Raw genomic sequence first — 64,798 nt, 5'->3', positions numbered from 1 at the left:
ATCCAAGAAGTAAAATGGGAATCCACAATTACATATAACAAGTATGTGAGCATACATGCATGTCTATAAATATATGTACACACCATATATCATTACATGCAATTTACAGGAGACCATGGATTTGCCTGAGCGCCTGCACTAGGCTCCGACAGGCCGATATATAACACAAAACCATCTTCAGCAAACTTCTCCTGCAAGAGGCCAGAGAGTAAATCTTGTGGGCTTGCTGGCTCAGGAGACTAGCATTGCAGTCAAGGCTGGCTCACTTGTTAGTCCCTGCTCTAAACATTTGTTCTTCCCCCGTGTGAATGTCAGTCTGAAGAGAGGGAGAGAGAGCTCACATCCACCATGCTAACAGGAATGCTATGGCTGCCCCATCTACTACTCCCCTCCTGGGAATGCAACAGGAGGAAATTGGGCTTAATTCTGCCCTAATTTCCTGAAGAGGGCTTGCAGCCTCTGCCGAGCTGGCCGTAAGACACCCAGCGAGTTGTAGAAGAGGCTGAGCCCCCAGGCCAGAGAACACAGACAGTGGGAGGATGCTGAGCCTTCCCAAGAACACACACTAGGCCCTGAGCCACGCAGGAGGTAACCACAGCTCTCGGATGTGGGGAGGAGGCAGCCACAACAAACAGAGCCCATCAGCAGCCAGGTTATTGAAATAGCTGTGTGTTCCTCACCAGGAGAGAAGGCGAGAATGTCTCAGGGGACGACCACATCGTCCCACCCCCACCCCCACCGCAGCATCACAATGTCAGGTGAGCAAGGGTGACTGGGAGTCAAAGAACAGTCCCTCACCCAGCTACTGCTCAGTGTGGGCTGAGACGGTGGCTTTAGGTCAGCATGAGACTGGAGCTCCAGGGGCGATGGACTTTAACTGGTGAAGAAGGTGCTGTGTACATTATGCGGTCTGTTCAAGATCCTATCAGAGAATCTGCTGAAGAAAAGAAGAGGGGGGGCCAGCGCCGTGGCTCACTAGGCTAATCCTCTGCCTTGCGTTGCTGGCACACCGGGTTCTAGTCCCGGGCGGGGCGCCGGATTCTGTCCCGGTTGCTCCTCTTCCAGGCCAGCTCTCTGCTGTGGCCAGGGAGTGCAGTGGAGGATGGCCCAAGTGCTTGGGCCCTGCACCCCATGGGAGACCAGGAGAAGCGCCTGGCTCCTGGCTTCGGATCAGCATGGTGCGCCAGCCGCAGCACGCCAGCCGCGGTGGCCATTGGAGGGTGAACCAACGGCAAAGGAAGACCTTTCTCTCGGTCTCTCTCTCTCACTGTCCACTCTGCCTGTCAAAAAAAAAAAAAGAAGAAGGAGAAGGAGGAGAAGGAGAAGGAGGAGAAGGAGGAGGAGGAGGAGAAGGAGGAGAAGGAGAAGGAGAAGGAGGAGAGGAAGAGGAAGAGGAAGAGGAAGAAGAAGAAGAAGAAGAAGGGGGGGGGCGGTGCTGTGGCACAGCGGATTAACGCCCTGGCCTGAAGCGCCGGCATCTCATATAGGCGCTGGTTCGAGACCCGGCTGCTGCATTTCTGATCCAGCTCTCTGCTATGGCCTGGGAAGCAGTAGAAGATGGCCCAAGTCCTTGGGCCCCTGCACCCATGTGGGAGACCTGGAGAAAGCTCCTGGCTCCTGATCGGCACAGCTCTAGCCATTGAGGCCAATTGGGGAGTGAACCATCAGATGGAAGACTTCTCTCTCTCTCTCTCTGCCTTTCCTCTCTGTGTAACTCTTTCAAATAAATAAATAAATCTTAAAAAAAGAAGAAGAAGGAGAAGAAGAAGAGAAGAGGGAGGTTTAAAACCATGGGTTTGGGGGCCATGATTGCTGGGGAAAAGGCTTAGTATAGGTATCCCCTAGGTTGAGATTGTTTGAAAAACAAACAGCGGGGTAGGTTTTTGGTGTAGTGGGTAAGATGCTGCTTGGAACACTGAACCTCATCTTGGAGTGTCTGAGTCTGAGAAAAGGCTCTACTCCACAACCCAGTTTCCTGCTTGTGGGACCCTGAGAGGCCTCAGCCATGGCTCAAGTGCTTGGATGCTTGCTACCCATGTAGGAGACCTGCATGGCATTCTGAGCTCCTGGCTTAAGCATGATTTAGTACAAGCTTGTGGAGGCATTTGGGGGAGCAAACGACTGAATGAAATCTCTTGATCTGTCTCTGAGCCTGTGTGTGCACGTGTGTAACTGCCTTTCAAATAAACAAAAAATCATAGTTTTAAAAGCTAATCATAGACTCATACATAGTAACAATGGTTACCAATTCTGTCTCCTTACTTAGCATTTTTGACTGCAAAATGCCAGAGTTGAGAAATCAGACAGACACATATACCCACCATGGGGAAAACCAGTCCTCTGAATTACTTGAATTAGTTAAATGATAACAATGATTTACCCTTTTAAAAAATAAAAAGATGGAATACGGTAGGTGTTTGGGAAAGTGGTTAAGACACCTGCTCCCACATCAGAGCACCTGGCTCTGTTCCCCACTTCTGGATCCTGATTCCAGTTTCCTGCTATTGTGCGCCCTGGGAGGCAGCGCTGATGGTTCAAGTAATTGGGTTCCTGCCACACACACGGGAGACCTGGAGTTCCTGGCTCCCAACTTTAACCCCAGCCCAGTCTCAACTACTGTGGGTATTTGGGGAGTGAACCAGTGGATGGAAGGTAGTTCTGTCTCTACCTCTTGGCTTTTCAAATAATACTTTTTTAAAAAGCTGGAATAAGTTCACGTTTTACCATGCTTGGTTATATGGCTTCTCATCCCCCAGGAGGCAGCTTTTGGGCATCGCCTGTGGAATCAGAGACCTCAGTGTGATTTCTGCTTCTATCACTGAGCAGTCGTGGGGCCTGGACACGAGGCCTCCCTCCTTGCAGCTATGTGTCTCCTCGCTGTAAGCTGGAAGACAATAACGCTACAGAAAGAGGTCGTGAGGGTTCAGCTTCCTGGCTCCTAAAAATAACTTGACCAACTTATTACTATCATGTCATGAATATTATAGAAGGACCAGAAGGCCGAAAACGGAGACAAAAATAGTTTTCTATCAAAAGGAAAAGTAGAGTATATACAGAGGGCTTGTATATAGGATTTACAATAATTGCAATAAAATAATATTTCTTTTATAATTTGAGAAGCCATCAAGAAGCACTTCTCTTTAGAACAGAAGGCAGAGAAAGCCTACTACTTTTTAGATAAACTACTAACAAATTAAAAGAGTTGGCCCATTAGGAAATGCACTTCAATTATTTAGAAAATTTTCATGATGCTGTATGAATCACCTTATGAAGGCAAGAATTTAGAAACATGGGGATAATCAAAATCATTATAGATGAGTAATATAGTTCTCAGTCCTCCACAATCGACAGCGCCTAACATGGAGATTCTGTCTCCTCCAAATTCCACAGTAGATGGTGGGGAGATTTTGCCTCCCAACACTGCTAGGGACCCTTCAACACTAAATGAATGAGGGGGGCAAATTGCACCACTCCATCATTCACTACCAGAATCTTCTAGCGCTCAAATGCACCCAATACTAGGATGGACAGAACCCTTAGGATCCGGGCCTGTTTAATGGAGAGGACAGAAACCTGGAAAGACTCTCCCACTGACAGGGCAGAGAATGACAAGCCAGGAGGGAAAGTGCTGGAACATACCCAGTATGAGCATACTCAGGAAAAGGTAGCCCAAGAGAGGCAGGTATGTAACAAACAGTTATGTACCTGGGCACAATTATGACAAATTAGCTATTCAACAACAGAAACAGGAAATGAGAACAAAGTCTTTACCATATCTCAACAGACAGGACATAAAGGAGGGTGTGTGACACGGAGTAGCCTTGGTGACCCAGCCCATATGAGGATGCATTGACCAAAAGAGACCAGAGCAAGCCATCAGCTGTATCACAATATGCGGGCATCCCAAGCCACGGTTGCACAACCAACAGCCACACCTGTCCCCTGTAGCCCGAAAGCTCTGTCCTGGGACAGCTTCTCAAACCTGCATTTCTATCATTAGTTCTACCTTTCTTACTCTGTTCCAGGCAAACATTTCTTCTGATACAACCTATTTTTAATGTTTTAATAACAAAAAAAACTCCCTAATATTCTTGGGAGTACAATGAACCCCCATAATCCTATTAGTTAGCATTCATATCATAGTGCCATTCTTGTTCCATTTATTGTCCTACTTTTTTAACTGGAATATTTTGAATCAAATCCAGGCCACGATGGACATTTCTCACCCAACATAATGCTATTGTCACAATATTAACAATTACCCTTTAATACAACTGAAGACCTAATTCAAATACAAATTTGTCTAATTGTCCAAAGAAAATTATACTTCATAGAGCTGTTTTGTTAAATAAAAATCTGCACGTGTTTCCCTGACTGTTTTCATTTGTCCCTCAAATCTCTCTGATGTTTTCTTCTGTTCTAGAACAGATCTTCTGCCTTGGGGAGCATCCCCTGTTGTAGAACTGGCTGATTCCCGTCTCGTTTTGCTTTAACTTGTTTCTCCATCCCATGCATTTGCTGCAAACTGGAAAATGTATGTAAAAGCTTAAGTTAAGGCTCAGTGGGCCAGGTGGGCATGAGGACCCTCTGGGTGGTACTACACAGGACAGAACGCACATCATGACGGGTCGTCTCACTTTTCAGTGTACTACCACTAGGAGTAAGTATATTTAGAATAATGCACTTTTTAAAGAAGATTTTATTTATTTATTTGAGAGGCAAAGTTACAGACAGACAGAGGGAGAGACAAAGAGCCATCTTCCATCCACTGGTTCACTCCCCAAATGCCTGCAATGCTGGCCCGGCCGAAACAAGGAAGCTGGAGCTTCTTCCAGGTCTCCCACATATGCAGCAGGGGTCCAAGCACTTGGGAACCTGGAACTTTATCTGGGTCTCCCACACAGGTTACAGGGGCCAAAGCATCTGAGCCATCATCCACTGCTTTCCCAGGTGCATTAGCAGGGAGCTGGATATTGGAGCAGCCGGGACTGGAACTGGAGTGCCGGCACTGCAGGAACACTTTTTAAAGGCTGAGTGGGGATTGGAGGAGAAGAGGGAGGACAATGGACACAGTGGATGGTCCTCTGGGCAGTGGTCCCTAAGGCCTGACTCTTTATGTTGGGTGGCCATAAATCTCCTGGTGTTCCTTTAGCATTAGGCTTGGTGGCCACAGATTCCTTCCTTATCTGAGGTTTGTAATTCCAGCCATTTCTCCCACAGTCAATCCCTGGAACTCTTAAGCAAGCATCATTTGTCTGTTGAATTAAGCATGGATTTGACTAGTCACAAGCTAGCAATTAGGTTTTGATAGACAGAATGTGAAAAGAGAAAGAAAGTGCATTCATGAGCGTAAGCGCTCATGTTTTCATGGTTTCTTGATTTCACGTAGAAATACATGCAAGTCTGCTCCACTTTCATAAGAATAAAGAAAATAAAAATGAAATAAGAGCTTGCTGTGGCCTCTGCATTCTTCAAGTTCTGGAAAGAGCTGTCAAGAGTTACCACCTCCAGCACCTCTCCCACAGCTCTCCCTCATCTGCACAATGCTACTCTCCCCTTCTTGCAAATGATCTCCTGGGGACATGAATGGCCTCCGTAATGACAAGTCAACTGCTTACCCTTGAACCAAGCAAGAGCTACCACGCTCGTCGCTCCTCAGTTGTCTTCTCTGATAACTTCTTAGTTTGTCACTCTATTGTCTTCATAAAATGATGACCTGGATGTTATCAGAAGGTGGATGGAGCCTCTCTCCACTTCTAACCATATAGTGTTTGTCAAGAGCAGGCAAAGTGCCTGTAAAAAGGGCCAAATAGAAATTACCTTGAAGGCCAGACACAGTGACCCCTTAAAATATATATTTGATTTATTTAAAAGGCAGAGTTAGAGAAAGGGAGAAGGAGACAGAGAAAGGTCTTCCATCTGCTGGTTCACTCCTCAAATGGCCACGAAGGCCAGAGCTGGGCCAGGCCATAGCCAGGAGTCAGGAGCTTCATCTGGGCCTCCCACATGGGTGCAGAGGCCCAAGCACTTGGGCCATCTTCTGCTGCTTTCCCAAGCCATTAGCAGGGAGCAGGATTAGAAGTGGAGCACCCAGGACTAGAACCAGCACCCATATGGGATTGCCAGTGCTGTAGCCAGCAACTTAACCTGCTGTGCCACAATGACGGCCACCAAATACATGTTTTAAAAAAATCTGATGAGAATGATGTTCTGCTTCGAGCACTTTTGCCACTTTAAGTCAGGTTGATGTCTGCAGGTTGCCGCAGGATGTACCCCGTCTCCGTCCCTCCCTCCTCACCTCCTCTCTCTCTCTCTCTCTCTCTCCACTCGCTATTCTGGCGCTATACTGACCTGCATATTTAAAACCTCTTTCAGAAAGACTTCCCTCACCTAAGGCCATGAAGATACTCTCCCACATTTTCTATGAACAGTCTTGCTGTTTTTGGTTTTTCACATTTATCATTTTAACATACCTGGAAATCATTTGGGGGGATAGAAATATGATCTAAGCAAAAAACCCTAATTTATCTTTAGTCCATTTGGACAGCCAATATTTCCAACACCGTTGTTTAATAAATAGTGCTGATTTCCAGTGCTATTTCCTTCTAAGCACCCTGGGTCAGTTTCTAAGCTGTTGTTTTTCCACTGGTCTGTTCTTCTAACAGCAATATCATTATTTCAGCTATTATGTTCGAAATGTTCTGGGCTAGTTTGATTTTACACTGACAGATCAGTACAGGTACCAGCTTGTAAAGTTCTGATAGGAATCCCACTGTGGTATCCATCGTAGGACATCAATACAATTGGTAATCCCTTTTCATGGATAACATACAGACGGCACAAGGAGAGTGAGAACTAGAAACTCTAACTTTGATAAAAGTAGAAGGAACTGAAACTAAACCACAAAGGACACGAAAGAGCTTCCTGAGCAAAAAATTCACAGCGATGCACGCAGGAAGCAGCAGGCTGGAGACGCGTCTTTCTAAAAGCCTCAGAAAGCGCCAGCAGAATAGATTTCTCCAAGGTGAGTGGACGTTCTCAGATGTACAAAACCAATCTCCCCCGCTTTTTGACACCAATAAAATCATTGCACTTGAACCGGCAGTAAGAATGGCTCTGGACCTGCTTTGCTTCCAAAACAAACAAACAAACAAAAACAAAACAAAACAAAAAAAACCAGAGACAAGACTAAATAAGGAAGCTTGCAGATAAGCTGCCAAAAACCTATGCCAAAATTATTTTTTAAATTGTATTTATTTGACAGAGAGGTCTCCTATCCACTAGTTTATTCCCCCAAATGCCAGCCCCTGGCTGGGCCAGAGTTAGGAGATGGGAACTCAACCCAGGCCTCCCTCGTGGGTGACAGGAACCCAGCTACAGGGGTCATCACCTGCTGCCTCCCGAGGTCTGCACTGTCAGGAAGCTGGAGTCGGAAGCTGCAGGGCGGGCGTGGAACCCAGGCACTGTGACGTTGAACACAGGCATGGTAATCGCCAGGCCAAATGCTTGGCCTCAAACATGTGATTCTTTTTGTTTGTTTTAAAAGATTTATTTATTTATTTATTTGAAAGAGTTAGAGAACACTTCCATCCGCTGGTTCACTCCCCAATTGTCCACAATGGCCAGAGCTGGGTCAGGCCAAAGCCAGGAGCCAGGAGCTTCTTCCAGGTCTCCCACGTGGGTGCAGGGGCCCAAGCACTTGGGCCATCTTCTACTGCTTTCCCAGGCCATAGCAGAGAGCTGGGTAGGAAGAGGAGCAGCTGGGACGTGAACTGGCACCCATGTGGGATGCTGGTGCCACAGGCTGAGGCTTAGCCTACTATGCCACAGCACAAGACCCCAAATGTGTTATTCTTAAAGGTGAAATCTTGGATGCATTTTATTTAAAGTCTGTAGTAGGAGCTGGTGTTGTGCCACAGTGGGTTAAGCTGCTGCTTATGAGCCCATATTGGAGTGCCAGTTCGAATTCTGGCTGCTCAGCTTCTCACCCAACTCCCTGCTGATGTGCCTGGGAAAGCAGCAGAAGATGGCCAAGTACTTGGGTCCCTACTGCCCATGTGGGAGGCCCAGATGGAGCCCCGGGACGCTGGCTTCAACCTGGCCCAGCCCTGGCTGTGGCTGCCTCTCAGGGAGTGAACCAGTGAATAGATCACTTTCTGTCTCTGCCTTTTTCTCTCTCATGGTCTTTCAAATAAATCAATAATTACATCATTTTTAAAAAGTCTGTAATAAAAATGTCATTACCTCTCTTACATGCAACATTTTAAAGGAAATTGTAGACAGCTCAATAAATCAAAAGAAAAAAGTTTAAGTATTGGAAAAGAAATTTTTTCTGTCCAAAATAGAAATTTGGACAGGAAGAGAGGATACACTGTGTTTATTTGACGTTTGCCTCTACTTTCTAGGGAAATTTTCTTCCAGTTACCCTGAGCTTCAAAGCAATGCCATCAGCAAAGACTTAGATTTATTTCTCTGCTTGCTAATTTTTTCTCATATTCTATTTCTTTTTGTTTTTATTTAAACACAGTTAACATTTGCCTTAAATACTTTTTAGGGGAAAGGACATCTCACATGTATTCAAAGAGAAATGCTTTTACAGTTTGGAGATTTTTTTATGATTTTCACACAGATTACACCATGAATTCAGGGAATCTGTTGCATCCGTTCTGACAAAGCAGGACCCTCTGGTGGAGCAGGCTGGCCCTCAGTACCCCTCTCTCTGGCTTCCTTCTGTTCCCTATCAAGTCCTTCACATGTTTCAAGGTGCCATCTCAGCTCTCGGAGTGCTTACTATGCTCAGTAGGTGCCTTCATTCTCATGGTTAGACTCTTGCCTTTGTGTGTCTACAACAATGCCAACAGCACGCTGTTGACTCTTCCAGTGTTGCCATGGTAACTTTTTTGAATCGTACCCATCTCCTCGATTTCCTGCAGGTTCATATGTTTGTGGCCCAAGGAATAAATCCACATTTCCTAAGAGGCCTAGAGAAAGTAGGTTGAGTGCCTCTCCTCTTTCCTTTCATGGTGGTCATTAGGCAAATTACTGGAAGATGGCAGCTCTGACCGAAAGCCATTTACCTCTTTCCTAGATTAATATTTCATGCAGTTGGAATACATCCTTGAGTAATTATTTAAAGTGGTACGGATCATTTGCATTCTTGTGCTTGCTTTCACTCTTGAATGATAGATTCAATGGCAGATAATTCTGAATTTAAAACAATTTCCCTTAGAAGTTTGATCATTTTTAAGATCAAGTATCTCTAATGAGTTACCAATGAGAACTGTTTCCAGCTAATCTATTTGATCTCTTTAGAATCTTTTAAAATTTTCTCTTTGAGACATGAAATGTCACCAGGAAGTATCTAATGTATAGATTTTAAAAAAAAATCTACTTGGCCCTCAATGAAAGATTCACATTTTTTTTAGCTCTTGAAAGTGATTTTCTACATTTTTATTAATTTATTTTTTAAAAGATTTATTTATTTATTTGAAATGCAGAGTTACAGAGAAGCAGGGGGAGGGAGAAGGAGGGAGGGGGAGAGAGAAAGAGAGATCTTCCATCCACTGGTTCACTCCCCCAATTGGCTACAACGGCTGTAGCTGTGCCACTCCGAAGCCAGGAACTTCTCCTGGGTCTCCCACGCAGGTGCAGGGCCCCAAGACTTGGGCCGTCTTCCACTGATTCCCCAGGCCATAGCAGAGAGCTGGATTGGAAGTGGAGGGGCAGCTGGGACTCGAACCAGCGCATGTATGGGATGCCAGCACTTCAGGCGGTGGCTTTACCCACTATGCCACAGCGCCGGGCCCAAAATAGAATTAAAAGACAAGTTTATTTCAATGTAAAAACTATTTTCAAATCCACACATGAACATTTTTCCACATTTTCCTAGAACTTTGTGAAGGCCCCTCATAATCCTTATGCCAAAAAGGCCTATTTGTGAGGCAGAGGAATAATGTGGTAGCCTACAGTTCTCAGCTGGCCTCACTCACGTGTCTGTCACATTGGTGCCGGCTGTCTACGCGGATGCCTGTCTCCACACAGAATCTCACGCTTTGGGCGTCAGTAGGCTTCCTCACATGATGGTGGACATAGTCCAAAAGAGCCAACCAAACCCCACTGCAAAAATACTGATCAGGCTTCTGCAGAAGTGGTCACATGGTCAAACCCAGGCCTGACACAAGGGGAGCTGTGCAAGGATGTGGCTGGTCAAGTGATTCGCCCAGGGTCACTGATGCAGCAGTGAGAATACTAGGGGAGGAAGTCTTCCCCTTTCTTCTTTTGGTAGGGCAAACAGAAAATGTAACATCAGAAGGAAGCTTAGGCGTCAGTTGGAAAGCATGAAAGCCTTGGGCAGGGGCAGGGGGGATTGGAGGGAGTAATGTGCTGTGGCCCAGCAGGGGAAGTGCCTTTTGCTCACGCAGCACCCCATGTTAGACCAAGCAGAGAGACAGAGCTCTCAGAACACTGGCTCGTGTCCCAGCTAGTGATTCCAACCCAGCACCCTGCTGACGTGCCTGGGAAGGCAGTGCAAGCTGGCCCGAGTGGTCTGTCCCCAGCCACCCATGTGGGACACCAGGATGGCGTTCCTGGCTCCTGGCTTCACCCTAGCCTAGCCGCTACCACTGTGGTCATCTGGGGGCGTGAATCAGCAGATGGAAGCTTGCTCTGTGTCGCTCTGCCTTTCAAATAAATGAAAAATCCTCATAAAAAATAAAATTATAAAGCAAATCATGCGAGTCTCTTCCTTACAATCCTTTAGTTGCTTTCAACAGTTTTTACAAAATCCAGGTTCCTTATGGTGAACTGAACTGACACCAGTTCCTGCGTTCCCGGCAGGACGATCTGGCTCCCAAGGAGGTGACAATTGGTCCTGGAGGGGATGAAGGAACTCTCCATCACATAAGGAACAGATATGGAATGCACACTAGGGCTTCAATAAGTTCACAGAAAATGGAATTGAAAGGTAAGTTTATTGTGGTGCACAGCTTTTTCATAATATGAATTTTCCATGAACCTTTTGAAGACCTTTCATGTATCTATATGACGAAAATGTCCCGGGAGGGGCAGGCGTGTGGCGCAGCAGGTTAAGCAGCCACCTGGGCTACCCACATCCCGGATCAAAGTGCCCCCTTCAAGTCCCACCTCCACCTCGACCCAGCTCCCTGCTAACATGCACCTTGGGAGGTGGCAGATGACGACCCAAGTACTTGGGTCCCTGTCACCCGCGTGGGAGACCCAGATGGAGTTCCAGGCTCCTGGCTTTAGCTTGGCCCAACCCTGGCTGTTGTGGTCATTTGAGAAGTGAACTAGCAGATGGAAGATCCATCTCTCTATCAATCTACATTTCAAATAAATAAACTTTAAAATGCCATAGGAGAAATGATCAGGAAAAAGGTGTCTAAGTAAAGGTCAAGAAACTAACCTGACCTCATCTCAGGTTCCTCCTCTCTTGATCTATTACATCAGTGCTACAGAGTAAAACTGCTATGACAGAAGTATTCCACAACTTGGGGCCAGCGCTGTGGTGTAGTGGGTAAAGCCGCCACCTGTAGTATCAGCATCCCATGTGGGCGCCGGTTCCAGTCCTGGCTGCTCCACTTCCAATCCAGCTCTCTGCTGTGGCCTGGGAAAGCAGTAGAAGATGGGCCCCTGCACCTGAGTGGGAAACCCGGTAGAAGCTCTTGGCTTCGGACTGGCCCAGCTCTGGCTGTTGCAGCCATTTGGGGAGTGAATCAGTGATGGAAGACTTCTCTCTGCCTCTGCCTCTCAAATAATTTTTTCCAAAAAGAGAAATATTCTACAATTGTTGCTTCCTAATTTGGTAGTCTCCAGTTGCTTGTGGTATTGAACATTTGAAATGTGTCTAGCGCAAAAGAGGAAGCAACTTTAAGTTTTTCATTCATTCACAACTCTAGACACGCTGACAGTTCTTTGATTCACAGTCATCAAGCTCTTTGTACATGCTGTGTCTGTTACGATGCTTTTGCTGCCAGTAACAAAAATTCAGAGTGGCTTAAAAAGAAAATAGACACAGTTCCCAAATTAAGATGGTTTGAATTAGTTGTTCTACTTTACTAGGATACAGAAGGCAGATACATTCAGTAGAAGCTGTATTTAGAATGTTGAGTTTTAAATCCATTTATTCGAGAAGCAGAGACACAAAGCTCCCATCCGCAACAGCCAGGCCTGGGCTGAGATCAAAGCTGGGAGCCAGAAACACAATTCAGGGATCCTGCGTGGTCAGTGGGAACTCAGTCACATGAGCCATCGCTACCGCCTCCCCAGGATCTGAATCAACAGGACAGAAGCCCGTGGTGGGAATGGGACCCAGGCGCTAGCATGTGGAATGTGGGAGTTCTAGCTGCTCGGCCAGACTCTGCCCCAGATCGCTGACTTGTGACCTTTCCCAAGGCCAGTGCTGAGCAGGCCGATCATTTCAATCCTGCGGGACAGTGACAGTGACACAGCTCCCATCAGTCCCATGGTCCACAACCCATGCTCTATAGCTTGCTGTGCTCCCACTAGCTTTTGGAAACAGTTTTGTGTTGTAGCCTCCTACCATGTCTCAAAGTACCCACCTGTGTGTCAATGAGATAGTCAACACTATCATTAGCAGGGCTTTCTGTTAAGCGATTTCTCCCAAGTATAGGTTCAGAGATCTGAGTATGTTTAAGGTAGGCTAGGCCAACCTGTGATGTCCGATAGGTTAGATGTATTAAACACCTTTTCAACCTACAATATTTTCAATGTATCCCAGGATTTATGGGGATGTAACTCAATTGTAAGTTGAGGAACATCTGTATGTTATCCAAGTCCAGATGCAGAGACTTCAAGGTTGGCCATTTCAACAGCCAACCTTGAAGTTGGAAATGTCCTTTCTATCTTACTCCACTCTCATCCCTAGGTTTTTGGCATTACTTTAAGTTACAGAGTAGCTGCCACTGTGCCATTTATCACAACCAAACCTAATTCTAAAGAACACAGCTGTCTCATCTCTCCCTTTAAAAAATGGGTGAAATTCCTCCTGTCAGCATAGCCAGACTTTTTCCCTAGGTCTCTATCTAAACCAACCACTGGCAAAAGCAGTGGGACCACTACACGTGACTCAGACCCAGCACGAGGCTTTTCCTGGAGCTGGACCTGGTGCTAATCCCAAAACACACAGCCGGAGGATGGTGGATCCCAGAAAAGTCGGGCCTAAGTGGGGAATGCACACTATGTTGGGGAGGGCCGTGTGTGAGAGAACGTCTGGCCCTTCTAGGTGGAACTAAATGAAACCAATCGAGGATTTCCCCTTGCCTGTGGTTTTCACAGCGGTATCTACACCAGAAGCAGCAGCGTAGCCCAGAAACTTGATAGAGAACTGAAAATCTTTGGGTGCTACCCCAGACCTATTGAATCAAACTCTGAGGGAGGTGCTCAAGAATCTGTTTCTGGGAAAGCAGTGCCAGATGGCCGAGGTACTTGGGCCCCTGCTACCCATGTGGGCAACCTGGATGGAGTTCCATGCTTCTGGCTTCAGCCTGGCCCAGCTCTGGCTGTTGTGGCCATTTGAGGAGTGAATCAGCAGACAGAAACGCTCACCCAACTCTGCTGCCTTTTAAATAAATAGGTAAAACATCATATATTAGATGTAGTTTGACAAGGTTTCCAAGAGATTCTGACACAGCCAAGTTTGGAAAAATTGTTCTAGTGGTTCTCAATCGGGGCGATTTTATCTCTGGGGACACTTGACAATGTCTGGAGATGTTCTAGTTGTCACAACAGGGGTACAGGATGCTAGTGACATCTAGTGGGTAGAGTTCAGGACCATGAAGACAGTCCCCATAGCAGAGAATTGCCTGGACCCCAGACGGCAAGTAGTGTTGAGGCTGGGAGACCTCACCAGTGCTGTAGGGCACAGGACGTTGCTTTTTGCTGTCCGTAGGCCACCTGGCTCTCCACATGGGATTCAGGTGCTTGAAGCCTAGTTAACTCAAGTGTTAGTATCTATTAAGCACATTCAGAGCAGAAGAGAGGCCAGATTCCCCCTGCCCACAGTCTGATCAACTCTCCTGAGCTGGTCTTCTAGCTCTCAAGCCAGTCACAATCTTTCTGATCAACACAGACAAGTTTTGTCTCCACTGTCTTCTGCTTCATTCTGAGCTACACAGACACTGGAGGGCCAGAAAAAACGGACCACACCTCTAGTTCTGGGGTGGGTGTTTGGTGACCATAAGGTCACCACTTGGAACACCTACATCCCACATTGGAGTGCCAGTTTGAGTTCTGGGTACTCTGCTTCCAATCCAGCTTCCTGCTAATGTGCAGTCCAGGAGGCATCCAGTGATGGTCCAAGGACTTGGGCTCCTGCAACCCTGTGGGAGGCCTGGATTGAGTTTTCAGCTCCTTTGACCTGGCTCAGCTCTAGCTGCTGCAGGCAAGTGGAGAGTGAATTAACCAAAGGAAGATCGACATCTCCTCTCTAATAAAATGGGGGGGGGGGAACCCTGTTTGGGACACCCACAAGCCACATCAGAGTACCTGGGCTCGAATCCTGGCTCAGCTCCTCATTCTAGTCTTGCTAATGTGTGCCCTGGAAGGCAACAATGAGGTTCAGGTAGTTGGGTCCTTGCTACTGACATAGAAGACAGATTTCGTCCTTGGCTCCCAGCTTCTGCCTGATCCAGTTCCAGCCACTGGGGACACTGGGGGAGTGAACAAGCAAATGAGAGTGCTCCGTTTCAATTTGGAAAGCCCTTTAGCTCTAAACTACATTTCTAGATAAGACACACACTAGTTAAACACGAGAGGACAGCAGCAAACATCAGGGTAGCTTGTGCCCCAGTCAGGTCAACCTCAAGCCCAACATACAGCACAGTATGTTCTACCAGGACAGCCAGGTGAGGTTCTGGCACCGATTTAGCACACTTCCACAAAAAGAGATAGTGGCAACGTTTATTTTTATATTGTGTTCTATCATGTCAAAGACATTTGAGTCCTGGAAGTTCTTATTTACATCCAGAATCCAGAATATTCTTGGGACAGCTCCCTTTCCCCAATCCAAAACAAAACAATGAATACAATCACTAGGAAGCTTAATGAAGGCCTTGCTTCACTTCGGGATGCTGGAGTCAATCTTATCCAGGGGCTGCCAGTGACAGTTCATGAGGGAATCGTAGAGTTCTTCACTTTTTGCCATATATTGTTTGTTTAATTCTTCAATATTCAAATGAAGATTGGGATCTGCAGAAGCCAATAATGAATCTGAATTTAAAAGCAGAATTTTACAGTACACATATTGAAAAGGACTAGAAAACCAGAGTTTTTAACTAGCATTAGCAGGAAGTATGACATTAAGGTTTTTAAGTGTTGCATTTCTTTTCCATAAGGCTTGAATGTAGAGATTCAAGCTACGATGGAAGTAGTATTACCAGCCTCAAGAAGCACTTTGGTGGTGGAGGACATGGAGAGAAATAAGCGGACCCAAAAGATGTTTTGGAGATGAATTCCCTGTGGGGAACAAGTGAAGGGAAAAGTCATGATGGGCCACATGTTCCTCCACATCTGGTTGGACGCAAAGGCAAACACCAAGCCAAGACCAGGCGACTTCGGCCCGGTTTTGGAGGGCTACACGTGCTATGTGTCTGCTTGGTTAACACGACGGTTGGAATTCAGAAACAGGAGGGCCTGGCCTCTTGCCTGAAATCTGGCACCCTGTGACAAGGGCTGGGCCGCTGCTACTGAGAAAGCATTAGAGGCGACTGTCAGTCCACGTTGGCAGATTTCCAAAGTTTCCAAGGTCCTTAAGTACGTGACTTATTTTTTCTTCTCCTTGCTCTCAGTGTAGCTGGAAAACCCCATCTTCCTCGATTTTTGCAAGCCTCAACTCACTGCAATTTGCCTTGTAGTATGGCCATGGATTCATGCTATTGTAGGCCTGTCAGGGAGCACATATTTGTATTCCCACCCCCCACCCGATTCACACACTGAAGCCCTACCCTCCAAAGTGATGGGGCCTTGGCAGTGAGGTTACATGAGGTCTGTGGGGAGCAACTCAGACTAGACTGTTACTGGAATTAAGACTTATTCTATGCATCTGCTCTCCCACAATATGGCACTGGGAGAGGAGGAAACAGCTTCTACACAGCTGCCTCCCGTTCAACCAATAAGCAGCAGGACCTGCTCCTGATTGGAGGAGAGCAGCGTACTCAGCATGTGGGCAGCAGAGTTGGGATTGGTGGAAGAGGACTATAAAGGAGGAGAGAGACAACATGCACCAGGAACATCTAAGGGGAACATCTGAAGGAACACCTGAGCAGCCCCCGAGAGAGCCGGCCGGTGGTGTGCCACTCCCCCGCGAAAGTGGGGAATGTGGCAGGGGGAACTGCCCTTCCACGGAGGTGGAAGGGTCGGTAGCCAACCCGGGAAGAACCAGCAGCAAACCTGGGGAGAGCCGAGCAGACAAAAGAACAGCGCAGGGTCCTGTGTCATTCCTCCGCGAAGAGGGGGAGCAACAAGGTCCTCAGGGTAGGATCCTCATCTGATGGGATTAGGAGCCTCATGCGAGAGGGCAGAGACCCGAGCTTTCTCTTTGCCCTCTACGTACAAGATGCAGAAGTCTCAGGACACCCCAGCAAGATGGGGGCTGTCTACCAGCCAGGAAAGGGCCTGACCTGAAACCAAACTTGTCAGGACCCAGATCTTGGATTTCTAGCCGCCAGAACCGTGAGAAAATAAACTTCTGTGTGAGCCACAGCAGGCCTAGCATTGCAACACAGTGGCCTGCTGCACTTACCTCTTTAGAGCCGAGGTCACAGGGCTGGCACTGTGGCAGGTGAAGCCACCGTCTGCAACGCCAGCATCCTATATGAATGCTGGTTTGAGTTCTGGCTGCTTCACTTCTGATGTAGCTCCTGGCTAATGCCCCTGGGAAAGCAGAAGATGGCCCAAGTCCTTGGGCCTCTGCCAACCATATGGGAGACCCGATGTAGTTCCAGGTTCCTGGTTTTGGCCTGGCCCCCCTCTGGCCATTGTAGCCATTTGGGGAGTGAGACAGCAGATGAAAGATCTCCCTCTCCCTGTCTCTTTCTCTCTCCAACTCTGGCTTTCAAATAAAGTCTTAATTTTTTTTAGTATTATGAGATAGTGTTTGAGAGATGGTAGTGATGGCTGTACAACTTTATGAATATACTTAATGCCATTTAACTCTCCTGAACTCTACCTTATCCTTTTTAAGTGTAAATTTTATGTTAAATGTATTTACTATGAGAGGCTGGTGCTGTAACATAAAAGGCTAAGCCTCCACCTTCAGTATCAACATCCCATATGGGTACCGGTTCAAGTCTCGGCTGCTCCACTTCCAATCCAGCTCCCTGCTAATACTCCTGGGATAGCAGTGGAAGACTGTGCAGGTGCTTGGGTCCTTGCATTCAAGTGAGAGACCCAAAAGAAGCTCTTGGCTCCTGACTTTGGCCTGGCCAAGCCCTGGCTGTTGTGGTCTTTTGGGGAGTGAACCAGCAGATGGAAGACTTCTGTCTCTTCCTAATTCTTCCTTTCAAATAAAAAATAAATTTTTAAATATATTTACTACTGTTAAATCCAGTATATATTTTTCAAATATTAAGACATAGTATTCAATGATGTTAAATCTTTTTGCATCAATTCCATGTTAAAATGATATTTCTGATACTGTCTTAGTTCATGCGTTATAAGTCACTGGATGGCTCAAAAACAGAAACCTATTTCTCACGTTTCTGGAGGCTGGGGGTCCAAGATCAGGTAGCAGCATGGTCAGGCTCTGGTGAGGGCCTTCTTTCAGGTTGCAGGTTGGCCAGGCACTGAATCCTCATTTGACGGAGAGTCGAGAAAGAGCCGAGTGCCCTCATGCAGAGTGTCTCACAAGGGCATCACATCAGTCCCATTCATGAGGGTTCCATCTTCATGACCTCATCTAATTCTAATCAGCTCCGGAAAGACCAGCTCCTACAGCCAGCACATGGAGGGTTGGGGTCAAAATGAATTTGCAGGACACAAACATTTAGACTCTAATAGATGTAGCGGGTAAAGTAAGAAGCATTAAAATCTATTTCACTTATTTTTAGTTTTTCTTCTTTAGCTCGCCTACTAGAAAATATAAGAACTTACACACGGGTGGCTTCCCAGCACATTTCCACGGGATGTCACTGTGCCAGATGCATGGCCAGCTGGCACTTGAGTGGTTACTGTGTGCGGGAACTGATTAAAGACACAGAAGCACTTTAGCTATCATGGTCACACTTCCTATGAGGCAAGAATTAATGTCCCCGCTTTGCAGAAGGGGGAATCACCACACTGAGGACCGAGCTGCCTGGAATGACAGGGCATGTAAGTGGGATCTGAACCCTGGCAGTCTGGATCAGAGAGGACCTCGTTCCTCCAGCATTTTTGCAGATAATCTGCATGACTGTTGAAGGCAGAAGAACAGGCGGCACTCTAACCTCAAAGAAATTCCCCAGGAGCTGAAATAAACACCCCTGGTTCATATGTAAATCAAAGTACTAAAAACTAGAACTAGCATAGGAAATTTTTTAAAAGTGTATCAATTTCAGGGCTGGCACTGTGGCACAGTGGGTTAAGCTGCCACCTGCAATGCTGGCATCCCATACGGCTGCCGGTTCGAGTCCCAGTTGCTCCACTTCTGATCTATTTCCCTGCTAATGCACTGGGAAAGCAAGAAGATGGTACAAGTACTTGGGCCCCTGCATCCACACAAGACTGGATGAAGTTCCTGGCTCCTGGTTTTGGCCTGGTACAGCCCTGGCTATTGCAGCCATTTAGAGAATAAACCAGTAGATGGAAGACCCGTTTTCTCCCCCTCTCTAATTCTGCCTTTCAAACAAATAAGTCTTTAAAATTTAACTTCATTTAAACACTGAGCATCTACTAACACGAAAACTGTGTTGTTAGTCATGGTGGGAGGAGGGGTGGGCTACACAGACTGACCACAACACACTCCCTTCATGGATAAATATCAAAGGCAGTGAGGCCCGATTCTGTCTGGTAGGGGCAGAGGCTCCAGTCAGAGAGGGAGACCACACAGACCCCTGACAGGACAGACCTGTGATAAGGAAACAGCGACACAGTCCTCCACATTTCTATTTCTCTGTCCCATTACTCAGAAGAAAATCATTTTCTTCCCTTCCTCAATAAGATGCATGTAGAAACAGGGGCTTCATCGGGCAAACTATTTCACCCTCCAAAAAAAGACCAAGAACCAGTAACCCTGAAGGAAGCTAGGAAGTCAAGGCCATGGCCATCCTGTTACTTTGTCTACTTCTTACTTCCGAAAGACTTAGGGAGTGCAGTCAGCTCACAAAAACAGGGCAGATTATTGAAGGGAATGGCTTAGGCATTCAGTGTCAAAATTTCCCTATAGAAGCTTTAAGTTTTTAATAAGTTAAGTGAATGAGGAACCTAGAAATAGGGTTTAGTTTTGTTTTCAACCACTGTAGCACAAGGTTTACATTACCTTCTAGTGGGTCTTCATCTTGGTTTTCAGCCACAGCTGTGGTTTCCTATGACAAAAATTAGTCCCTTAAGAATAAATACTTTTATGTACATGTTTAATGTCAATGCACGCAACAGTGGGGGAGGTGGAATTTAGCTCTCAAATATCTAAAACACCAAACTTCCCTTTGTATATCAAGTTTATTTTGTATTTCTATGAGTAGGATCTTTAAAAGGATAGAATACGACAATTCTGAAATGGGTAAACTGAGGCAGAAGAAAAGTCACAAAAGAGGAGCAAGTCCAACAGAGACCTCTGGCCTCTCCAAGATGCTGGAACTAACTGGTGTACTATTGTCTCAAAATGCTTCACCAGGGACCCTGGGATCCAACTCTTCACCCGATCCCTCTCCTTCCTTCCAGACGGCAATCTACATAGACTCCATAAACCCATTCTCTTCATGGCCTCAACCCCCCCAGCTGGGAACACCACCGGATGTCAGGTGCTCAAGGAAATGCACAGGCTACAGAAACGCAAACCAATCAAATTGGGTTCTTAATCATGAGAGAATTCCAGAAGCACTCATAAGTCATGGCTGGTTCAGTTAGACTCTGTTGGCTGCACTGGAGCAGCACACATGTTTATGACTCCCCTCTCTGTATGCCTGCTAGGAACTTGGCTTTAAGTATGTGCCTTTGCCCCCCAAAAATCGACCCTAAATAGGAGGGCTGCACCAATGACTTTAATTAAGCTTCCCTTGCTAATAAGAATGTAGAGAGATCTGCCATCTGTTCTATCTGCAAGTACACCTCTTTTCACTCTGAAATACATCCTGGCTTGGAAGATAAATTGGTTACCATACATTTGATCAAACCATCTGTGTCTTTACTCCATTTAGAAAGGGTCAAGACAGCCAGAATCTGTGCTTAGAAGAGGCCTTTCCTATGCTACAACGCCCAAGTAACCTCGTGTTTCCTCCTTCTCAAAGTGTGCTCTTGTCACCGGAGGTCCTCAAAGACCCGGGAGCGGGGCAGAGACCAAGTGGAGAGCGAGCTTCATTTGTCCCGGCCCGAGGCATCTGGGCAGTGCACACTGCTGGCTGTCCTCGAACAAGGCACGTCTGCAGAGGTTTCACTCTGCAACAGTTAGTCCAGGAAAGCTGTGCTGACAGACCCCAAAGACCCAAGATCCATTTTTTTTTTTAAGACATCCACTTCCTCTAATCTTAGAGAAGTCCTGATGTCAAAATGTAAAGGAGGGGGCTCTCTGGGGGCCCAAGTCCTTACCTCGGGGGGTGCTAAGGACAGAGGCCAATGTGGTAGGGGAAGCAGGGGATAAAGCTACGGCATCTCACAGAGAACACAATTTCTCAGGCAAAGACCAAAACGAGGACAAGACACACCAGAGCTTTACCTTCTCCATCTGGCTGCCCGGCTTCCTAATAGGCAACGCCCACCAGCATGGCAGGCGGAGGGCTCAGTGTGGCCACAGGAGCAAAATGCAAGCCACAGACATACTAACTAGAGAGGAGATAAAAATCTGGGATGTCCCAAGGAGAAAGGAGGGAAGAGTTGGCAGGGTGAGAAGAAGGATGTTGGTTTTATTTTGAAGATTTGAAAGATAGAAAATGCAAGCGCTTTCATCCACTGGTTTACTCTCCAAATGGCCACAACAGCCAGGACTGGGCCAGGCCAGAGCCACGTGCCTGAACTCCATCTGGGTCTCCCACATGGGTGGCAGAGGCCTGCTGCTGCTTTTCCAGGTACATTAGCAGGAAGCTGGAGCCCAAGCAGCGGAGCGGGGATTTGCACTGGTGCTCAGACGTGCGATGCTGCATTGTAAGTGGGGGCTCCGCCCATGGCACCACAACGCCGGCCCCAGGATACTAGTTTTCAGGAGTTCTCATGAATGGAAAAAAGTCAAGAGATGCTTTCATCTCTGAAGTAGATAATAGACTCATATCTGTACTTCTCTATTTCAAGACATAAAGGTAACCACTGGAAGCCAGATGGAGGAGTACCCAAGAAGAACAGAAAAAGGAAAGAGTGAAAGGGGGAAAATGTGTGCTAAAACCCACGACAATGCGGTAGAAAATAAAAAAAAGGAAAGAAAAAGGAAAAACTGATGCAGTGTCAACCATCTGCTGAAAGGGAAAACCCAAATTTGGTTAAAAGAAAAAAAAAAAGAAACCTAACAAAATATTTTATGCAAGAGGCACAGCTAAAACAGACTGGAAAAAATATTGAAAATAAAACTTTGGGCCAAAAAAAAATGTCAAGGAAATAGAACTTTAAAAGCAGAGTTGGGGGTGGGTGCTCGGCACAGCTGTTGAGATGCTGCTCGGGACGCCTGCATCCCACATCAGAGTGCCAGGGTTTGAGTGGGAGCTCCCTGGCTCCGCTTCCAATTTTAAGTTCCTGCTAACACTGGGAGGCGGCAGTGATGGCCCGAGTACTTGGGTCCCTGCCGTGTGCATGAGAGACCTGGATCGAGTTGCCAGCTCCTACCTGGCTGTTGCAGGCAAATGGGAGGTGAACCAGAAGGTGGAGCGTCTGTCTCTTGCTCACGTAGAAATTCATAAAAATGAAAAAAAGTCTTTTCATTAAACTCAAATTTGGTGTTACACAAAGGTCACCATGCACATATATTGGAAACAAAACCTACAAATTTCACTCCTCCAGTTAACAGCAAAGTGCTAAATTTTCCTAATATGTGAACACCTTATCCAAACACAGGGACAGCACTCAACAGAATAAAAGAAAAATGCAGGGGCCGGTGCCGTGGTGTAGCGGGTAAAGCTGCCGTCTGCAGTGCCGGCATACCTTATGGGTGCCAATTCGAGTCCCTTCTGCTCCACTTTTGATCCAGCTCCCTGCAAATCACCTGGGAAAGCAGCAGAAGGTGGCCCAAGTGCTTGGGCCCCTGCACCCACATGAGAGACAGGGAAGAAGCTCCTGGCTTCGGATCAGCCCAGATCAGCCATTGTGGCCATTTGGGGAGTGAACCAATGGATGGAAGGTCTCTTTATCTGCCTCACTGTAACTCTTTCAAATAAATAAATCTTAAAAAAATTAAGTAAAGTCAAGAAACACTGATACCCATGAAGCTTTTAGCAGATATTTGGCCTTCATAAGACAAATGCCCCCTCGCCCATCACGTTGGCCAACAGTACACACACAATGTAGAGAAGCAAGCACACCCAGCCCAGCAATGGAAACTGCAGACACATGCTGGCTTTTTGGTGAGCAGCGTGCAGTTTCAAACGTCTTATCCTTTAATCCAGTCCTCCCACTTCCAGAAACTTATTCTGGAAGCAATAACATTTCAAATGTCAGATAAGGGAGGAGCTACAACAGTCACAGCACATTGAAGGGGCAGTTTTTAAAGAGAGCTTTCCTTATACAACCCACGAGCAGAAGCAGGCAAGGGGCAAAGCAGTAGGGACCACCCTGTGGGCTCCCGCCCAAAGCCCCTCTCCCCGCCCTGCAGCAGAAACACAGCACGGCCACTGGGACTTAGCAAGAGTACAGGGGAAAGATCTAGGAGACACAGGTCCACTGCAATAGCGCATTCTTCCGGCGGGGAGGAGGGAAAAGGAGGGGGGCAATGGGGAGATCATCCCTTACTTCACCACATCTCCGCGTGGTTTAGAAATATGTTAGAGCCTTAAAATACTTTTTTTTTTTTTTTTTTTGACAGGCAGAGTGGATGGTGAGAGAGGGACAGAGAGAAAGGTCTTCCTTTGCCGTTGGTTCACCCTCCAATGGCCGCCACGGCCGGCGCACCGCGCTGATCTGAAGCCAGGAGCCAGGTGCTTCTCCTGGTCTCCCATGGGGTGCAGGGCCCAAGCACTTGGGCCATCCTCCACTGCACTCCCGGGCCACAGCAGAGAGCTGGCCTGGAAGAGGGGCAACTGGGACAGAATCTGGCACCCCGACCAGGACTAGAACCCGGTGTGCCGGCGCCGCTAGGTGGAGGATTAGCCTAGTGAGCCGTGGCACAGGCCAAACCTTAAAATACTTTTAAAGTGTGTTCGTGTCTGCGGCTTCAGTAAAATAAACCAAAAATGACTTCCGGTCCCAGCTTAAGCGTTGAGATAACTTAGTTTCTAGAACAGAGTGAGGACTTCCCCTGTTTGCAAGTCAAGTTTCTTAACTCATGCCCGCGTCCAGGCTCATCAAACTGTACACATTACACCTGTGCACAAGCTTGGCTCCCCCCACCCCACAATGTGTCACATCTCAGGAAAGCTATTAAAACTTTGCTTTCTGGGATTAAGACCGGGAGTAAATGCCATAGCTGTGGGAATTTGAATGGTGGAAGGGGTGGGGGAGACTTGAGGGTGTGACAATAGACACTGTTTACAGCACTGGGCACACGAGTGACTCCCGCATGGAGTACCTGGGGCATAACCGAAGCTCCAGCTGTGGATTCTGGGCTCTCACATGCATAAAGGAGGCTGCATCCATTTCTGCCCACTGCACAGCCATAGCTGTAGCCAAGGAGAGCAGAGGCGCCATGCGGTCGCTCACACCAGCTGCCATGGAGGTGCCCCTGGCCGGACTGGAACTCCAGCGTCAGTCTGACAGCAGGGGAGATAGCAGTGTCAGCCATCACATCACCGACAGGCAAGCCGCCCTTCACCGAGCCCCCACCTCCCCATGCCTCCTTCCTTCTGGGAAGTCCCAGCTGGGCCTGATGTCTGCTTAACTGGAAAAGCACCTAGGTTCGAAGTGGTATTTCGTCGGGTGCTGGAAGCTCGGGAACAGATGATAAGTTTTCATTTTCCTTCAAGGAAGGAGAGAACGACTCACCTCTGCCAGTAGCGGTAATGGTCGTTTTGCTGGGCTCCGCCCAAACCTGCAGAACTCTCCCATCTAGCCATTTACCCACGAGCTTTCCTGGAGGGCAGAGCCCACGGTTTTTAACCCTGCATCAAGACATCAGCTGGTGGGCTACCCCTGATAACGCTTCTTAAAACCACCTCGCAGCAGAGCAATTACAGTGAGTGGCAACTTCTGCTAGGCAATTAATTGCTTGAGTCTCCTGACAAGGGGGAAAGGTGTGGGTGGGGGCGGGGTGCATTGGAGTCACCTGCAGCTTGTTCCTCCGGCTGCCAACTGCCAGGCCTGGCGAAGCCAGCAGAGCCCGGGGCAAGGACAGAATGGGACGCCATGTTGGTGGTTGGCTCAGAAGAACCCAGACATCTCCACTGCCAACCCCCTTCTATCACCACCATCGTCATAGCCGAGAAGGTCAGGTTTAATTATTAAAACATCTAGACACACACTACGATCTGATGTTTCCTTCTCAGTTAGCTGCTAACTATTGGAATTTGCACCTGGTAATTTTTATTTTCATCTTTTGCACATTGAAATCATTATCCTAAGTAGGTGCAAAATCAAGAAGTAGAGTAGTACCCCACACCCCTTACATTAATGTACATACAGGGTAAAATTTTAAAGACACATTTTCTGTGATTCACTAACTGTTTAAGGATTTATTTATTTATTTGAAAGGCAGAGTTACAGAGAGGCAGAGGCAGAGAGAGAGAGGTCTTCCATTTGCTGGTTCACTCCTCAAATGGCTGCAACGGTGGGAGCTGTGCTGATTCAAAGCCAGGAGCCAGGAGCTTCTTCTAAGTCCCCCATATGGGTGCAGAAGTCCAAGAACTTGGATTATCCTCCACTGCTTTTCCAGGCCATAGCAGAGATCTGGTTTGGAAGTGGAGCAGCCAGGACTCAAACCAGAGTTCAAACCGTACTACAGATGGCAGCTTTACCTGCTACGCTACAGTGTTGGCCCCAATTCACTAATTTTAAAAAAGCACAATAAAGCAGTACTTCCTGCACTTTGTGGTGTGTACCAATTATCTGGGCACGTTGTTGACAATGCAGGTTCTGAGTCAATAGATTTGGAGTGGAGCCCTCAGGGTCTGCGTTTCCAGGCAGCACCCATTTCTAAGCAGCAAGGCTGCCCTAAGTGTCAGTGAGAAGCAGGTAACTTGGAGTCGAAATCAGGGCATTTGGGGGTTTGGTCATTTCCCTGCAGTGTGTTAGCCATTATTCCACTCTTCCGGTGCTTACTGTATTTGATATTTACCTGTAATGTGAGAAATCGTAAGCATGATGAATTGAAACAAATCAGATGATGCCATCATTCACCAGTCATTTGCAGGGCTCCTTATAGTCAAGGCAAGGCAACTGACCTGTGCATACAGTGGCGCTTACACTCTGGTGGATTTCCCTGCGTCTTCCAGGGAGGCGTTGATTGGCAGCTGGAGCAGACATTGCTAGGTGCCACGTGGGATTGGTTTATCTCCTTCCTTAACAACAGAATCCTGGTTCTATTCAGGGCTGCTGAAAGACTACGTTTCTTAGCTCGTCCCCTTGCAGCTAGATGTGGCCAGGTGGCCTGTGTGACTAATAAGAGAACTATTGAGAGCGGATGGAGGAAAACTGTGCAGGTGACGGGCATCTGCCCAGCTGGAAGGAGGCTGTTTGTCCTGAGCTCTTTCCCCAGCCTGATGAGGGGATCATAGATGTGACAGTGGGAGCCAAGGTACTCTGCAGAGACTTTGGGCTACGAGCTTACATCTAGGAGGAAGTCATGCACAGGAATACTCCATCCTGATGTAGATTCTTTGCTTGGCCAAACTTTTTTCCTTTTATATATTTGAAAGGCAGGAGAAAGAGATCTTCTATCACTGGTTCACTCCCCAAATGCCTGCAACAGCCAGGGCCTGGGCCGGGCTGAAGCCTGGAGCCCTGAACTCAATCTGGGTCTCCTGTGAAGTAGCAGGAACTAATGCAATGAGCCGACACCTGCTGCCATCCAGTGTGTACATTAGAGGAAGCTGGATCAGAAGTGGAGCTGGGACGCTAACCTTATGGGAGGAGGGCATAACAAATGACGACTTAACCATAGTGCCAATCCCCCCTCCCCCCTTTAAGCTTTGGTAAGGCTTCTGAGCCTTTTCCTAGACCTATTAAAATCCAGTGTTAATGAACACTGCTCAGTCAATACCAGGGAACCCCCGTCTTGGTATCTGATCATCACAATCTCTGCTGTCAGACTGCTCCCCCAGGTGCTGTCTGGTCACCCTGGCCCGATTTCAGCAAGAATCCTCCCTACCCGTGATGTTTCCTCTTAGTTTTCCATTCACTGACCCAGCCTGCTCCTGGGCTGTACATTCCTGCCCGCCCAGGCCACTGCGTAGAGCCCCGTCTTCCTCTTCCACTCATGGCACATGGTCCTCAGTAAAGTCTTCTCTGCTGTGCTTTCCCAAGCATCACGGAATAACTAACAATGCAAAATGGGATGCGTAGATGACAGTGACAAGGAAGGGCTCTCTCTGTTTTGCCATCTCAAAGCCCCCAAGGCAAACCCCTCATTTGTCACCTGTATTAATCCCATGAAGGAGGTGGAGGCAAATTCATATCAGGGCAGCACAGCACGGTCTCTGCTTCCTTTAGCTCTGTACATAGAGGAGACCAAAGTTCCCTGGGAAACGCACCCCACGTAACCCTTGCAGCCTGAGAATTTAACAGAACTGCTGCCTGTCACGTTGAGAAAGGGAAGGTTGAACAGGATTTTTAGATTGTCCTGCTAGTGTCACCAAGGCTAATTTCCCCACTATAACCCACTCTTAGTCCAGTACCCACATGGCCACCACCACTACCCATGACAGACAACTGGCTGTTTTTTCTTTGCCAAACTAAACAAAGCCAGGCTTTTAATAAAGATTTGTTGAATGCAATGAATAAACCAATGCTTGGCTCAAGTGCAAAATGCTTTTTCAATCAGTAATTCACAAGCAAAACTAAGCAAAAAAAATAAAATAAAATAAAACCCAAAAACCTGTTGGGTTTTAGTGTTGATTAGTGAACCCTTCCAAGTTGGTTTGTTTCTTGGCATCTGTGGTTTTTATGAGACTGCGATTAAATGGCTTTTTTACAGCCTGAGTTTGGAAAGCGAACAGGTTTCAGAGGAAGTACGTTCAGTTCAAATCCAGGTGAACAGGTGCATCATTCTACACTGGATTTTTTTCTTTCACACATTGAAAACCTACAATCTGGGCAAGTCAGGAGATGACTGCTACGGCCACAGATGAAATAAAATGCTTGCTGTCTTCTCTGTGAGACGGAATGTCCAAGGTCAAGGAAACATAAAATGTGGCAACAGTGCTGGCTCTCCAGTTAGCCATGTTTTTTTTTTTTTTTTTTTTTTTTTTTTTGACAGGCAGAGTGGATAGTGAGAGAGAGAGAGAGACAGAGAAAAAGGTCTTCCTTTTGCCATTGGTTCACCCTCCAATGGCCGCCACTGCTGGTGCGCTGTGGCCGGCGCACCGCGCTGATCTGAAGCCAGGAGCCAGGTGCTTCTCCTGGTCTCCCATGGGTGCAGGGCCCAAGGACTTGGGCCATCCTCCACTGCACTCCCTGGCCACAGCAGAGAGCTGGCCTGGAAGAGGGGCAACTGGGACAGAATCCGGCACCCCGACCGGGACTAGAACCTGGTATGCCGGCGCTGCAGGCAGAGGATTAGCCTAGTGAGCCACGGCGCCGGCCGCCATGGTGGTCTTAAAACTCACTTTTCTGGACATATTTCAGCATTTATAACCAACAGCTGCATTAGTGGATTTCAACCATTTTAATGAGGTACTGTTCTCTTTGAAAATGTTAAGCAATGCTCTTCTTCAAAGATTTAGATCCACAGTTTTGCATGTAACTTCTGGGGATTCAAAACCCAGGAAACTCACCCATCAGCCAGCCCGCCGTCCCGCCTCCCCCCAGATGAACACCACCTGTACTAGATGCCCTTGAAGTTCTCTGAGCTCTAGGATTGGTTCTATCAACTTCTAGCAAAAACAAAAAACACTTAGAATGACCGTTCTAGTTTTCATCCTAGACCCAACTACATCCTGCTATTCCTGGTTGGTGCAAAAGACCAAGCCACAAGATTCTCCTGGGAAAAATAGGGCAGGTGTTTAACCTAGTAGATAAGATGCTCATTAAGACACCTAAATCCCACATCAGTGTCCGGTTCTTGACTTCAGCTTCCTGTTAATGCAGACCCTAGGAACAAGCAGTCATGTCTCAAGTAACTGGGCTCCTGTCACCTGAATGGGAAACCCATATTGAGTTCCTGGCTCCAGGATTCGGCCTTGGTCAAGCACTGACTGTTGTAGATGTTTGGAGAATGAACCAGCAGATGGAAACTGTCTCCCTGTCTCTCAAATGTTTTCTAAAGAGGCGACAAATACTTATACAGGTACAAGTGTGACAGTCTGATAATAGACTTTGAATGTTTTGTTACACAGAATTTGAGGCCATGGGTTTTGACTGGGTATCTGCAGTGGGCCCAACATACCCAACCAATAGCATTTAATCACAGTAACTAAGCTTTGGTTGGTTGCAGGAGACCCTGAAGCCGATTATTTAACTAAGCTTTAAGCAACTGATTGATGGACCAAGCTGTAGCCAATTAAGTTGTTGTCTGTATTCCACCTCCATTTTCCTGTAAACCCTGTCTCATTGTGTTGTTGGCTGGAGTTCTCAGAAATGGCTGTGGTTCTGGGAGCTGCTTGATTGATAAATTGTTTTGTTTTGCTCAAATAAACTCTACTACACTTTGCTTACTGGCCTAGGGAAATTTTCCTTTTAACAGTAATTACCCAGTTTCGGTCGTGATTTAAAATTAGTTTCAAAAAACACATTAAGCGACTATTAATACTTCTCAAACAGTAGTTGAAACTTCCCTGGGGGTAACGAGGCGGGGTACCAGGAACATTTTGGAAGCAGAATTTAATAAACCATGTGATTTTTCAAGCAGCTTTAGTCAAAGTTTTGTGCTTTTAAATTTGGAAGAACAGTACTGCTGTATTAAAATGAACTGGGAATGCCATGAATTAAAATGCAAAAAAGCCCTATTTTTAAAGATTAAAATATGAGATTCCAAAGACACATCCTGCTTACTCATTCCCAGGGGACTTGCGTGTCAGCCCTGCTCCCCCTCGGTGGACTCCGCAGGAAACAGCTAGTCAGTGCTAAGATAACTTGGAACTCTTTACAGAATGGAGAAGAAAACGAAGGCAAGGGGAAGACAAGGCCTCCCTGGGGCTGCAGTGAGCATCGTGAGAAGCCAACTCTCAGCTGAAAAACCTACGGCAGGGCGTGGGGGCACGCGACCTCTACCCGCTTCTGCACCGCTTGCCTTTGCTCCCGACTCCAGTTTCCTTATTTTTTTATTTATTTTTTCACAGGCAGAGTGGATAGTGAGAGAGAGACAGAAAGGTCTTCCTTTGCCGTTGGTTCACTCTCCAATAGCCGCCGCGGCCGGCGCTCTGCGCTGATCCGAAGCCAGGAGCCAGGTGCTTCTCCTGGTCTCCCATGGGGTGCAGGGCCCAAGCACTTGGGCCATCCTCCACTGCACTCCCGGGCCACAGCAGAGAGCTGGCCTGGAAGAGGGGCAACCAGGACAGAATCCGGCGCCCCGACCGGGACTAGAACCCGGTGTGCCAGCGCCACAAGGCGGAGGATTAGCCCAGTGAGCCAGCTTCTTGCTAATGGCCCCGGACGATGGCAGATGCTGGCTCGCGCACTTGGGGAGACCTGGAAGGGGGCCTGGCCCCGGATTCGGTCGGGCCCACCCCTGGCTAAGGCGGACTTGCAGAGGGGACCAGCAGACTCCCACCTATTAATAACTAATAACTTAACCTGTCTATATCCACACACACAACTCGGAGCGCCAGAGGACGAAAGGGCGTGGGAATAAAGGGCCAACACTGAGACGGTGTCCACAGCTCAAAGCGGGGTTGGAGTCGGCCCCAGCCGTCCTGCATCTGGCCGCTCGGTGAGGGGCGGACCCTGGGCTTTTGGAAAGTGCTCGAATTCCCACCACATCCCGGACCCTGTGCCCTGCGTCTAACGCAGACGGCTGCCTGGGCTCCCGCGGACGCTGGATTTTGCTGCCCGACACGGCGGCGGGAGGGGATGGGCGTGACCTCGGCATAAACGCGAGGCTTCCTTCTAGAAGCCTCCGATCGGCCCGCCTGACCCCGTCGGGGGAGCGGTCGCCCTCACGAGGCCCCTCACGAGGACACTCTGACCCGAGCCGCGAACCAAGCGGAGGGAACCAGGGCAGGCCTGGCGCTGCAGCCCCGGCTCCGCTGACCGCCCCTCGGACCGCTAAGAAAGCAGCTCAGCTCATCTCCGCACATCACGATACTCTCCGCACTGACTCATCGACCCGTCCCCTCCGTGTCCCCTCCACCCAAGCAGGAACCCAGCTCCGCCCCTTTCCTGGACGTCACGGAAACCGGGGTCCTTCCACAGAGGATGTCCCGCCCCCTCTCCTCAGACCAGCTTCCTAGAATATGCCTGTTCCCCCCCCCCATTTTTTTCTTGCGATGAGAACCACCTTATGCGGCGTCCTTACTAATTCTCGTTTGGCAGGGGGTCCACACGATCTCGGAACGCCGAAATTATTTCCACGAATACAGGCGCCTAGAAGGCAGCCCTGAGGTAGTGACGTATAATTTGAGCGCCGGAAGCAGGAAGGACCCCTCTCCGTTTGCATCCGGTTCCGTCATCTCGCCTTCGCGGAGCGGAGCTCGCGGAAGAGGCACGTGCGCTTTGAATGGAGCTGGTCGCTGGCTGTTACGAGCAGGTGCTGTTTGGATTCACTGTACAGCCGGAGCGCAAGGCGAGCGGCGACCACGAGGTGAGATCCCGCGAGCCGGTGGACAGCTACAGGGCGTGCGTGCTCGGAGGGTCAGGTTTAGTCCCCTCCCGGCAGAGGTAAACGCTGGGACTCCTGGGATTAGCTGATGAATGAGGTCAGGGAGTTTCAGTAAAAAGGGATCTTTTAAAACACGGGGCAGGCATTTTTATATAGTGAGATAATGCCTGCCTTTTATAGTAGACGGGATGTCCGCAGGGTACGAACACGGTAGCGTTTTGCAAAAGGGCAAAGGAGCCGTACACAGTGGTGAACTTAAAGGTCGCTTCCATACGTTGACAACTGGCGCAGGTATTTAATGAGGAAACACCTTCTCTTTCACCGAGTTCCTGTCTTTTAGAGTTTTGCAGAATGTTAGAGGTGGATCAGGATAAATATGTTAACTAATAAAGAGAGTGATACCAGTTTATGCGTTATTTACTGGGGTCCAGGTGTTGGAGATGGGAAGATGCCGGAGTTTAGATTCGGCTCGAGACGCCCTGGACATAAAGGGTGGAGGATGGGGGAACTAAATGCATAGGCATAAATTATAGTCAAAGATAAGTATTTCATTAGATCGGTACGTAAAAAAGTCCAAAAAGTTGCTGAGTCAGATAGGTAGGATGGAAACGTGAACTCCTGATTTTAGTCCCCTACTCTTTGTTTGACCTAAGCAGCTGTGGATATCTCTAAGCCGTTTTATTGGTTCTTCTCTATGAAGGAGTCAAGGTGTCAGTCTTGACCAGAAACTTGCAAGTGCGTGACTTGGCTGCGTTTGGTTTATTTTTTTGCTTTTGTTTATTTTGTATCTGCTCTGGTTGTTGGTCTGAAAGGTGGCCTGTTTTGAATATTCAAAGATGAGATTATTGAGGTTTTTTGTGTTTTGATAGTAAACGTAGTAGGTTCCAAGCAGGCAGCAGACCTAGCAGACCTTTGAAGCAGGTCGACTTCCGCTTGCAGATAGGGGTCCTCGTGCGTGGGTTACGTGACTGCAAGGAGACGTAGGGTCCTCCATCGTGCGTGGTTTACGTGACTGCAAGGAGACGCAGGGTCCTCGTGCGTGGGTTACGTGACTGCAAGGAGACGTAGGGTCCTCCCTCATGCGTGGGTTACGTGACTGCAAGGAGACGCAGGGTCCTCGTGCGTGGGTTACGTGACTGCAAGGAGACGCAGGGTCCTCGTGCGTGGGTTACGTGACTGCAAGGAGACGCAGGGTCCTCGTGCGTGGGTTACGTGACTGCAAGGAGACGCAGGGTCCTCGTGCGTGGGTTACGTGACTGCAGGAGACGTAGGCATCACTGGCAGAGCTGAGCCAAACCGTCAGGGGCCCTCTGGTGTCTGACACTCGACGCCGTGCCCTCCTCTGAATCTGGACGGTGGGCCAGGTGATCCAGGTGACCAGTGTTACCTCCGTAGTTACTGTTGAGTGTTTGCTTTGACTCAAAGAGGCCTCCTTGGTCCAGACTGACACGAGGGCTTAATTTGCATTGACGGATCTTATGTGTGTTCAGAGAAGTCTGGTGAGGTTGTTTGTTTGTTTGTTTGTTTTTAACTTATTTGAAAGAGTTACAGAGAGAGAGAGATCTTCATCCACTGATTCACTCCCCAGACAGCCTCAACAACTAGGGCTGGGCCAGGCCACATGGGTGCAGGGGCCCAAGCACTTGGGGCACCCTCCACTGCTTTCCCAAGTGCAACAGCAGAAAGCTGGATTGGAAGTGGAGCGACCGTGACTGGAACTAGCACCCATATGAGGTGGTGGGTTAACTCACTACACCACCGTGCCAGCCCTGAGGTTGTTTTCTGCTTTGGTTTATTTGTCTTGTTAATATTTTGATGCATTTCTTAATAGGATTTGTCTTTGTACTTACATTTATTTTAAGATTTAGTTTATTTGAAAGAGTTGCAGAGAGCAAGGGAGAGAAAGAGAAATCTTGCATCCACTGATTCACTCTTCAGATGACTGGCATGACCAGGGCTGGGCCAGGCAAAAGCCAGAAGCCCGAAACTCCATCAAGGTCTCCCACATGGGTGGCAGGGGCCCAAGCACTCAGGTCCTCTTCAGCCACTTTCTCAGGCACATTAACAGGGAGCTGGATCAGAAGAGGAGCAGCCGAGACTGAAACTGGCTTCCATATAGGATGCTGGCATCACAGGCAGCTACTTAACCTGCGGTGCCACTACGCCATCCCCCATACTTACCCTTTATGTCACATCGTGTTAAATTGTTGATCATCTGTCTCTCCTGCTGGAATGGAAACTCTATTTTGTCTTTGGTTCACTGCTGTTTTATCACTTGCCAGTAGGCACTCATAATTTGAATGAACAAATTAAAGTAAGAATTTGAACAATTGAGTGAATGGAACATGGAAGTCTTACATACAGGTCACTGCAAGTACATTAAAGAGTTTTTTAACTCTAAAACCTAAAAATCTGTGTAGCCCAGTTACCATATTGTGTTCTAGACTCACGCTGCCCAGCCTTACTGTCCCACCTCCTAGCTTTATGTTCTTCATTCAGTTCTCAGGTTGGCCTTTTCTTTTCAAAATTTTCTTTATTTATTTGAAAGGCAAATACAGAAATCTTCTGCCCACTGATTGATTCCCCAAATGCCACATCAAGCCAGGACTGGGCCAAGCTGAAGCCAGTAGCCTGTAATTCAAATCAGATTTCCCACATGGGTGGCAGACATCCATCTACCTTAGCCATCACCTGCTGACTCCCAAAGTGTGCACTAGCAGGCAGCTGGGATTAGAAGCAGAGCTGGGTCTTGAACCCAGGCACTCTGATATGGGGTGTGGGCACCGAGGTGGCGTCTTAACCACTGCACCAAATACCTGCCTCTGTTCTTTTGTTTTTAATCCACGTTATCAGCATGGGGTGCTTCTCCACTTGGTTGGGTCCATTGGTAATTTCCCTGGACTGTGGAAGCATTAATCTGTTTGTTGAAACTGTGGTGTGACTGTCATGTTAATGGTATGTTTTACCTCCAGCAGAAATGGACTGCGGTCGCTCACTTCACTCACCACGCCCACACCGCCTCCTTGTCGGCAGTGGCTGTGAACAGTCGTTTCGTAGTCACTGGGAGCAAAGATGAAACAATTCACATTTACGACATGAGAAAGAAGATAGAGCACGGGGCTCTAGTGCATCACAATGGTGAGAAGGTTGTGTTTGCTAAGATGATAACTCAGAGATGCTGTGCCTTTATCACTTGACTCCAGGTAGCAATTCATTGAGTCTGCTCCATCACTGATTCTGTGCTAGGAGATATAAAAATGGGAAAGAAAAAACGGTTGCGCGCCCTCAGGTTGCTCATAGTTGGAATAAGGGTAGGGAGCTCTGGGGTGAGGTCTTACAGAAAGCCTCTTTATTTTTTTTTCCATTTGTATTGTGCTATATATTAGCAGACAAACATTTTAATTTTAAAAAAAGATTTATTTATTTGCTTGAAGGTCAGAGTTAGAGAGAGAGAGATCTTCCATCCACTGGTTCACTCCCCAGATGGTCACAATGGCCAGCACTGTGCCAGGCTGAAGCGAGGAGCCAGGACCTTCTTCTGGGTCTCCCACTTGGGTAGCAGGGGCCCAAGCTCTTGGGCCATCTTCTGCTTTGCCCAGGTGCACTATCAGGGAGCTGGATTAGAAGTGGAGCAGTCAGGACATGAACTGTGGGATGCCAGTGCAGAAAGCCTCTTTAGGATGGCATCTGTGTTATCTGAAGAGAGAATTGTTGGTTGTTAGAAGAAAGGGTATCCCAGACAGGGCAGGCAGCGTGAGCCACCAAGCGGCAGCAGCATAGCAGTGTGTCCCTTTATTGAGGGGGTTCCTGTACGCAGCAGTGTGCCAAGAAGGGGCAGTTGTATCTTCAGTTAATAGAAGAGAACACCCAGGTTCAAAGATACTGCGTGGCTTGCCCAGTATCTCAAAACTGGAGCTAGAACTCGAACCTAGGTCAGAAGCTTGTGTTTATAACCCCTGGTGTTTATGGGAAATTGTGCACTGGTTCAGGGTTATGAGAGGCTGAAGTGGAGTTTGGAGGGGCTGCAAAAGTAGTTGGGGCAAAATCCTGGAGGTCCTGGAGAGAAGGTGGCTAAGGACCGATTGGGAGGTGTGGGTTGGATGTGAGAGGCGCTATGCTGATTGACACGGGCCTATCCAGTTGAAGCGGGGAGCTGTGAACTGAGTAACGTTCTTTTGAAGGGTTTTCTGACTTGTCTTCAGTAGTAACCCGCCAGTAGTAACCCGCAGACTCTGTAGAGGAAGAAGTTTAGTTGTTGTGCGCAATAGGATTGAGTTAAAGGGAACTGAAGATGTGGGTGAATGAGTGGTGGAAGTTGCCAGGCCAGAGAAAATAGGTCGCCAGCTGAAAGTGCAGCTGGAATGTGAATGTGGGAAGCATGAAAGCACTGGGAAGTCGTGAGTTGGTAATCAGAAGGGAGTCCTAGAGTTGAAGAGTCCTGATGCGGGACAGCTTTAGCTGGAAATAGCGCCAGCTGCAGGTGTGGGACAGAAAAGCAGAGGAGACGAAGGTTGCTAGAATTGAGATCAAGGAGTGAGAATTCCCAGCTCGTGGTTGGGTTTTCCATGCTCATGGTAAAGTTGCCGGGATAGTGGCAGGAGTGGTGGAGAGAGTAAGCAGTAATTTTTCTCTCAGTAGCGAACATTACATGTTGTTTTCATTACATTTCCCCAGGGGACAGAGAATAAGAGTCTAATATCTCTTTGATAAGGAGAAGAAAATGAAGAACTCAAAATAGTAGGATCAAGTAGATGCATACTAGGTTTGGGGCAGTCAGCCATGAAAGTTGGTTCCTACAGTGATAAGATGGGTGCCTTTTTCCCCGCTCCCAAGTTCCACACCAGCCATTGGTGTCTAGCAGTAAAGTTAGAGTGTTAAACGTTTGCCTTCGGTTAGATAGTGCTTAGCTACTTTGACAAGTGTCTGGCTTTGCAGCATAAGTTAGACTTTGAGTGATTTCACCTTACATTCCTTTTCCCTTTCTGTCTCCCAGTACTAGTTCATTCATGGAAGGCTTCTTTCTTAGGCATGGAAGAAATATGTTAACCAAAACTGGTCTGTGCACACCTATTAGTATGAGTGTTTAATAAGAAAAGGCCTGACTTAGGAGTTCAGACAGGGAATGCGTGAAGTAGGGCTCTTGGTTTCCTGTATTCCTCTATAAATCCTGTTGTTTTTTTTTTTTTTTTTTTTTTTTTTTTTTTTTTTTTTTTAACAGTGGGTAGTAGATGAGCTCATTTCTAGGAACCAGATGTAAGAAAACATTTCCAAAGTAAGAAATGGGATTTTAGGGAAAGAGGAAAACACAGTCCAAGGTCATCACCCCCCCCTGCTTCGGGAAGAAGGTGGTGCATAGCCGGCGCCACGGCTCAATAGGCTAATCCTCCACCTTGCGGCGCCGGCACACTGGGTTCTAGTCCCGGTCGGGGCGCCGGATTCTGTCCCGGTTGCCCCTCTTCCAGGCCAACTCTCTGCTGTGGCCAGGGAGTGCAGTGGAGGATGGCCCAAGTGCTTGGGCCCTGCACCCCATGGGAGACCAGGATAAGTACCTGGCTCCTGGCTTCGGATCAGCGCGGTGCGCCGGCTGCAGCGTGCCGGCCGCAGCGGCCATTGGAGGGTGAACCAACGGCAAAAGGAAGACCTTTCTCTCAGTCTCTCTCTCTCACTGTCCGCTCTGCCTGTAAAAAAAAAAAAAGAAAGAAGGTGGTGCATAAGCCCACGTATTACCAGTGCTTTCGTTGCTTGTTGCATTTTGCGTCCAAGACCTTTGGCTCTTTGAGCATGAGGGGATTGACTAGGAGGCATGAAGTGGGACACAATGACCCGGGGTGCAAACTCCAACTATGAAGGGCCAAGTAGTAAACCTTAGCCCCTGGGAGCCGCAGGGACTGTGTTAAAATTTCTCAGCTCTGCTGTTGTGCAAAGCAGCCATGGACGTTCTGTAGCTGAGTGAGTGTTGCTCTTCCCCAGTAAACTGCCTTTGCACAGGCCACCAGCTAGATTTGGTCTGCGGCCGTGGAGTGCTGCGCCTGGAGCTTTCGGGTGGCTGGGTGGGATGACACACCTCACAGGAGGGTGCGTCTGCTTAGGGAGCACCGGTCTTCTGATATTCGAGTTGTTAGGGAAATATGTCAGAGACCCAGACTTCAGTTCTGGCAGAGGAGTGTGGAATGTTGAAAAGATGAAGGAAGCTTTGTTAGCGGGAGGGGTTTCCTGGGGGCTAGCTGGAGAGTATGGAATTTCAGAGATTTGTTGTGAAAATCTCATGACAGTGAGTGAGAAGAACATTGAAATAATGGAACAGTGGCGGATGAGGTCACCAGCTCACTGATCAGAAGGTGGCAGTCACGTGACTGTCCTTCTTGGAGTGTTCTCTAGGTTAACTGGTTAGTTTTGTTTAACTCTTGCCCAAACTATTTTAGCTATTCTTCTCCTAAGTTTATAATTATGGGGACCTAAAGCCAGAACATGAGTTGATTAGTTCAAATCTATGTCTACAGATGGAGAAACTGCTGAGATTTTTTGCATGGATTTGTGATTCTGTGTTCTTTTGTGAAAACAACTTAATTTTTTCACCCTAGACTTTAAAATACATTTCAATAATATTAAGACATTGGCTGTTCTTACTATACAATAGCTTTCAAACTAGAAGTGAAGTTTGCATTCAAAATGGATATTTATTTTGCCTGCTTTCATTTTTTCTCAGGAACAATTACTTGCCTGAAATTCCATGGCAGCAGGCACTTAATCAGTGGGGCGGAGGATGGACTCATCTGTGTCTGGGATGCGAAGAAGTGGGAGTGTCTGAAGTCGATTAAAGCTCACAAGTGAGTCGGCACCTTCCCGTCGGCCTTGTCCTGTGCCACGCAGGTGGAGGCTAACTATTGGTTTCATTTTAGGGGACATGTGACCTTCCTCTCCATTCACCCCTCTGGCAAGTTGGCCCTATCTGTAGGAACAGATAAGACATTAAGGTAAATCACCAGCGCTATAATAATGATACAAATATAATAATGATACAAAGGAGTGGTTGAAAGCTAGTGAGTCCTCCCATCATGGTAAGATGGAAGCAGCAAGCTCTACGTTCGGACATGGTCAGCCGTGAAGTGAAGAGCAGGGTGGTCCTGGAAGGGGAGGAGTTTTAGGAAGGTAAATTGTGTGAAACTACAATGTCTGCAACATTGAGGTAGTGTGGAAACCAGTGACCTTTAGTCCTGCTTGGTCATAAACATTGTAAGATGTTGCTCTTAGGAAGATGGCAGAGCCTTTAAATAGCCATTATTTAGTAAAATTGCCATTTGAGTAAATCTTCAGTAAGCTTATTTTTTAATATTTAATATTTTCAAATTAGTGAATGTTAATTAATGATCATACCATAAGTGAGCTTCCTGTTTTGTAGAACATGGAATCTTGTGGAGGGAAGATCAGCATTCATAAAAAATATAAAACAAAGTGAGTATATTTGAAACGTGTTTTCTAATAATGGAATGGAATTTGAATATACAGGCATACTTCAAAAAGTTCATGGAAAGTGGAATTAAGAGATGTTTATTTTAGTACCTCTAAATGTTGGAATCCATGCATTGTTTTTTGAAATACTCAATCTCCATGAGCTTTTTGAAGGTCTCTTAAGTGCCTGGATTTCAGCAGTTTGGGGGACCAAAATAAGCATATCTATTATTTCCATTTTCCATGAACTTTTTGAAACAACCTCTTTGCACAACATTCTTGGTGGTGGTGACCTCAGAGCAGAGGTTTTAGGTTGTTTTCCCTTTTTAGACCTGAGTTCCTTTTTTTTTTTTTTTTTTTTTTTGGGATTATTTTATTTATTTGAAAGAGTTACAGAGAGAGGTAGAGACAGACAGAGAGGTCCTCCATCCAATGGTTCACTCCCCAGATGGCTGCAACGGTTGGAGCTGTGCCAATCCGAAGCCAGGAGCTTCTTCTGGGTCTCAGACGTGGGTGCAGGGACCCAAGGACTTGGGCCATCTTCTATTGCTCTCCCAGGCCATAGCAGAGAGCTGGATCGGAAGAGGAACAGCTGGGACTAGAACCCAGCGCCCATATGGGATGCCGGTGCTTCAGGCCATGGCTTCGACCTGCTGCACCACAGCACCAGTCCCCTAGACCTGAGTTCTTATGACTCTGCCATCTACCAATTACTTAGGCTTCAGTGATACTTTGAACCTACTTTATTTTCTAAAATTGAACTTGCAAAAAGTGTATCATTAGCTTATTGAGAGCAAATAGAATAACGGATGTGAAGATGCACAGTGTAAATACTTGCTATTTTTGTTGCTTGGATAGTTTTATTTTGAATTATTTTTTAACTTACAGATGCTCATATAGTGGAATGGTCCCCTAAGGGAGAGAAGTACATAGTTGTCATACTGAATAAAATAGACGTCTACCAGCTCAGCACCGCGTCTGTTAGTGGCACCATCACAAATGAAAAGAGAATTTCTTCTGTTACATTTCTTTCAGTAAGTGGTCGGAAATCAGTGGTGGTCATGCAGGCGATGGTCGGAGTTGATGGTGATGTTCTGGATGCTCTCTCTCCTAGGACTCCGTCCTGGCAGTGGCTGGAGATGAAGAAATTATCAGGTTTTTTGACTGTGATTCGTTAACATGCCTCTGTGAATTTAAAGCTCATGAAAACAGGTATTTTCATCTCGTGTGTGTGTAGCCTCAATAAATATATAATGTAGTTTCATAGAGCAAGGCTTGTGGTTTTTCTGCTTGGTGTGTTTTAGGAACAGGTAGAAGACCTGCATGACTGAATCAGGGTGAGCAGGGGAGGGCGGATGGTAGAAGGTGACTGTGTGGCTGTGGACCCAGGGTGAGGAGTTGAGATTGTGTACTGAGGACTTTGGTGCACTGCGTTTTGACTGTTTATGATGGGAGAATGTCAAGGCAGGCAGACCAGTTTAAGGAAAATGCCTGCACATCCTCCACTGCCTTCAGCCCTCACTTGCAGTTTTCATCTGTATCCCCAGCCACTTCTTCCTCTCGTGTTATTTTAAAGCAAATCGTAGCTTTGCCAGATATAACTTGGTTTACATTTTTAAAATTTTTAAGGGGGCAAAAATGGAAATAGGCCAATTAGGCTACCTTCATAATCCAGAAGAAAAATGATAGTGGCTTAGACTAGCGATGTTGGCCGTGGAGATGAGGGAACTGAGTACACAGGGGGCAGCCTTGGATTCTCATTTCAATCGTCTTTTCATTCCTTACTGAACCTGGAGCTGATTGAAATGCAAGACTGTTTCCTTTCTGATGACCTGATTATAATTATCCATCGTCATCTTTTTCACTTTTCCTTCAGATACGGTTGACAGTCAACTTGTCTCCTGTTTTGGTCCCAAAACTGGTCCCACTGACTGATGTGAATGTACAACATAATTTCTTCTTTAAGCCAATTTTCATTGAGCCACTTAAAAGCACTTGGAGTATTGAGAAAGCAAGGAACTGTACATGCCAGTGTTGCGCAGTTTGAGTGGAAAGGTTTTTTACAGTGCGGATATTTGCATCCTAGGGTCAAAGACATGTTCAGTTTTGAAACTCCAGAGCATCATGTAGTTGTTACAGCATCGAGTGATGGCTTCATCAAGATGTGGAAGCTAAAGCAGGATAAGGTCAGTCCATATACGCTCTAATACATTCCTGCTGTGTTTAAGTGAGTTGGAACTTTCCTTTGGGTCATAACACATAAATCATTAAATAAACTTTTAAGAGCTCTTCCAGGCATGGTTGCTATTAATAATTTTAAAGTTAAGTTCCCACAAGACTTCTTTAGGGTTGGCATTAATGGGTCTGTGCTGGTGGAATCCTGTAACTCCCTCTGTCTGCCCTTTCAATCAGAGAAGGACTACTTTTTCTCTTTCAGATACTATGGTTCTCTGTAAAGCATTAAGTAAAAATATTGCCACTGCCAAAAACAGCTTAGAGTCTCCCATCTGATTATGGAGTCAATAGTAGTTTTAAACCAGATAATTAAAGCATTAAATTCCTTTCTGTACAGTCTTTGTTTACCAGCCATTCTCTCGTAAACACATTCTGTGAATGTGGCTTGTTGAATGTGTTGATTTTGTGTAAGTGTCCTTGTAAGCTCTAGAAATGAATGAGACATGATCCCTTGCCTTGGAATTTGTAATTCTGAGTAGTTCTCCAAAATTGGCTCTAGGAATAGCAAAGTCATCCTGATCCTGAATCAAGATAGTAGGTTACTCTCAATATATTTTACACGTAAGGAAATACAGTGTTTAAAATAAGCTAACTTTAGTATGGAAAAGAAGAATAATTATTCAGAATTCCCATGTTAACATGTTATGAATTGTTCCTGTTTTAGAAAGCACCCCCGTCTTTACTCTGTGAAGTGAACACTAGTGCCAGGCTGACCTGTCTTGGAGTGTGGCTGGACACTGTGATGGAGGCTAAAGAAAGCCTGCCTCCAGCAACAGAGCCGTCTCCTGGTAAGTAGACTGGATCACAGGGAAAATTGCATAATTTGTTACCTTTTGAATTATTGAAGTGGAGGTCTCAGTAACTCCACTTGATTGTCAGCATATGTTTATTGCATCCAAAGAGGAAAAACCTATTCTTTAAATATGCTGTCATTTGTGTTTCAGTAGGTAAAGAAGAACAGTCCAAAATCAACAAAAAGGAACCTGGTGATGTAGTGCAGGAAGGAGCAGCACAAGCCAAACCTCTCGTAAAGAAACGTGGTTTAACTGCTAACCGTAATAAGGCAGCAAAAGGAAATAGCCTGGTGTTGACCAAGAAGAGGAAAATGATAGAAATGTTGGAAAAGAAGAAGAGGAAAAAAAAGAAAACAGAACTGATGCAGTGAAACCCAGGTCTCTCCTTCTTAAGAGAACTTTTTTTAGGTGGAATCCTACTTTTCAGATATTATATCCAAGTATTTTTTTTTTTTCTGATTAAAAGCAAGGAATTTTTAATGGAGAAAATGTACAGCTTTAAAAACCACTTTTAGGTATTTTTTAACAATGGTAAAATTATTTTGGGCAGACAGCATTTTATTATATATCATGGTTGTATGTGTTAATATGTAATATATAATTTTTACTGTTGTGTGAAAGCAAAGACGTTTCTCGAAATATTGTCATCTAAAATAATAAAAAAAACTTTAATATTCTTTACCAGTGGTGGATAAGGTGCGGTTTTCCTCCTGAATGGGGAGAAGAATGAAGAAATTGCCCTACTTTGGGTTATTCAGATGGTTCTAATAATTTCAGTGCAAATTTCTTTTATTCTGATAGCAAAAGGAATAAGATCTTCATTCTAGCAAGTACATGAAGACGAACTCAAAAAGTATAAATGTTGTGGTGTTGTGGTCCAGCAGGTTAAGCCGCATTTGCAATGCCAGAATCCCATTAGAGTACCCATTCAGGTCCTGGCTACTGCACGTTCAATCCAGTTTCCTGCATCTGAGAAAGCAGCAGCAGATGTCCCAGATACTTGGGCCCCTGCCATTCATATGGGAGACCAGGATGGAGTTACAGGCTCCTGGCCCAGAGTTAGTTGTTATGACCATTTGGGGAGTGAACCAACAGGTGGAAGATCCCTTTCTCTGCCTTTCGAATAAATAAATACATCTAAAAATGTAGATATTTTAAATAAGTTAAGTGTGTGTGAAACAGAGATGCAGTTGAGTTTAGGACTAAGGATGTTATAGACAGATTGCCAGACTTCTTTAAACTCTTCTGTTTTGAAGCAGTGAAAGAAGAGAGAATTTAGACAGAAATGACAGCCCCCCTCCCCTTTTTTAAAGTTTATTTATTTAGTTGAAAGGCAAGGTGACAGAATGAGAAATAGATCTTCCATCTCCTTTTACTCCACAAATACCTGCAACAGCCAGGGCCAGGCCAGGCCAAAGCCAGAAGCCAAGAATTCCCATCTGTGTCTTCCTTGTGGGTGGCTGCCTCCCAGGCACATCAGCAGGAAGCTGGATTGTAGGTAGAATAGGAATTCCATGTTAGGCTTAACCTGATGTGCCACAACAGCCTTCCATCCTCTTATTTCTTTCATCCCTTTTAGGGCATAAAAAGATTTCACCAGGCCAACAAAGATAGTCTTAAATATAACCTGTTGGTTTATCTTGTCTCTTAACTGGAAAACTAAAGCACTTTTTTCAATAGGTTACTAGATGTTTTGAGAAGACGTTAATGGGGGATCCATATATGTTACTAGCTGGGAAGGTGTCTGATACCTGAGGCCATAGAATGACTTGATTAGGCAAAATAAGATTAACACGTGAGGGGCCAGCATCGTGGTTTAGCAGGTAAAGCCACCACCTGCAATGCTGCATCTCCTATGGGAGCCAGTTCCTGTCCTGGCTGCTTCATTTTGCTCTTTTTTTTTTTTTTTTTTTTTTTTTTTTGACAGGTAGAGTGGACAGTGAGAGACAGAGAGAAAGGTCTTCCTTTGCCGTTGGTTCACCCTCCAATGGCCGCTGTGGCCGGCGCGCTGCAGCCGGCGCACCGCGCTGATCAGAAGCCAGGAGCCAGGTGCTTCTCCTGGTCTCCCATGGGGTGCAGGGCCCCAGCACTTGGGTCATCCTCCACTGCACTCCCGGGCCATAGCAGAGGGCTGGCCTGGAAGAGGGGCAACCGGGACAGAATCCAGTGCCCCAACCGGGACTAGAACCCGGTGTGCCGGCGCCGTAAGGCGGAGGATTAGCCTATTGAGCCGTGGCGCCGGCCCCATTTTGCTCCATTTTGAACTCCCTGCTGATGGCCTGGGAAAAGCAATGAATGGCTTCCATTCAATGAAAAGCAATGAAGGATGACCCAAGTACTTGGGTCCCTTCTACCCACATGGGAGACCTGGATGAAGCTCTTGGCTCCTGGCTTCTGCTTGGCCTGTGCCTGACCCATCTCTGGCTGTGGTGGCCATCTAGGGGAGTGAACCAGCAAATGGAAACTCTCTTTCAAGTAACCAAATAAATATTATTATTTGCTTTAAACACTTGGGCACTAGAATTGCCTCTCACGTCAGAAGAAAGTTGTCTTATGCATGCCTAACATTTTAGTCTGCCTCTTTGTTATTTCACTTAAGCTTTCTACATTCCTTTCCAGTATACAGTAATACAGATAACTTGTTTTTTCTTAATTCAGCTTTTTATTCTGAGACAATATATGGAGATATGTTGTTCTTACCCAATTTCCCCCAGTAGTAACATCTTGAAAATACAGTATCAGAGCCTGAATGTAGAAAATGAAGCAGTCAAGACAGAACATTTCTATCACCAGCCTCAGGGATCACCCCTGCTGCCCTTACAAGCTATACTCCTCCTGTACTTTTTAAAAATATTTATTTATTGACTGATAGGTCTAAGAGTCAAAGGGATCACACAAACAAGTCTAGTGTCTGCTAATACTAACTGATAGAATCAAAAAGGGAGAGAACGATCCATCATGGGAAGCGGGATACACAGTAGACTCATAGAATGGCAGATGTCCTAAATAGCACTCTGGCCTCAGAATCAGCCCTTAGGGCATTTGGATCTGGCTGAAGAGCCCATGAGAGTATTTTAGGCAAGGAAAGCCAAGACACCCTGGGGGGGAAAAAAAAAGGAAGACCTAAATGGATGATCTCTGCGAGTGAGATCCCAGTGGAAAGAACGGGGCCATCAAAGAAGGAGGTACCTTTCTCTGAAGGGAAGAGAACTTCCACTTTGACTATGACCCTGTCGGAATAAGATCGAAGTCGGCGAACTCAAAAGGCTTCCATAGCCTTGGCAACTCATGACTAGGGCCTAGGGAGATTACTGATGCCATAAACAAGAGTGTCAAAATGTTAAGTCAACAACAGGAGTCACTGTGTACTTACTTCTCATGTGGGATCTCTGTCCTTAATGTGTTGTCCAATGTGAAGTAATGCTATAACTAGTACTGAAACAGTATTTTACACTTTGTGTTTCTGTGTGGGTGCAAACTGATGAAATCTTTACTTAATATATACTAAATCGATCTTCTGTATATAAAGATAATTGAAAATGAATCTTGATGTGAATGGAATGGGAGAGGGAGCGGGAGATGGGAGGGGTGTGAGTGGGAGGGAAATTATGGGGGGGAGCCATTGTAATCCATTAACTGTACTTTGAAAATTTATATTTACTAAATAAAAAATAAAAAAAAAATTTATTTATTTGAAAGAATGGAGAAACAGAATCTTCCATCCGCTGGAAGATTCACTCCCATATGTCTGTAGCGGCCAGGCCTAGGCTAGGCTGAAGCCAGGAGCTTCTGGGTCTCCCACGTGGGTGTAGGGGCCCAAGCACTTGGACCATCTTCTACTGGTTTCCCGGGGGCATTAACAGAGCTGGATCAGAAGTGGGGCAGCTGAGATGAACGCCCATGCTGTAGGCAGCAGCTTTACCCACTGCACCACAGCACCAGCTCCCTTCAAGTACTTATATATAGCTGTGTTATTTACAGCTGTGTTCCACTGTGTCCTTAATTCCTGACAACCGTTAATCTGTTCTCTGGGGTCACTGTTATGCAGTGGGTTGATCTGCCTGTGATGCCAGCATCACATGTGGACACCCATTGGAGTCCCAGCTGCTCCATTTCTGATCCAGCTCCCTGCTTATGTACCTGGAAAAGCAGTGGAAGATGGCTTAAGTGCTTGGGTCCCTGCCACCCACATGGGACATGAGATGAATCTCCTGGCTCCTGGCTTTGGTCTGGCCCAGCCCTGGCTGTTGAGGTCAGCTGGGGGGTGAACCAGCTGATGGAAATCTCTCTCTCTCTGTCTTTCAAATAAATGAATAAATCTTTAAAAAAAAAAACTCCATTTCTGTAATTTTGACATTTATAATGAATTATGTGTCCTGTTGAGATTGGCAATTTTCACTTTGCATAATTCTCTAGACACTGATTTAGGTTGCTGCATATATTAGTGCCTAGCTGTTTTGGGCATTTGGGGAGTGAGTTCTGGATGAGAGATACCTCTCTCTCACTGACTTATTTTTTTTTCTTGAGTTTTTTTTTTTTTTTTTTTTTTTTTTTTTTTGACAGGCAGAGTGGACAGTGAGAGAGAGAGACAGAGAGAGAAAGGTCTTCCTTTGCCGTTGGATCACCCTCCAATGGCCGCCGCTGCAGCCGGCGCACCGCGCTGATCCGATGGCAGGAGCCAGGATCCAGGTGCTTTTCCTGGTCTCCCATGGGGTGCAGGGCCCAAGCACCTGGGCCATCCTCCACTGCACTCCCTGGCCATAGCAGAGAGCTGGCCTGGAAGAGGGGCAACCGGGACAGAATCCGGCGCCCCAACCGGGACTAGAACCCGGTGTGCCGGCGCCGCAAGGTGGAGGATTAGCCTATTGAGCCACGGCGCCGGCTTGAGTTTGTTTTTTTGTGTTTTTTGTTTGTTTGTTTGTTTGTTTTTTGACAGATAGAGTTAGACAGTGAGAGAGAGACAGAGAAAGGTCCTCCCTCTGTTGGTTCACCCCCAAAATGGCTGCCATGGCCAGAGCTAAGCTGATCCGAAGCCAGGAGCCAGGAGCCTCCTCCTGGTCTCCCATGCGGGTGCAGGGGCCCAACCACCTGGGCCATCCTCCACTGCCCTCCTGGGCCACAGCAGAGAGCTGGACTGGAAGAAGAGCAACCAGTACCAGAACCCTGCGCCCATATGGGATGCTGGTGTCGCAGGCGGAGGATTAACCATGTGAGCCATGGCGCTGGCCCCTTTTCTTGAGATTTAAACACAAGATTTATTAAAGCCTAAGTATTTGGATTCCCACCATTCATGTGGGAGACCTGGATGGAGTTTCTGGCCCAGACCTGGCTGTTGCCACCATTTCAGGAGTAAGTCAGAGGAGGATCTCTTGTCACTCTGCCTTTCAAATATATAAATAAATCTTCAAAACAAAGTTTTCAATTTTATTTATTTGTCTTTTTTTTTTTTTTTTAAAGACAGTTGCAGAGAGAGGTAGAGCCAGAGAGAGAGAGAGAGAGGTCTTCCATTCCACTGGTTCACTCCCCAAATGACTGCAATGGCCAGAGCTGAGCTGATCTGAAGCCAGGAGCCAGGAGCTTCTTCCAGGCCTCCTATATGGGTGCAGGGGCCCAAGGACTTGGGCCATCCTCTACTGCTTTCTCAGGCTTAGCAGAGAGCTGGATAGGAAGAGGAGCAGCCAGGACTTGAACTGATGCCCATATGGGATGCCAGCACTTCAGGCCAGGGCTTTAACCCACTGCACCACAGTGCCGGCCCCCCAATTTTATTTATTTGTAAGAGAGAGCAAGATATATCTCCTATCCACTGATTGACTTCCCAAATGCCTGCCCATGGGCCGAACAAAGCTAGGAGCTGGGAATTCCATGTAGGTTTCCTATGAGGGTGATAGGGACCCAATTACTTGAGCCATCACCTGCTGCCTCCTAGGGTGTACATGGGCAGGAAGCTGGAACCGGGAGCAGAGTCAGGACTTGAACCCAGGTATTCAAATATAGGATGTGGGGGTCTCAAGCTGAATCTTAATCACCATGCCAAAAACCCACCCCTCATGCTAGGAATTGTGCTGGAGTTGTTTATGTAGACAGGTTTGTCATCTGTACGTAGAAGTGGTTTTCTCTTGATGTGTACGTGTTGTGTTTTTCTTGCCCCATTGAATGGCTGGCATACGCAGCACCATGTTGAATAAAAACAGTGAGAACAAACATCCTTGTGTTGAGGTCTTAAGGGAAAACTTTCAGTTTTTCACCATTTATTATAATGGTAGCTGCAGGGTGTTTGTAGATTTTCCTTGTGAGGGTAAGGAAGGTTTCTGTTGTTTCTGTTTTATGAGCGTTTATCATGAGTGAGTTTTAAATTTTGTGAAACGCGTTTTCTGCATTAATTGACATTATGTCTCTTTAGCCTCTTAATATGGTGAGTGACATTGATTTCAAATAGGGAATCTGCTTTGCATCCCTAAGATGTACCTAACTTGGTCATGATGTATAATTGTTATTACTGAAATTTACTAATATTTTGTTAAGGATCTTTGGTTTGTAGTTTTATTTTTTTGTGCTTTAACCAGTGTCATAAAATGAGTTGTAAAGTGTTTCCTCTTCTGTTTTCTGGAGAGATTGTGTGGAACTGTTTTTAATTCTCTCTCTTTTTTTAAAAGATTTTTTTATTTATTTGAGAGGCAGAGTTACAGAGAGAGGAGAGACAAAAATTTTCCATCCCATTGGTTCACTCCCCAAATGGCCACAACAGCCAGGGCTGGGTCAGGCCAAAGCCAGGAGCTCAGGAGCTTTTTCCAGGTCTCCCCCATGGGTGCATGGGTGCAGTGGCCCAAGGACTTGCACCATCTTCTGCTGCATTCCCAGGTGCATTAGCAGGGAGCTGGACTGGAAGTGAAGCAGCCATATGGGATGCCAGCACTGTAGACAGCAGATTAACCTGGTACAGCACAATGCTAGGCCCAGTTAATTCTTTTTTTTTTTTTTTCAAGTTTTATTTAATTATTTGAAAATCAGTTACACAGAGAGAGGAGAGGCAGAGAGAGTGAGAGAGGTCTTCCATCTGCTGGTTCACTCCCCAATTGGCAGCAACGGCCGGAGCTGTGGTGATCCAAAGCCAGGAGCCAGGAGCCAGGAGCTTCCTCCAGGTCTCCCACGCAGGTGCAGGGGCCCAAGCACTTGGTCCATCTTCCACTGCTTTTCCAGGCCATAGCAGAGAGCTGGATCAGAAGTGGAGCAGCCAGGTCTTGAACCGGGATGCCGGCACTGCAAGCGGCAGCTTAACCCACTATGCCACAGTGCCAGCCCCAACCCTTGTTAATTCTTTAAATGTCTTGTAGATACCTCCAGTGAAGCCATCTGGGCCTGGACATTGCTTTCTGACTTTTACACAAAGTCAGTTTCCTTAATATTTGCAGGACTATTCCAGTTACTTCATATTGAGTGAGCTGGGGTAGTTTGTATTTCACAGAATGAGTATTTTGTCTAAATGTTGTCAAGTCTGTGGGTAGAGTCGTGTGTAGGATTCACTTATGCCTTTGATGTCTGTATTGTCTGCTGTTGTGACAGCTCCTGTTTCATTCTTGATACTTACTTGCAATTTGTGTCATCACTGTCTTTCTGGTTCGTTGATCTTCTCAATGAACTAGCTATTTTGTTTTCACTTGATCTTAGCAGAAAGACCAAGAAACAGTATCTTTGTGTTTTCAATTTCATTGATTTCTGCTCCTGTCCATATTATTTCTTTCCTCCCTTCTACTTGCCATGGGTTTCTTTTGCTCTTTTCCCCCTGGGTTCTTGAGGAGGGAACTTGTATTATTGACATGAGGCTTTTCCTTCTGTCGAATGTGTGTCCTTAGTACTCTCATCAGTGCTTTGGCCAGCCGCCACAGTGTTCACACCTCATGCTGCTCTCCCACTGGAAGGATATAATGCAGTAGTTTTTAGACTATTCACAGAGTATGGTACAACTATTATCACAATCAATTTTAGAGCATTTTTGTCACTCCAAAAGGAAGTTCTGTACCCATTAGCAGTTACTCCACATTTCCCCTCAGCTTCCCCAGGCTTTAACAACCGAATCTGCCATTTAGAGTTGCACATCCTGGACATTTCATATAACTGGAATGATTCCATTGTGATCATCTGTGACTTTATCACTTCACATACTGCTTTCAGGGTTCATTTGTGTGGTAGTGTATTGAATCAGTACTGCATTTCTTCTTACTGCTCTGTAAATATCCAAAGCCAGGAGCCACTAGCTTCCTCCGGGTCTCCCACAGGGGGGCAGGGACCCAAGGACTTGGGCCATCTTCTGTTGCTTTCCCAGGCCATAGCAGAGAGCTGGATTGGAAGTGGAGCAGCTGAGACTCGAACCGGCATCCATATGGGATGCTGCCACTGCAGGCGGCAGCTTTACCCGCTACGCCACAGTGCCGGCCCCAATAAGTTGTCTTTTCACTTCTGGAGTGATAACTGTTGACATGTATCATTTTCACAGTGCCCAGTTTCCACATTTGCATATTTTTTCTTTGTCCCTCTTGCTTTTAGTGTTGCAGTTAAGCAGGCCTTGCCTAACCCCTAGTAATCAAAGTTTGCTTTGTATTTTCTCCAGAGCTTTATGGTTCAGCTGTCACATTTAGGTCTGTGATCTCTTTTTATTATTAAAGCTTTTTATTTATTTATTTGAAAGGCAGAGGCAGAGGGAGGAACAGAGAGAGCGCTCTTCCATGGATGGGCCAGGCCAAAGCCAGGAGCCAGGAATTCCATTTAGGTCTCCCACACAGCTGGAAGGACTCCTACTTAGCTGTCATCTGTGCATTAGCAGGAAGCTGGGTTGAAAGCTGAGTAGCAAGGACTGGAACTGGCACTCAGATATTGAGCTGTGGGACATGGGCATCCCACGGGGCAGTGATCTACTTTGAGTTAGTTTTTGTGTATAGTGTGAGGATGTGTCACTGAAAAGAAAGGTCTAGGCCACTTGCCACTGAAAGCCAATATTTGAGACACAAAACCTTGTGCCAGGAAATCAGGTTTATGTGAGAGGCCAGCAGCTCCCCAGGCTCTGCAGGCTGCGGCTTTACCCGCTACTCCACAGCACCAGCCCCAGATAATGAACCTTGTAAATTAATGAGCAGAATCCCATGGTCAGTTCTTCTTTCTTCTTCTTCTTTTTTTTTTTTTTTTTTTTTTAAGATTTATTTATTTGAAGAGCAGACTTCCAGAGAGAGAGAGATCTTCTGTGTACTGGTTCACTTCTCAAATGGCTGCAGTGGCCAGGCCAAAGCCATACTCCAGCCTAGAACCTGGAACCCTATCTGGATTTCCCATGGGGTGGCAGGGCCCAAAGTGTTGAAACACTTTACTGTTCTCCTAAGCACATTGGCAGGGCGCTGGATAGGAAGAGGAGTATCTGGGACTTGAACCAGCACTCATATGAGATGCTGGCATCTCAGGTGTCAACTCCCTGCGCCTCACCACTGGCCTCCCCATGGTCAGTTCTGATGATCATCCTGAAACCTTTACAGATGGTGGTTATAAGTCCTTTCTCATTTATTTTCACTTTATTTGAAAGAGGTCTAATGGCTCACGCCTTAAATGCCCACAGCAGCCAGGGCTGAGCCAGGCCAAACCCAGAAGCCAGGGACTCCACCCACATCTCCCCTGTGAGTGGCAGGGACTCAAGTTCTTGAGTCCTCACCTGCTGCCTCCCTGGGTGTGCGTTAGCAGGGGGCTGGAGTGGAAGCCTGGTGGCGGGGACTGGAAGCAGGCACTCTGATGTGGATGTGGCATCCTGTGCAGCATCAGCCATGGTACCAAATGCCCGCCCCGTGTGGCTGTGGCTGCTGCAAGAAGTCTGGCTTTGCAGCTCTGCCTCTGAGCCCTTTTTCCTCCTCATTGAAGACTCCAGAGGCATGGCTCCCAGTTGATTTTATGGAGCCTTACTATGTGTTTTTCCCACTCCCTCTGAGAGATAACTTATGAGATAATTCCTGTTTTCCAGTTTAGGAGATCCCCTCTGCTGGTTTCCAACCAGGATCAGTTGTGGGCATGGCCCTGAGTCCTACCTGAAATACCATATGGCCTGGGTACCGTCCTGCCATTTTGTCGGCACATGCTTTTCCTCCAGTGTGCAGCTGGGACACAGGACGACCTCTAGGTCTTCCAGGTCAGGTTAAAGATCACAGTCACTTTAGTAAATCCCTCAGCCATTTTCCCAGGTCCTTGGAAAATTGCCCAGACTCTTCCTAGTGTAAGGACAGGCCACATTAGAGAAAGTCACGTGGACCTTAACAGTGTCCCCATCCCCACTGGGAGTCTCTGACAGGAAGTTTTCCTTCAGGCTTTTGGTGTTGGTGCCCCACTGTGGCTGTTGCTGGACTTCCCATCACCCTCTGGGGGACCCTCAGAGGGGTGGTGCATGATTGTTGGGATATGATGGAGGAGCACCCAGTTGGTTCAGGGTGATGGGGGAACAATATTTCAGCCTTCAGAGGTCAGGGGAGTTGGGGGGCAATGGGCCTTCTTAGAGGAGCACCCAGGAAGGAATCATCTATGATAATCAGGCTCTTGTGTAGCAGAGGGATCTTGTGAGCTAGATACAGCCTCCATTGGCTGCTCAAGTCAGGTCTGCATATAGCACCATAAAGGCCTGAACTGGGGGACTCCCTCCTTTTCCTTCCCTCTTACAAAACAGATCTAACTGGAGGATAGTGGACCATTTATCAGACAGGTCTCCTGGTCCTCCGGCTTGTACTCAGGCCAGGTCGGGTTACAGAAAAAAATAAGCCTTTAAAAAAAAAAAAAGGTTTGTTTATTTATTTTATAGAGTTACAGACAGAGGGAGAGACAGAGAGAAAGGTCTTCCATCCACTGGTTCACTCCCCAAATGACGGCAAAGGCTGGAGCTGGGCTGATCCAAAGCCAGAAGCCAGGAGCCAGGAACATATTCTGGGTCTCCCATATGGTTGCAGGGGCCCTAGCACTTGGGCCATCTTCTACTGTGTTCCCAGGCCACAGCAGAGAGCTGGGTAGGAAGTGGAGCAGCTGGGACACGAACCAGCACCCATAAGGGATGCTGGCGCTGCAGGAAGAGGCATAGCTTACTAAGCCATAGCACCAGTCCCTGAGCCTCTTTTTTTAGTTTCTAACTTAAATTTATCCCAGTTAGCCAAGATCATGGGGAGTCCTAAGTGGATTTCCCATTTTTGGTTAGGTCTGTTTTACTCGACAGTGGGGTGCCAAGTTTGTTGAGACCACAATTGTTTCACATCCACTGTCCCAGGCTGCTCTTACTATTATTTATAAAGGTTTATGTATGTAGGACTGGCACTATGGTGTACAGGGTTAAGCCCCCGCCTGCAGCACCAGCATTTCATATGGGTGCCAGTTCGAGTCCTGGCCGCTGCACTTCCAATGCAGCTCGCTGCTAAAGCGCCTGGGAAAGCAGTGGAAAATGGTTCAATTGCTTGTGCTGCTGAGCCCATAAGGAGACCCGGATGAAGCTCCTGGCTTCAGTTTGGCCCAGCCCTGGCCATGGGCCATTGAACTAGTGGAAGGAAGACTTCTTTCCCTCTGCCTCTGTCTCTCCCTCTCTGGACCTCCACCTTTAAGATAAATAAATAAATACTTTTTTTTTTTTTTTTTTTTTTTTTTTAAGTCTTAACGGCCAGAAATAACTCTGGCCAATCTAGAGTTCAACAGAGGGTCTGGGGGTGGATCTGTGCAAGGACACAGGTGTGTGTGACCAAGGTCAGGGCAGAAGGACCTGGGATGGAATGCAGCCAGAGCTAGCTCTTTGTGTTGTCCCCAGCTCCGTGCATGTTGTCTTTGTTCTCTTCCCTGTGGACCACCCCTCTCCCTTCTCACTCCACATCTACTCCTCTACTCAGTAGACGTGTATTTGGCATCCATCGTGTACCAGGCCCTGTGCCAAGTGCTGCTTTAAAATTTTCACTCCCGTCAAACTGACATGCCAGAGAAGGGAGCTGGACTGCACAGTGAGAGAGTCCCCGAGGAGTCAGGTGCCATGGAGAAAAACTGGAGGGAATCAGGTGACCTGCAGTGTCAGTGTGCCGGTCAGGAAGCTGAGAGACTTGCAGGATGTGAGGGGCTGAGCCGGGGGTTCCAGGCAGGTGCGCGGCATGTTGGAGCCACAGGGAGGGAGGAGACGGAGCTGAGGCCGTCACAGGAGTTCAGTCAGTTCCGTCTCATGACGATGAGCAAGCACAACGCAGACAGTAACAGGTACGCAAAGCAAGGGAAAGTAGATCTTATTGAGAAACAGGCTCAGGCTGCTGGGAGGGGCCCCGTGCTTCCGTGGGGAGTGCACAGCAGGCTGTCAGTCCTACCTAGATGCAATGCGGCAGGGGTCTGGCTCGTGCAGCAGTCCTGGTTCCTGACCATGACAAACACTACCGCGTCAGCCCCTTGGAAGGTGTGACGGTGGAGAACTAGTGTCCACGCGACCCACCCAGGCGGGTGATGCCTCCCTGGTCAGTGCTAAGCGTCAGACGCTGCCCTGTGGTGTGCTCCTGTGCGACGCCAGCTCCCCCTGCCCCTCTGGCTACCTTCGGGCACGGCCCCATAGTGTTCCCTACTGTCTCACACAACACCTGGGGCCCTTTCCTAACCGCCTGTTAACCCTCGCCTGCCTGGAACTGCCTGGCTCACACCCGGGAACGCTTTCCGCCAGCGCAGCAAACCAGATTCAAACTATGCGTTTCCGGCTGTTAGCCGCTCAGGCTTGGGAGCTGAGACGGGAACCAGTCGGTCTCCTCCGTTGGCCCAGACCCGGCTCCATCCTAGGCCAGTCAAGCTGCTTTCTGTCTCTGGGACGCGGCCCGTCTTCCGGCCCCAAGCCCCGCCCCCAAGCTCCTGTCTGTCTCTCGGACGCAGACCGTGGAGCAGCTCGTGTCCCGCCCCAAGTCCCGAACCCGGCACTCGCCGGGACTTCCGGCCCCAAGCCCCGCCCTCATGCTCCTGTCTGTGGGACGCAGACCGTGGAGCAGCTCGTGCCACGCCCCGTGTCCCGCCCTACACCCAGGACTGGCCGGGACTTCCGGCCCTAAGCTCCGCCCTCAAGCTCCTGTCTGTCTCTGGGACGCAGACCGTGGAGCAGCTCATGCCACGCCCCGCGTCCCGAACAAGGCTCTCTCCGCGACTTCCGGCCCTAAGCCCCGCCCCCAAGCTCCTGTCTGTCTCTGGGACGCAGACGCAGACCGTGGAGCAGCTCATGCCACGCCCCGTATCCCGCCCCAAGTCCCGAACAAGGCACTCGCCGCGACTTCCGGCCCTAAGCCCCGCCCCCAAGCTCCTGTCTGTCTCTGGGACGCAGACCGTGGAGCAGCTCATGCCACGCCCCGTGTCCCGCCCTACGCCCGGGTCTTCCGGCCAAGCCCCGCCCCCAGCCCGGGGCGCAGAGCGCGCGCCGCCCGGCTTCCGGCGGGCCTCGGTCCCTAGATTTACGGCTTGCGTGCCCTCTAGCTGCAGCCCAGGACTTCGGGAGAGCGGTTCCGGTACTTGCGGGTGATTATCTTATAGTCGCTTTGACGTTTAGGAGTTGTTTAAAAGGCTTCGTGGTCGCGTGCTTCTCGTCCCGCGGACGCAGGCGAGGACTTTCAGGGCCCCTTCGTGGGTGCTTTTCTCGTGGCGCGTTTTCTGCTGTCCTTAAAATGGGGTGAGAGTGCCGCTTGCTGCGGGTGTAGTGCACATTCGTCCGGCTCGTGGAGACTTACAGCTGCAGTGCCTTAACAGGCTTGGTCACCCGGCGCTTCGAACTCGTGACTCGGCGACATCCCACCCCCTTTTAGGGAAACAGTTTAAACAGAACCAGGGGAAGCGTTGCTTTCCGTCTTGTTAGGCTCGCTGGACACAAAGCACTGCTTCCTAAAATAGGGCTTATTTTCCGGGCAGCAGCGTCCTGTGATTGCAACCTCGGGTTCCATGTCCCCAGAGTGACAGTGACTGGGATTGGATGCAGACGTTTTGAAAGCGTTGCAGACGGCGAGGATCGCAGTCATTTACCTGCTGGGGCAGGGGTGAAAAGCAGCTCGCTTCCTAGCCGTCTAGGAGACGTTATAATCGTTAAGGGCCCCGGAGTGTTCGCCTCGCTTCCAACTTAGCACTAGTTAGGGTAACTGTTGGAAAGGGTAGCTTGTTTCCCCTACAGAGCTGGCTGGTCAGTGCTTGGTCAGCTTCTTGGGCTGTGTTTTGTGGGACTTGAGGTTAACAAAGGCGGTTGGTGTCTGTCCAGCGTTTGCTCCCAGTTGAAGGCTCAGCAGTGGGACGTTGGCCCTGCTGTTCCCTCGCATGCACAGTGCAGGAAGTGGGCTTGGAGAGGCCGGGCGGCTTGGCCTGTTACGCGGCTGCTGAGTGCTACAGCTGCAGCTTGGCCCCACTTCTCTGTGACTGCAAGAGAGCTGTACTTTTTGTTCTTTGAAAGATTTATTTTATTTGAAAGGCAGAGTTACGCAGAGGCAGGAGAGAGAGATCTTCCATCCACTTGTTGGTCCAGTACCCGGACAGCCACAACGGCCGGAGCTGTGCCAATCGGAAGCCAGGATCTGCTCCTGAGTCTTCCACGCAGGTGCAGGGGCCCAAGGACGTAGGCCATCTTCTGTTGCTTTCCCAAGCTATAGCAGAGAGCTGGGTCAGAAGTGGAGCAGCCAGGACTCGAACCAGCACCCAGATGGGATGCGGGCACTGCAGGCGGCGACCTTACCCGCTGCACCACAGCGCCGCCCCAGAGCTGCACTGTTAGCTGCCTCTCATCCAGGCTTTCTTCTGCAGGTGCAGGCCAGCCGTCGTCTCCCGCCTGGACAGAGGACAAGGGGACAATGGGAAAGGACACAGGCCCACTGTAAGTGCAGCCAGTGTCCTTTCTTCATGAGAATGGACTGCCCGAGGCCGCGTGGTGCAGGGAGGATGCTGGGTAGGCGGGCGGAGGTCCTGGATCGGAGTTCAGCTCTGCCACCCAGTGGTTGCATGACTCAGCAAGTCATCCAAGCTTCCTGAGCTTTGAACAGTGACATGTTTAGAATTATGACCTTTTAGTCCCATCGTACAGCCTGTGGTTTGCTTTTACACATGTTTGTCACTGCTTTCTCTTGGGTTTTCAGAGTGCCTTTACATTATTTTGGCTTTGGCTACGCAGCACTGGTCGCTACTGGTGGAATCATCGGCTACGCAAAAGCAGGTAAGGTTTTTGCAACTGCTTGGCCTCCTAAACATCTCGGTGCTGTTCCAGTGAGGCTGTGTTCCCAAGAGCGACCTGCGTGGACTCCTTTGCCACGGGCCCCTGAGCCGAGTGCAGGCTTCCTCGGCGGGCCCCTCTGCCCCTCGTGCTGTTTGGTTATCAGCGCTCAGTCAGCCTCCTTGTGGGTTGTTTGTTTTTGCTCTTTATCTAGAGGTAGGTGGCGGGTGGTAGCTTGTTACTATCACTGACTGCCATGCTTCGGCCTTGACCCCAAGGGGCCATCTCTGGGCTCTTCGCGTGGGAGGAAAGCCCTGGGCTTCTCCTGCTCGGGTTTTGAAGTTTCCTCATTAAACTCAGCGGGGGGGGGTGGGGTGTGGAGGTGTTGGTGAATGTGCTTCTGGCCACCGCCTTCTTGTCCACATTCCTGCCTTAATGGGCACCGCCTTCTTGCCCACATTCCTGCCTTAATGGGCACCAGAATTTGTAGACTCCAACCCCCCCCCCCCCTTTTTTTTAATGGATTAGCCTGTTTCTCTCTCTTGATGATTTTTTTAAGTTAATTTATTTATTTGAAAGGCAGAACTACATAGAGGCAGAGAGAGAGAGAGATCTTCCATCTACTGGTTCACTCCCCAGATGGCAGCAACGGCCGGAGCTGTGCTGATCCAAAGCCAGGAGCTTTTTAAGGGTTTCCCATGCGGGTGCAGGGCCCCAAGGACTTGGGCCATCTTTTCCCAGGCCATAGCTGAGAGCGGGATCGGAAGTGGAGAAGCCGGGACTCGAACCGGTGTCCATATGGGATGCCGGCACTGCATGCCAGGGCTTTACCCACTGTGCCACAGTGCCGGCCCCTCCTTTGATGCCCTGAAGCCCTGCCGGTGCAGACGTGCAGCCCTTGATGGTCAATCAGGACGGGTTAGGGAAAGGACTAACCGCAGCCCTGTCTAAGGAGGCAGAAGCTGTTCTTAGACAGAGCTGCCCTGCCTGTGCGAGGAGGGAGGAGTGGAGGGGAGGGGAGGGGAGGGGAGTGGAGTGGTGAGGTGAGGTAGCTGACTCCCCAGAACATCTCTCTGCTTGACAGTACCTGTTTCTGAACTCTGTTGGGAGAAGTGCTCGTTGCTGTTTTCCTCCCACGCGTGGGGAGGCGGGTGGATTCTGTGAGTGACATGGGTGTCTGGTGTTACAGTGCTGTGTGTTTGCTTCCCTGCAGGTAGCGTGCCGTCCCTGGCTGCAGGGCTCCTCTTTGGGAGCCTGGCAGGCCTGGGTGCCTACCAGCTGTCTCAGGACCCGAGGAACGTCTGGGTTTTCCTGGGTATGTCTGCCCTGGTGTCTCCTCGGGGTAGCTACGTGTCCAGAATACTCTTTAGCAAAAAAGCCCCACTTCGGTGGGGCATGCCAGATTTTTCACACTTTAAACGACTTGACTGCTTCTGCCAAGGCCTAGGGGAGTTTTGAACCGGGTGAAACTGCAGGACTCTATTTATTATTTATTTCGACAGCAAGAGAAATTTCATTCCCGTTTTCTAGGGAAAGAAACAGACCAGCAGCACTTGGCATGTGTCTAGGCACGGTGGTGAAGAGACCATTTCCTTTTGGGGTGGCTTTAAGATAAGAATGGTGGCATCTCCAAGGAGATGTTCAGGGCGTGGACAAGTTTTCCTGCCTAATGAACTTAGATTGGTAGTGAAGTTGTGCTGGGCAGGTGCATCTCTGTTAGCCATTGTCTGCTGGAAACCGTGTCCTTGGGCATGACGGAACCATCATGTCTGGGTTAGGTTTGCTTTGGGATTGCTTTCTCCCATTTGAAAATCGCTAACCTGAGCGCTCAGCTGATCCTAAGAGACAGGCCTGGCCTTCAGGGTGCTCAAGTTAACTGAGAAAATAAGATATGGACAGGAAAGGTGATTTTGTGAGACTGCGAAAAGTTTCCCGCGCGCACAGACAACGAGGAGTGTTGGGAGGGAAGGTTGCTTCTTAGGGTGGCTTGCAGCACTCTGGGTGGAGCTCCACCTATGTTTCACACACCACCGGGGGTGTGGGTACCTCACTGTAGGCACAAGGCTACAGTGTGAACACACGGAGCAGGCCTTGCACCGACGGGGGGAAGCAACGATGGTCCATGGACCGTGGCCCAGGACAAACTGTGGCTGCCTCTTCTTACCGCCTGTCCCACTCCCCACTCGGCACAGCTCCGAGTCCCGCCTCCTTTCACTGCCTGTCCCACTCCCCACTCGGCACAGGGAGCCCCGCCTCCTTTCACTGCCTGTCCCACTCCCCACTCGGCACAGGGAGCCCCGCCTCCTCTCACCGCCTGTCCCACTCCCCACTCGGCACAGCGAGCCCCGCCTCCTCTCACCGCCTGTCCCACTCCCCACTCGGCACAGCGAGCCCCGCCTCCTCTCACCGCCTGTCCCACTCCCCACTCGGCACAGGGAGCTCCATCTCCTAGTTGGGAAAGCGTCAGCCTTGGGGGGTCTCCCTTCGAGCCGTTGGCTTCCAAGCCTTCCCTTGACCCTGGCCTCTCCAAGGCCATTCCTGCACCTGGGCTTTGCTTCTCTCTGTCCTCCCTTCTTGGTGGACCCCTCCCATTGATGTTCATATCTGCTCCTCCCTTACCCATTCATAAAACCAAAGACCACTCTTGAACCTTCCTCCTCCTTCAGTTGGTAGCCTTTTCTTCCCCGTTGCCCTTCAGAGACTTAAAAAGTCAGAATCTCCCATCTCCATTTCTCCCCCTCAGACGTTCTTGACGTACTTCAGTCTCCACTTCTGTTCCCTGTGCCTGGGGAGACTATCTCCCTGAGGCTTCTGCGGATCGTGTTTGTACCAAGTCCAGTGTACCTCTTCCAGCCTTTCTTAACTTGGCTTCCAAGCTGTCAGCACAGTTGACCAGTTTTCCATTCTCCTTTTTTTTTTAAGATTTTTTTTTTTTTTGAGAGGTAGAGTTACAGACAGTGAGAGGGAGAGACAGAGAGAAAGGTCTTCTTCCATTAGTTCACTCCCCAGATGGCTGCAACGGCTGGCGCCATCTTCCACTGCCCTCCCAGGCCACAGCAGAGAGCTGGATCGGAAGAGGAGCATCTGGGACTAGAACCGGCGCCCATATGGGATGCTGGTGCCACAGGCAGAGGATTAACCTCCTGCACCACGGCACTGGCCCCCATTCTCCTTGTTTTCCTTTTGTCTTCTCATTGTCTTTAGTTGACCACCTGCCTTTCCTGCCATTAGATATTGAAGTGCTTGAAGCCTGGCTCTTTATACCTTTATTTTCTCTCTCAACAGTGTCGCTGAAGCCCACTCCTTAGCTTCCCCGTGAAACACAGTTGACTCACGACCTCTGTCCCCACACTGTGCCCTCACAAGTGCACTGACCTGCTGGAGGTCCTTCAGGTGTTTGAAGGCTGCGCCCAGACTTGAGCTCGCGATCTCACACAGGACCTGACTTGTTCATCTGTTCAGGTCTTCGTTGCCCTCTTCCCTCTGCCTCTGTGACGACCTCTGCAGCAGGTCTGGTCAGCACTACCCACAGCACACGTCCTGACCCGTCCCCTCCTCCACACAGCCACATCCTGGTGCCCGTGGCCACTCTGTTGCCGGCATTGCTGAGGGAGGTTCTCAGTAGTTAGCCCTACGCACTCTGATTTCCCTGCAGTTCTCCGTGGTACAACTAGAAGTACATTGTCTTTGAAAATGTTTTAATTTGTAGGCTTAGAGAGAGAGTTCCCATCCACTGACTCAGTCCCCAAACGCCCACCATGACCGCGGCTGAGCCGAGGCTGGAGCTGGGAGCTGGGAGCTCCTCCAGGCAGGGACCCAGGCATTTGAGCCATCGCCCCGCCTCCCAGCGTCTGCATCGGACCTGGGCTCCGGTGTCGTCACAGCGAGGCCAGGAAGTGTCCCTCAGAGTTAGATTTCAGAATGAGACTCCGCTCCATGCTCACTCCTGCTCGCTACCCTTTAGTCGTCGCTTCTCGCTGTTCTGAGGGTGAGGGCCATAATCACTGGTACAGCCTTTCGGGCGTCGTGTGGTCTCTAGTCCCTGACTGCTGTTCTGTTCCACGCTGGCCTTTCAGGTCTTGAATGTGACACGCTCCCTCTCACCACAGGGCCTCTCTATTGCTGTTCCTGTTACCTGGACTGTGCTTCCTCCCCTGTCAGCTTACTGGGTCCTCTGATCTCAGGTCTCAGTTCAGTCTCACTTCTTGGACTAGTCCTTGTGTTGATCCCCTGTTGTTTTGTGTAGCGTTAATTGTACCTGTAGCACCAGTTGTCTTCTGTTGTTACTTGTGTGGTTCTTCAAAGTGTTCCCCATCAGACTTGAAACACTGGGAGAGGGTGGAGACTTTCTGAATACAGTTATATTCTGCAGCACCTGCTATGATGCTTGGTGTTTTGGTAGACACTCAGTGGGAGGAACACACAGGGTTAAAGAAATAGTATTTGAGAGGCATGGCAAAGGTCCTCTAGCATTTGGAGGTAACTAAGACATTTATGCTTGAAGGGTGGGCCCAGGCTGTGAAGGGCCTTATCTGACTAATATTAGTACTTGGATCCGCAGGCTGTGGCAGCCATGAAGTGCGTGTCTGAGAAAGGAAGGAGGGCCACGGGGTGGGTCTGGCCCTTGAGAGAAAGATGGGACTTTCTCCCTTCTAGCTTCCCTGAGTGTGATGACTTTTGACCCCTTTCTACCTTTCTCTTCAGCTACGTCCGGGACCTTGGCTGGCATTATGGGAATGAGATTCTACCATTCTGGAAAATTTATGCCTGCAGGTTTAATTGCAGGTGCCAGGTACTTTGCATTCTGTTCTTCTTTACCATTGTAGAATTTAGTTGATCGCCCACTATGCTGTATGCATTCAAAAATGTTTCAGTGTTCCTAATTCTAGACGTCAACTAACCTAAGTAGGAATGTACAAGAAGCTGACTTAGTGTTGAAATGGCATAAGTATGTCACTCAGTCACTCACTGTGGATTGGTTTTGTTCTCGCTTTGTCCTCTTGTCCATCCTGACTTCTCCCAGTAATGGCAGGGGCTTCATCTCAAAGCCATGACTGCAGCTCCTTGTGTGGGGTCCCATATTCTTAGGGATGTAGGTATCCTTCGATACTGAAAATTTTACTAAAAGAGAATTTTGATTGAATCTTGTCTTCTTGTTAACTTTGATTATAAAACGCAAGCCATATTGTTTGTTTAATTGTAGTCCTTAAGTATAATAAAGACATTCTGAAGATGGGAATTTTGAAAAATATTTCAGAGAAAGATTAGGTGCTTGACTTTGATCATAGTTACAGTGTTGTTGGGATACTGTTTTATACTTGAAGCAGGAGTGTAGATTGAGGTCAAGAGCAGTAAACTTGGGGGACTGGAGGTTTACCGTTATTAACTCTGTAACCTTGGACTGGGGGCTTAATCTCTCGCCTCCAGTTTCTTCGTATCCTCAAATTACTGGCAGTTGCCTTAGGAACTCCTGCTCACCTGTGCCATTCTAGGACCTCAGGACAAAGGGGCACTTTGGCGTGTCTCTTCTGGGATTCCTTCAGCAGTGGAAATCCATCCTCTCTGGTTGCTCTGCCGTGGCCCCTCCCTCCCTGTGCAGCTGTGGAGGATCTGTGGCGCTCTAGTCTCAAAAAACAGCGTCTTCTTTGCTTTTCCTGATATTTCCTGTTTTTTTTTGTTTGTTTGTTTGTTTGTTTGTTTGTTTTTCTTTTCTTTCTGAGCAGTTTGCTGATGGTCGCCAAAGTTGGAATCAGCATGTTGGATAGACCCCATCAGTAGGCTTCACGCCCCATCCTGGACTCACGAAGAATTAAACTCTCCGAACTTCCACTGTTTGCAATGTATTCAGGAAATAAGTGCCGTGTTTTTACATATGCTGGTATTTTATCTTAAAAACATGATGCTGAACTTGATGGGAAAAATTAGTCATAATCATTACAGCCACACAGAGGTGGTGAATATATGATACGCGGACCTAATGATGACCATCATACATACAGTTTTGATTCTTGTGCACTGGTATTCTCTCTTCTTTCTGTATCTGTGGTAAAATCTCAAGGTCTAAAATGTTCGAGATCAACATTGGGGTATCTCAAACCTCATGCCCTGCTCAGAGAAACGGGGAAAAGACGCTTATGAGTTTCAGGGTGTATGTTCTTTTGCTCATCTTAGAGCACAGACTCACTTTGAAATTATGCTAAATGAAATATCAATGAAAATAAAGTTTTTCTTACAAATATTATTTTCTGTGGTGTCTTCATTGCCTGAGCTTTCATAAACATAGGATAAATTCTGGATAGCAGTAAGATGACAGAGAAATGTGGACATAATTTATTAAAATCCTATTTTGGAATTAGCCATTTTGAATGACCTAAGGGTCAATGGAAGTAGTTGCTTGATTATATATTGCACTGAAGTTTATTTTAAAAATATTTGTGAGGATTTTTAAGGTTAGGATTGATTGTGGCAAAATTTAAAAAATGAAAATTTTGGGACCGGAATACTGTGACACAGCTGGTTAAGCCCTGCAATGCTGGCATCCCATGTGGACACTGGTTTGAGTCTCAGCTGCTCTGCTTCCGATCCAGCTGCTTGCTAATGCGCCTGAGAAAGCAGTGGAGGATGGGTCAAGTGCTTGGGCCCCTGTACCCACATGGGAGACCCAGAAGAAGTTCCTGGCTTAAGCTGGCCCAGCCCCGGCCATTGCAGCCATTTGGGGAGTAAACCAGTGGATGGATGATCTCTCTCTCTGTCTCTCCTCTCACTGTAACTCTTTCAAATAAGTAAATCTTTACAGGACCATGAAGTTTTGGTTAACTGGTTTATTTGTGAGGGTACTTGAAATAGTTTGTAGAAAAGTGGGATTAAAAGAAATTGTATTGACAAAGTAATGATAGAGTGAAAAAAAAAAAAAACTTGTGCAAAAGAACTTTGGAATCCATGCAGTTTATTTTGTAGTACATTTCTTCCATGATTCTTTTGTGTTTTTAAAGATTTATTTATTTACTTATTTGAAAGTCGGTTACAGAGAGAGAGGGAGAGACAGAGATCTTCCATCCTCTTGTTCACTCTCCAAATTGCAATAGTGAGGGCTTGGCCAGGCCAGAGCTAGGAGCCAGGAGCTGCTTCTGGGTCTCCCACGTGGGTGCAGTGGCCCAAGCACTTGGGTCTGCTGGTCTTTTTCCAGGCATGTTAGCGGAGAGCCGGATCAGAAGTAGAGCAGCCAGGACTTGAACTGGCACCCGTAAGGAATGCTATTGGTGCAACCCGGGGCTTTAACCAGCAGTGCCACAGTATCAACCTGAGTTTTATTTATTAGCAATGGCCAGTGCTGAGCCAGGCTGATGCCCGGAGCTACACATGGGTGCAGAGGCCCAAGCAGTTGGGCCATCCTCTACTGCTGTCCCAGGTACATTAGCAGGGAGCTGGGTCAGAAGTGGAGCAGCCAAAACTTGAACCGGCACCCATATGGGATGCCAGCACTGCAGGTGGAGGCTTAATCTGCCGTGCCACAGTGCTACATCCTGCCCCGATTTTATTTATTTATTTTTTTTGTAAGATTTTTTTATTGAAAGAAATAACAGGGAGATTTTCTATCTGCTAATTGATTCCTCAGATGCCCGTGACGGCCAACGCTGGGCTAGGCTGAAGCCAGAAGCTTCATCCAGGTCTCCCAGTTAAGTCTAGGAGCCTAAACACTTGGGCTGTCTTCTGCTACTCTTCCCAGGCCATCAGCAGGGAGCTGGTTTGGAAGTGGAGCAGCCAGAACATGAACTGGTGGCCATATGGATGCCAGCGTCGCAGGTGGCAGCCTTTACCCACTACACCACTACACTAGCCCCACTTCTGTGAAATTTTTGAAGACGTTGTATATAAATGTCAAAAACATGAGTCAGCTCTTTTCGCCTCTACATTGGCCAGATTGGA

The 64,798-nt window shown here is 47.8% G+C and overlaps 3 protein-coding genes across 7 annotated transcripts; 2 read left to right on the top strand and 1 right to left on the bottom strand.

The window, feature by feature from the left end:
- Window positions 1-14,945: 14,945 nt before the first annotated feature.
- Window positions 14,946-24,353, bottom strand: C5H6orf52 (chromosome 5 C6orf52 homolog). Its single transcript, XM_070074434.1, has 4 exons — window positions 24,283-24,353; window positions 23,870-24,068; window positions 19,490-19,535; window positions 14,946-15,225 (listed from the first exon to the last, which is right to left on the bottom strand). Exons 1-4 carry the CDS (start codon window positions 24,351-24,353, stop codon window positions 15,095-15,097), a joined length of 447 nt encoding a protein of 148 aa, XP_069930535.1. The 3' UTR covers window positions 14,946-15,094.
- A 6,666-nt stretch (window positions 24,354-31,019) lies between these two features.
- Window positions 31,020-42,366, top strand: PAK1IP1 (PAK1 interacting protein 1). Of its 4 annotated transcripts, none has more exons than XM_070074432.1 (10): window positions 31,020-31,189; window positions 34,183-34,345; window positions 37,914-38,034; window positions 38,107-38,181; window positions 38,607-38,659; window positions 39,545-39,690; window positions 39,771-39,868; window positions 40,743-40,842; window positions 41,556-41,679; window positions 41,839-42,366. In XM_070074432.1, the coding sequence occupies exons 1-10, from the start codon at window positions 31,106-31,108 to the stop codon at window positions 42,054-42,056; spliced, it is 1,182 nt and encodes a 393-aa protein (XP_069930533.1). In that variant the 5' UTR covers window positions 31,020-31,105; the 3' UTR covers window positions 42,057-42,366. The 4 variants fall into 4 exon arrangements, with proteins under 4 accessions (XP_069930533.1, XP_002714216.2, XP_008260600.2 ...); XM_002714170.5 differs by having other exon boundaries at window positions 41,836-42,366; XM_008262378.4 differs by having other exon boundaries at window positions 31,024-31,189; window positions 34,180-34,345.
- A 12,646-nt stretch (window positions 42,367-55,012) lies between these two features.
- On the top strand, window positions 55,013-63,113 carry TMEM14C (transmembrane protein 14C). Of its 2 annotated transcripts, none has more exons than XM_002714171.5 (6): window positions 55,013-55,206; window positions 56,470-56,539; window positions 56,799-56,875; window positions 58,086-58,187; window positions 61,577-61,664; window positions 62,596-63,113. In XM_002714171.5, the coding sequence occupies exons 2-6, from the start codon at window positions 56,517-56,519 to the stop codon at window positions 62,648-62,650; spliced, it is 345 nt and encodes a 114-aa protein (XP_002714217.1). In that variant the 5' UTR covers window positions 55,013-55,206; window positions 56,470-56,516; the 3' UTR covers window positions 62,651-63,113. The 2 variants fall into 2 exon arrangements, with proteins under 2 accessions (XP_002714217.1, XP_069930534.1); XM_070074433.1 differs by lacking the exon at window positions 55,013-55,206 and adding an exon at window positions 55,507-55,695.
- Window positions 63,114-64,798: the final 1,685 nt, after the last annotated feature.

The sequence above is a fragment of the Oryctolagus cuniculus genome, chromosome 5, assembly GCF_964237555.1.
Source record: "Oryctolagus cuniculus chromosome 5, mOryCun1.1, whole genome shotgun sequence".
NCBI classification, from domain to species: Eukaryota; Metazoa; Chordata; class Mammalia; order Lagomorpha; family Leporidae; genus Oryctolagus; species Oryctolagus cuniculus.
Note: the sequence above shows the minus strand (reverse complement) of the source record. Positions and strands in the feature narration are given on the sequence as shown.

Bases quoted from the DNA above. Each gene is read 5' to 3' on its own strand.
- PAK1IP1 (XM_008262377.4), top strand. From the start codon at position 31,106: ATGGAGCTGGTCGCTGGCTGTTACGAGCAGGTGCTGTTTGGATTCACT. The intron at 31,190-34,179 runs GTGAGATCCCGC...TTTTACCTCCAG, and splicing joins AGGCGAGCGGCGACCACGAG to CAGAAATGGACTGCGGTCGC. The intron at 38,035-38,106 runs GTGAGTCGGCAC...GTTTCATTTTAG, and splicing joins AAGTCGATTAAAGCTCACAA to GGGACATGTGACCTTCCTCT.
- TMEM14C (XM_002714171.5), top strand. From the start codon at position 56,517: ATGGGAAAGGACACAGGCCCACT. The intron at 56,876-58,085 runs GTAAGGTTTTTG...GCTTCCCTGCAG, and splicing joins CATCGGCTACGCAAAAGCAG to GTAGCGTGCCGTCCCTGGCT. The intron at 58,188-61,576 runs GTATGTCTGCCC...CTTTCTCTTCAG, and splicing joins GAACGTCTGGGTTTTCCTGG to CTACGTCCGGGACCTTGGCT.
- C5H6orf52 (XM_070074434.1), bottom strand. From the start codon at position 24,353: ATGGCTAGATGGGAGAGTTCTGCAGGTTTGGGCGGAGCCCAGCAAAAC. The intron at 24,069-24,282 runs GTGAGTCGTTCT...GGCTGACACTGC, and splicing joins CATTACCGCTACTGGCAGAG to TATCTCCCCTGCTGTCAGAC. The intron at 15,226-19,489 runs GTAATGTAAACC...TGGCTTCTGCAG, and splicing joins AGATGAAGACCCACTAGAAG to ATCCCAATCTTCATTTGAAT.